Raw genomic sequence first — 72089 nt, 5'->3', positions numbered from 1 at the left:
GTGAGCTTTATATCTTGACCTATAGGCATCAAGCAGAGAGAGAGAGGGAAAGAGACAGACTGAGCCTGGCATAGGGTTTTGAAACCTCAAAGACCTTCCCAGTAACACACCTCTTCCAACAAGACCACCGCAGTGACACAGCACTTCCAACAAGGCCACATCTACTTCAATAAGGCCACACCTCCTAATCCTTCCCCAATAGTTTCACCACCTGAGGACAAATCATTCAGAAAATATGAGCTCATGGGAGTTTTTCTCATTAAAACCACCTCATATTATTCCATTGCTCCTATAGGCCATATCATAATGAAAACTGAATTCAGTTCAACTTCAAAAGTCCATCAGAGCCTTTCACAGTCTCAAGACAGTTTCAAAGTCCCAAAGCCAAAGAATCTTCTGAAATTCAAGGCACTCTTTTAACAGTAACTGCTTGTAAAATCAAAACGCATATTAAGTTTTTTCAACATGCAGTGGCACAGAATATACATTACTATTCCTAAATGGAAGAAATAAGATGTAGTGAGGAAAGACTGAACCAGAGCAAATCTGAAAACCAGCAGGGCAATTTTCAAATCCTGTACCTCTATGTGCAATGTCAAAGCACTCTTTCAAATCTCCAGCTCCTTCCAACACTGTGATGACTATAACACACTTCTCTCTCAGGCTTCTCGTACACAATGTATGCAGCTCTCCTTTCCTTAACAAGTATCCCCCCAGCTCTCACATCTCCAACACCTTAGAGACTTCAATGCATTCAGGCTTCCCCTTCATAACTTCACACATGGCTTCTCCAGGGCTCCATGCAGGAATTCTTACACCACACACCTGGCCTCTATGGGCTTCCATAATCTCAAAGGAAGATTCCATAACCCCTTTCATTTTTTCGGTCCTTCACTTTAAACCCAGTACCACATGGTTAAAACTGCCAAGCTCTTCTGTTTGCTGAGTCTAGAACTTGTCCCCTTCCATGAATTATAATTAAATAAGCTTTTTGTTGATTATGGTTTTGTTTCATGCTTAAACTTTCCATTAATTACTTTTCAAAACTTGAATGTTTAGCAGGGTGCCATCTTGCCTTGAGGTTACCATGCTCTTTATTTCACTTTGAATCAGACCTTTCCTTAAACTTCAAACATTTTGGAGGACAAGACTTTTCCATTTCCTGGTGTTCCTTCTCCTCAAACTGAACATTTTGTATTTTTCTTTGCCGTGCTTGCTTCTTTCAGTATAATCTACATAAAAGTGATCACTAATGACCATGTAACAAATGGTTACAGGGATGCCTTGGAATCTCCTCTGTGAATATCATTAATTCAAAACTATTTAATTTAGGCTCAGGAAGATTTTTCAGCACGAAGCAACTATATACTTTTCCACACTATCACAAGAATGTTCTCCAATATTTTCCTCTGTGAAACCACTTGAGATGGGTCACATTTCTCTCAGCACTACTGTCTTCCATTCTTCTACTAGAATGACCCATTAAGCCAGGCTTTAATTGTCCAACTACTTTTCTAATCCAAAGTCCCAAAGTCTTCCATACAACTGCAAACAACAGCATTGTGGTCCTTGGGACCAATTTCTCTCTTAGTTACTGTTTCATTGCTGTGAGGAGACACTATAGCCAACACAGTTCTTAAAGCATTTAATTGGAGGCTTGCCTACCGTTTTAGAGGGTTAGTCCATGATCATTATGGCAAGAAACAGATAGGTATGGCATTGGAGCAATAGCTGAGAATTTTACATGCTGATCTATAGGCATCAAGCACAGAGAGCGAGAAATAGAGAGACTGAGCCTGGCATAGGCTTTTGAAACCTCAAAGACTTCCCCAGTGACACACCTCCTTCAACAAGACCATACCTCCTAATTCTTCCTCTATAGTTCCATCACCTGGGGACCAAGAACTCAGACTGTATGAGCCCATGAGGACATTTCTCATTCAAACCATCAAATGCATTCCTAGGATTATTGTGCCATGCTGGTCAGTGCTGTGGTTCACAGGTATCATAGCTATTGGTTGTTTGCCTCATTGGAATCTTTCAGGTTGCCTTCTGGTACTATAAAAGCTAGTTCCCTGCTACATCTCAGCAGAGGATCTAGTTTTACATCATACATGGTCCTTGTTAGGTGTATCAGTTCCTGTATTATAGTGTGGTTATCCTGTATTATGTGGCTAATATCACTTATGAATGAGTATATGCCATAATGTCTTTCTGTGTCTGGGTTACCTCACTCAGGATGATCTTTTCTAGTTCTATCTATTTGCCTGCAATTTTCAATTTTTCCTTCTGTTTCTATTGTTTTAACATTTTTAGAAATATTGGCTGTAGATGGTCTTTGAAAGTCTGTTAGGATTCTGTTATGAATCCATAATATAGTTTTAAGCTTTTACATCAATCTACCAGTTTATCTATCATGTGTAATGTATCTGAAAATATTCTATCCAATTCTGACATTTATCAAAGTAGTATTATCACTAGTGCCCCCTGAAAGGTCAAATAAAAGCTTGTTCAACTAGAACTTGAGGCAGTGACAGTACCAAGCCTCAGGCAATCCTTTTCCTTGTTATGTTAAAGGTCAGTGTTAAACTTATATTGCTATCTAATATTGGCATTGATACATTCTCTTTTTTATTTTTTTTAATTTTTAAAATTAATTTATTTATTCATTTTAAATTCCTGTCATAACACCTTCCCTCCTCTCATCCCAGTCCCACCGTCTGTCTGTCTTCTCCATATTCTCCCTCTCTTATCCCTCAGAAAAGGGGAGCCCCCTCAACTACACATCGCACCAGGTAAAGTCTCATCAGGACTGAGCACATCCTTTACGATGGTGGCCTGGCAGGGAGCCATGCAAAGAGGAAGTGATCAAAAAGCCTGCAAGAAAGTCCTTGACAGAGACTGTGGAGAGCCCCCCCCCCCAGGACTGCACCCTAAGATGGCACCTGGCACGCTGCCAGAGCCGCCTCTGTAGAACACAAACAAGTCCTTATTTGGATATAGCCCACTGCCTGCGGTAGTTCCGCCTTCGTGGACCTATGAGGTTGCGAGACGTGGCGTGAAGGGATTGGATGATAGTATGCCTTATTAGTGCGTGACGGGTGTGGTTCAGGGGAGGTGCTTGCACGAAGAGCTTGAATAAACTGCCTGGAGAAGAACTGGTGGTCGCATCTTTCTTGCTGGCCGAGTGAGGTGCCACAAGAGACGGCTCCCACTTTGCTCACTAGAGGATCCATATGAAGACCAAGTTGCCTATTGAGCCTTAGGTCCAGTCCCCACATGGTCTTTGGTTGGTGTTTCCGTATCTGCAAGCTCCCTGGGCCCATGCTAGTTGGCTCTGTTGATCTTCTTGTGGAGCTCTTATTCCTTCCTGGTCCTTCTATCCTTCTTCCCACTCTTCCACAAGGTTCTCTGCACTCTGCCCAATGTTTGGCTGTGAGTTTCAGCATCTGTTTCAATTCTTTGCTGAGTGAGGCCTCTCAGAGGACAACTATGGTAGGCTCCCATCTGCAAGCATAGCAGTGTTATTAATAGTGTCAGGAGTTGCCTCTCTTGCATCGTATGACCAAGTAATAGTTGGACATTCCCTCACTCTCTGCTCTTTCTTTATCCCTGCACATCTTGTAGGTAAGGTAAATTTTGGGTTGACTTTTAGTGGGTAGATTGGTGTTTCCCTCCCTCTACTAGGAGTCATCTCTTGTTAGAGGTGGCCTTTTCAGTCTCCATCTCTGCCATTAGTAGGAGGTCTCAGCTAGCATCTCCCCCATATCCTCCAAGGAACCAACGTTGTGTAGGTCTCCAGCCTGTCTTGGAGATGCCCCAGGCTACAGTTTCTCTTCTCTTTACAAGCCATCTGAATGTCCTCAAAATGTTCACTTTGATGTGCCTGATCAAATTTTATTTTATTATCTGTGGTCCTAGATGTGTCCCTTCATAATCTGTATGGACAGAGTCATTCTTCTGGAATATTTATGCAGACATGAACACAGGCTGGGAATTTGGTTTTGTTCTCAGCTCCAATAGCATACTAGACTATTACTCTGATTCTAATTTTATGTGGTTTAGTTTTCTTGTCATTTCTGGCCTATAGTATAGTTAAAATCAGAAAGTCCACCTGAAAATCATGTTTCAAGCTCCATACCTAACTGATGGTATTCTTGGCAGTTAATAGAAACTCCAGGGATGAGGTCTAATTGAATGAAATAGGTCGTTGGGTAATTTCTTTTAGCATAGATAAAGAAAACAGGATTAATACACTTAATGTCACAGATGTGCATTTTATGAATACATGAGCCTATAAATAGGATACAATTGCATACACCATTGATGATAATTAACGATAATCATTATCTGTTCCTTAATTTAAAACAAAGACAAATAAGAGAATAAGTACAACTTTTCAATATTCCTTCTATTCTGCAGAGCTACCTGCCTAGGCTGGCCTTACCTGTGTTGCATACTGTATAAAAGCTCCAGATATAAAAACTACCTCTAGCTCCAGAGGAAAAGAATTAAAGCCAAGACAGTGCTGAAGGATGGATGAGTCCACTAACCTAAGAAAGCCTCCAACTGAGGCAGCTGCCTCTGCTCAACTGATCAGGAATGAGAGAGGCTCTCTACCCTAACTCAGACTTGCTGAGGCCATTTTTTTAATAAACTATGTTAACATGTCCATCCAGAGCCATTTTTAACCTCAGAATTTCTAGATCCTATTAGTTTCATTACATGTGACAGACCATTGTGTGTACAATGTTTGTGAGATGTACAAGATTCGGCTCCTCTGGGCTACCTGAATCCATCATTCCATGTAATGCCTTCTCTTTTTCTTTTATAAAGCCACACTTTCAGAAAATTGTATTTATTCCTGCTCTGGACAAGGTCCCAGACACAGCAACTAACCAGAGGAGTCTTTCCTGATGATCATGATGGGGAACGTTCTCACATACACAAGCTGAAGAGACAGTGACACTGGCCTTTTTTTCAGTCACTGTTCTGTTAATACAATTGCTAAGATTGAAATTTTCAAAAAAATTTAAGAACATTCAATCCACATACAACTAGGAGGAGCAGAGAACAATTCACCAACTGAATCCTCTGGGAGAAGATTTACATTCACACAAAGAGGGAATAACAACACATATCATCCCTCTTGCCGCTACCTATCTATGTTAAGAAATAGTAATTTATGCAAATTGGCAGCTTAGTTTGCTCCAGAAATTTATTCTCTCCAATAAAAACAACACCATCGTCTTTACCTTATTCATTTGAGAGGACAAAGCTCCACCTGCTTTAATGAGCTGCAGTTCTTTGTAGCTAAAGCAACCTTCTGATAACAACAAAAACCTGTCTTGTTTCTAACAGAGCGTTAGTGCCTCCCCACAGCTTGCCAGTGCAGGAGTGCAGTCAGGTGTGCTGGCTCCACTTTAGCACATTTATTGCATTATATGGCAAGAAAACAGAGTTTCCTCTGCAGGAAAATACTTTCATCTGTGTTTCTATCACCATGATATTTAATTTGGACCTATTTGAAAACATAATCTAAATACAATTTTACAGTGTAGTGGGCAAGCATTTTTTCACATAGACACTACATGTAATACTTATATTCCAAATATATGTTTGTATGTATGCAAGTAGGTATGTATGTATTCATGTATGTATGTATGTTTGTATGCATGTATGTATGTATAATGGTATCTTTGTATGTAGATACACAGAAACACCTGTGGTTCCAAAATAAAGTCTCTACTGATGTTTTACTTGGGATTCCTTAATAAGTTGTAAAAATTACACTCAGACACTATACATGCAGATATATTTACATGAACATGTACACATATATCATGTATGCATAAAGGAAGATGACACAAAACTTAAACTAGTTTTGGTGTTAGATATAGACCTGGTTATAAGTTTTATATCACACACTTGTTACTACTAGTCAAATTACTCATTCTTTCTTAGGCTGCCCACTTGATTACAAAAATGAAATAAATATTGCATCAAGATACTTTACTGAATGTATTTGTGGGTTGTAGGATGTTTCTGGTGGAATCTTTAGGGGCTTTTATGTATAGAAACATAAAATCTGCAAATAAGCATACTCTGATCTCTTTTCCTATCTGTATCCTCTTTATCTCTTTCACTTGTCTAATTGTTCTGGCTAAGGCTTCAAGCACATATTGGGTAGTAATGAGGAGAGAGTGGGCATCTTTGCCTTGTTTCTAATTTTAATGGAAATGCTTTGATTTTTCTCCATTTACATGATGTTTGTGTCATTAGAAAATGTGAAATTCTGTAGTTAAAATTCTGATATTTCCTCCATATAACCACATACTACCTAAGAGCTGTGTTATACAGAGCCTTAAAACACAACAAAATCCAGTCATTTCCTTTGTTTTTGTCATTGCAGATCACTTCATGGTTTGTGTTTGTTTATTTTAATTTTTGGTTTTGGTTTTGTTTTTTTTTTTTTTTTCAGACAACAAGAAAAAGAGGTGCGAGACAGAGAGAGAGAGAGAGATGGTTGGGTAGGGATGTAAAGAAATGGAAGGCATTGGGTGGAAAGCATTATCAAAATATATTATATAAAATTTTAAAATAAAAATAAATAAACAGTATTTTATAATCGTTAATGAAATCTGCCACTATAGTATTTTTAGTTTGTGTAGCTAAGTATAATAATAGAGCGAGAAGTTGAAGGAAAATATTTCTCTTGCAGTTGAGTTTTCTGCTTCAGTTGCTCAGCACTCTTCCTGCTTTCTTTCTGAAATGGGTCTTTGTGAAAGGGATAGTATGTAATAATATTCATACTCCTATTTATGAAGAAATTAGATTATTATTTTTAATTTTCTCTTATTTAAATAATTTATTCAGATTACATCTCAATTGTTATCCCCTCACTTGTATCTTCCTGTTCCCCCTCCCCTCTTTCACTCTATTCCCCTCCCCTAGGTCTGCAACAGAAGGGGACCTCCTCCCCCACCATATGATCACAGCTTATCATGTCTCTTCCTGGTGGCCTGCATCCCCTCCTCTGAGTGCCACCAGGCCTCCCCACCAAGGAGATGTGGTCAAATAGGGGGCACCAGAGTTCATGTCAGAGTCAGTCCCTGCTCTCCACACAACTGTGGAGAATGTGCTGTCTGTCCATTGGCTAGATCTGAATAGGGCAGCTAGGTTTACTGCATGCATTGTCCTTGGTTGGTAGAGTAGTTTGAGCAGAACTCCCTTTTTGTTTTGTTTTGGTGTTTGAGATGAAGTCTCCTTGTTTAGGCCAGGCTTGCTGAGGACTCATTATGTAACCCAAGCTAGCCTCAGGCTTTCAGACATCCTCCTCCCTCAGCCTCTCTCAAGTGCTGGGGTTCCGTCTGTGAGGCACCACACCTGAACAGAAATGAGGACTTCTAATCGCAAATCAAAATGTTAGTGAGATTGTGCAAAACTGACTTTAGTGATTGTGAAATCTTGTACTGTACCAACGTGACTGCCTTACATGAACTGAACAGGAGCAAAACCAGTAGGTTGCCGCAGCAGATGTAGCCAGCTAACTGATAACTTTACGCAATATCTGTAGGCAAAATAGTATTAGGGAATGTAGTCTAATTATTCACAGAGAACGCAAGAGAGAATTCCATCAGAGTTACTTAGCCATATGAGTTTCAAAGACTATGTTAGACACTTGTCTTAAAATAAACTTAATTACAAAAATAAATACAATTTAAAATGGAATATTTTCCTTAAGATAGTAAAAAGGATTAGTGACATATCCAATATATAATGCTCAGTGCCAGTCAGGCTGGTATCTGCTGGGATACTTTACAAGAAAAGCTAAGAGATCCCTGGGAAACAGGAAATTGGCGCACAAGTTTAACCACAGTTCTAAGGGTTCCCTGTAAAATTCGATGGTTGAGAGATTGTGGTTCCCATAGAAGTAGACAGCGCCCTCAAGTGGACATTTTAAAAATCACTCCATAGAGTTGTCCCCTTCTGAGCAAGGTGCAAAGAGCATAGCCCAGCCAGTAAAATTAACACCTGAGTAGGGGCTTAAAGTTTACCACCTGTATTGTCCTTGGCTGGTGCCTTAGTTTCAGCGGGACCCCTGGGCCCAAATCTGCCTATCATAATGTTCTACTTGTAGGTTTCTAGGACCCTCTGGATCCTTCTACTTTGCTATTCTCCCATGCTTCGCATATGACCATGTCCCCTGGAGGGGGAGACCTGGTGGCACTCAGAGGAAGGACAGCAGGTTGCCAAGAAGAGACTTGATACCCTATGAGCATATACAGGGGGAGGTAATCCCCCTCAGGAACAGTCATAGGGGAGGGGAATAATGGAAAAATGGGGGGGAGGAAAGAATGGGAAGACGCAAGGGATGGGATAAACATTGAGATGTAACAAGAATAAATTAATAAAAAAAAATTAAAAGAATATATAACCTGATGAAGAATATATGGCTGGCATGACATTGCCTGAGGCCTGTGGGTACTTCCACTTATAGCAGTGCTTTACAGCCAGAACATAATAGTTGTTGTATAATCTAAATAAAATAAGTCCTGTGTTTTGTTTACAAAGCCTGAAAGTTGTTCTTCATTGAAATGACTGAGGTGCATTTTTTATTTCTTATTATTTAATCTATTTCTCCTTCAACCCAACAATATCTAAGCTCCATGTCATTATCCTCGTTACTTTTTTTAGGTGAAGAGACTGGGGCATTAAACATTCAGCTATGTCTCCGAAGATCAAACAGGAAGCAGAAAAATCAAGAGGTGAGCCTTACACCTTGATTTTATTTCAAATTTCTGTCATTCTTCATATTCTAAAAGTAAAAAAAAAAAAAAAAAACAGAAAACTGGAGAAAGAACAAAGGCACAAGAAACAGAGACATTTTTTTCCTAGCAGAAAAGTAGCATACAAAAGAAAATTAAAAGGTAACATTCAAAAGTCTGAAAAGTTCTGTAAGCCTGCCCACGAGAGTCGTTTCTTTCCTTGGAGTGAGCACCATAATTAACACTACAAAGACAATCACAGACAGTGTGTGTTAGTAATTTGAGGAACAAATCCCTGTTAGAAACATAGAAATCCTGGCTTTGTTATCAACTTCCTAATTAGCAAACTGAGTAACTACCAACTTCTGGTTTTGAAGACCTGGATTGAAGGATGGCACCCTCACCTCTGCCTGTGCACTCTGTGTCCTGTGTCCAGCACAGAGGCCTCTACGGGATGTTCGTTTCCTTGCACCTGCTTTTATCTTACAGGATCACATCTGCATTTCTATGTAGCCCAGAATATTGTTTTGTGCATGTTGAGTTTTAAAAAATCATAAAATAGTTATATAAGAATTAAAATCTCTGCAAGCCACTTAGTCTCATAATACTTGACAATATTTGTACTGTTTTAAATACTGCTTTTCAACATTTTTTGAGAAGCCAGGCATGGTGGCTCATGTCTTTAATCGCAGCACTCAGAAAGGCAGAGGCAGGAAGATCTCTGTGAGTTCAGGGCCAGCCTGGTCTACAAAGTGAGTTCAGGATAGCCCAGGGCTAAATAGCCCTTTCTCAGAAAAAAAATTTGAGAATTTAATATTTCATATGCAAGGACCATATTTATTTAATGTCTGCCCCACACTTTCTCTCTCCAATTATGCCTGTGTCTGTCTTATGACTCTTTCTCAACTTATGACTTCTTCTTTATTGTTATTACACATGCACACATGCACACAAGCACACACACACATGCATGCCTGTGTGTAATATATAAATACAATCTGCTGAATCCATTTAGCATTGTTTATATGTAAATATATTTAAGGATGATTACTTGGGATTGGATAACCTAATAGGGGACTCATCACAGAGAAGATTGATTCTCCTCTCTTGGCAGCCATTAATTGCCTATAGCCTTTTATCTCAGGGCTTGGAACTTATAAAATTTCCCCACTCACATTGGGGTGTAGGTGTCAGTGAGGTTGTCATTGTGCAGGTCTTATTTAGGAGAGCATGTTATTGAGTTTTAATGTATTAACATGCAATTCCATGGTATATATAGAAGACTATGTCACAGTAGATACTCTGAGCCTCAGGCTCTTAAAAATCTTTCTGCCTCCTCTTCCGTGTTACCTGAGCCCCAGATGCAGAATTTATGTAGTAAGTGTATCAGTTGGAAGGGGTAATAACCCACAGTTGGTTCTTCTCTGCATTTGACCAGCAGTGGATGTCTCTGATGGTCTCTGTCTACTTGAAAAGGAACATTCTTTGATGAAGGATGAAATCTATATTTGTCTGTAGATATAATGATAGATATTTTAAAATATGGCTGGAAATTATATAGGCTGAAGAAAATGGCAGGAGTGGGCTCTTTCCTAGGGTTCACGACCTCACCTCAGGTACATGGCTAGGTTTGCATTACTGCGATGAATTTTCTCCATTAGAGTGATTCTTACATCCAGTGATCCTCCAGATACATGTGCCACTGTTGCATCCTTGCAGATATCTTACATTTCTGGTCATTGTTGAGGTACATAGGGTAGCACTATTAATTTGTAAGGTGCTTGCAGATGCTCTGAGAGCTAGTCTTCAAGGAGAAGGCTTCTGGGTCAATTCCATCTTAGTCTTGTATCCAAAGTGTGTGGGGTCCTAGGCAGTAGGGACTTACTTTCAAGTCCTGGGAGGTATCCAATAGCAGTGGCAATATGTGTTGCTTTGGAAGTGACCAACAAGTCCAGAGGAGGTTGCTTATGGCTGCCATTTTTGTTAGTTTGTTTTTTATAACTGTGAGGGGAAATCATTATTTCTAGGTAAACATAAAATAAGGCTTTGCTCTCTCTTGCTCAGGGCAGGACTGGAAGGAGCATTAGAGAAATGTCCTAATTGAATACACACCACTACAAAATCTTGGTCTTCAGAATCAACATGAGTATAATCTACTATTGCTTTAGATTGGGCATGGCACCAACTGTCACACTTTAAAGGCTTGGTCCCCATCATGCTGCTGAAAAAGAGAAATGGAATCTTTAGGATGTTGAGCATAATTAGAATCCCCTGAGTCAGTGCAGGCATCTTTTTAGAGGAGGATTTTAAGAAGGATCTTGGTCTCTTCCATGAAGTGATCAGATTTGTGGTCACATGTGTTCTCCACTACTGCCATAAGAGGACCAAAGCAAGGGGCCTGCTGATCTCAGACTGTAATCACTTAAACCATAAGCCAAAACAACCCTGGTAAAAAGAAATGAATTATGTCAGGCATTTCATTGCAGTAGAGGAGATCTGACTATCAAACTTACTAGACCTGTTCTCTAGAAATTATGAACTGAGAAGTAGTTTTGTATGAAAGAAAGAACGGAACAAAGGAAGGAAGAAACAGAGGAAGGGAGGAACAGAGGAAGGGAGGAACAGAGGAAGGGAGGAACAAAGGAAGGAAGGAACAGAGGAAAGGAGGATGGACAGAAGGAAATATTTCCTTTCATTGTTCTGTAAAAAAATTAAAATCTAGCTTTTAAGATTTTTGAATACCAAAGCATACTCCCAGAAATTGTCACCAAGTAGCTGCCTAAACATGAGACAAACGACGACAAATCCAATAGATATTGTGAAGTTGATGGTGGAAAGCCCATGAGGCTTCAACCTTATAAATAGTTACAAGTAGCTAATGAATGCTATAAGTAGAAAAATAGTCTTCCCTAGGGAAGACACACCAACTGGTTTTCCAATATCAAATGATCATCCCTGAAAACATACATACAAATAACATTATATAGACTTGGAAGGTTCTATTATCAATTTAGGAATACACACCCATACACATACTTACAAACACACATGCACACACAGATGCATGCACACACATACACATATGTACACACACAAACACACATATTAAAATTCTTTTGTACACCTAGATGTCATGATTCCACAGCTCTTGGAAGTGGCCAGTATTTGTGTTACAGCTTCCCGGTCCAGTATTTTAAGACTCATTTGATCTTTAAGGCCACTTGCGGCTGTTTCTGACACTGTGGTCAGATATGGCCACCACCAGATAGGCTGCTTCATTAGAAGTTCTGTATTCCCTCTGTAACCCAGTGTCTCATTCATAAAACAAGACAAATGTTTTGTATACTCATATATTTGCAAGACAAAGAGAGGTGCATGGAAGCTATTTAGTAATTATAAATTTTCAGTCTTGGAAAAATTAATTTCCACCTCTGTCCCTTAGAGCTCAGCTTATCCACAGTTTCTATCACTGGTTCTATAAAAGGTTTATTTTAAATTACAACTGAAATTTATCAAACACTTCTATATGTATAGATAACATTTTCTTAACATGAGGAATTATATTAATAAATTTAGTGTCATGGTAGCTTTTTATCCAAGGACTATATTATTAGTTTTAGATACATAATTGACTTTGATTTTGAACTCTCCACTGAATAAGATCTCTCCCTAGTTGGGAGACAGGGGCTTAGGTTTATACCATGCTTAACTCATTTTTATTTCTATTATTTAACACTTAGTCCTACTGCCATCTTTGAGAAAGATGTTCATCATCACATTATGATCTTAATTTTTAGTGTTGTGCATCCAGTTAAGTTGCATGATCAAACTCCCAAGACCTCTACTCTTCCCGTTGTTTCTTCTCTTTTGTGTGGGGTTGTTAATGATGGTAAAATAAGAAAGGACTATTCGAGCATGGTGGCCCACACCTTTAATCCCAACACCCAGGAGACAGAGGCAGGCAGATCTCTGTGAGTTTGAGGCCAGCCTGGTCTGCAAAGTGAGTCCAGGACAGCCAGAGCTCTGTTACATAGAGAAACCCTGTCTCAGGAAGAAAGAAAGAAAGAAAGAAAGAAAGAAAGAAAGAAAGAAAGAAAGAAAGAAAGAAAGAAAGATTATTTTATCTTTTTTCAAAGATGATAACAGTCAGTCTGGAGCTTTGAGCTGCACTGTGAGAACGGCCTTGAAGCACTGTGGTAAGGTTAATCTTTCCAGTGGTAAGACTGATAGGAGAGATGGATGGTGACATATATCTGGAATGAGTCATGAACAACAAACAACAGTTGAGTTAGATAATAAGGACCTTGGACAAGAAAGTGATTAGGATTAGAAAAATAAAGATATGTAGGAATACTTCTCCAAATGAACACAAATATGTATATGTACTGTCCATATAAATCCCATCAAAGAGCAACTTTTAAAAAGTGCCATTTTAATAACTTGTACAACATAGCCTTCTATTTGGATCAAGAAGAGAAAATTCATGCAAGCAGAGATGGAGTTTATGTTCTATAAGCAACATGAACTTTCATTCACCAAAGCCAAATTGACTAAGGGCAGACATCAACACAGAAATCCAGACATGGCATCATTTCCCAAGGAAACCAGCCAGCCACCCCATGGCAGGTTGGTTGCATTGGACTATTTTCATCACTGAAGGAAGAGTTCTTTGTTCTCACTAGGTAAAAAACAAACAAACTATTGCTAGTATGTTTTTGCCCATTTACATTTCCTTCCTTGGTATTTCTGCTAAAACCACCATCATAGTATTCTATGCATTGTGTGTGACAAAGAAAGTTATATTATACCAAATATTGAGCTGATGCCCATGGAATTCACTGAACCATCCTGTTCTCTTCATCCAGAAACAGCTGGTCTAGTAAAATTATGAAATGGCCTTTGGAAATCTCTATTATGGCTGCAGCTGGTGATCACATGTTTAAGGCTGTAATAATATCTTTCTGTGTATAAGATAGGTACTAAATCCATGTAAATACACAGAGATGTATTGCCTCAACTCAAGATCCATGAGTCTGAGAACCATGGGACATATGTGGGAATGATATTTTTCAAACTGCTTCTAATGATTTTTGCTCTTGTTTTTCCATACAACTTTTGTCTTATGTTGGTTTAAAAGTCTTACTTTCTAACATAGAAATTGTGCCATAAAAAAATTTTTTTTTCTTGGAAATGGAGACTACCATTGGCCATTACAAACTACAGTGAAACCATAGGATCAAGCTCCTTTAGAGAGCTTCTCTGCCTTCCAATATTTCGTTTAAAAAAAATAGTGGAAATTGCAACAATCTTGTGTAAGCAGAATTCTTAATGAAGATTTGATTCACTCACCATAGTAACCAACGACATTTAAGTAAAGCACCTGATGGAAACAACAGCAACAAAATGAAAGATGATCTAGCCAATGGACAGAACATTCTCCACAGTTGAGTGGAGAGTGGGGTATGACTTTCACACGAACTCTGGTGCCTCATATTTGACCATGTCCCCTGGAGGGGGAGACCTGGTGGCACTCAGAGGAAGGATAGCCGGTTACCAAGAAGAGACTTGATACCCTATGAGCATATACAGGGGGAGGAAATCCCCCTCAGTCACAGTCATAGGGGAGGGGAATAAGGGGAAAATGGGAGAGAGGGAAGAATGGGAGGATACAAGGGATGAGATAACCATTGAGATGTAACAAGAATAAATTAATAAAAAATTTTAAAAAGAATATATAAATATAACTATAACTCCATGTCCAGTTACAGGCCAAGCTGCACCAAACAGTTGTGTTTATTTTTTCCTTACTCCAGAGAAACACTCTCTCTGTCTCTGTCTCTCTCTCTCTCTCTCTGTCTGTCTCTGTCTCTCTGTGTGTGTGTGTGTATGTATGTATGTGTGTGTATGTGTGTGTGCATGCCCATATGTGCACACACATGCACATCCACAGTATGTACATTTGTATGTGTGCACATCAGTGCTTGTACATGCATGTATGCTTATACTGATGTTCCTTGACTTACAGTGAAAATATATCGCAATAAACTACTATATGTTGAAAATATGCATTTGACACCTACAATACTAAAGTTAACAGCTTAGCAAAACCGTGCATTGTGGAGTATTGGTTGTTTAGTGTAGAGCACCTGAGGAAGACTTGGGAGCCATGGCTAGCTGTCGCCACCCAGCATCTCAAGAGTAACGACGTAACACTAATCTGGGAAAAGATTAAAATTCAAACTACTACAGCTGCCCCTGGATGCTTAGCATGCTGGCACTGTAATGAACATGGAAAGGCATAAGAAACATGGTAATCAAGAGTCATCCTTATATAGCAATTTTCTCAACTACAGAAGCTACCCTAACCAAAAAAAAGCAATAATATTGACTAAATGTATCTCAGGATTAATTTTATACCATGTTTAAATATCGCTTTGCCAAGTTGAGAGAGAAATAAGCACCTCCCAAAGATGGATAAGTTATTTTGGGAGAAAAGATCAGTGTATTTTTTCATCCTCTTTTGGGTAAAAGATGTTTAGTTGGCAACTTGGAAGGAATAATGGCATAGAAGAGTGATTATGAAAGCTGTGTTGGCTAGGACTACCCTGGACTAGATTGTGTTTAGTCAATTTGCCTAAAGTATGGGACTTTTTCCCAGAATTCCCTTTTCCATATCATTCAGTGTGAAAGCTGACCCAACATTCTATAGAATTATGGGCGATGTTTGTTAGAAATGGGTAAAACGGGAGTCATCAAATTTGGACACCCAAATGTGTTTCTAGGTTGATCTTGTTTGTCCTGACTCCATGTTGCTTTCACCTGCTGACTTCACGGACCCTCCATCTGATGCCTGTGTGAGGCCTAGAGAGCTCACAGCTGCTCCAGTCTCTGGCTCCCCATATGCCTTTCCACCCCCCTCACTTGAAAGCCCTGTCATGGAGAAACACTGAGCTTCATAAATTTTCTGAAAGCAGGCTTGTCCACCCACACAGTGCTTTAGCCAGGGTGATTGGAGATTCTCAGATATGCCAGTTTTCACCAACAAGATGGTTCTTTCCAAGATCCTCCTTTGTGTTGGAAGAATATTCTGTAACTCCTTTATTTCCACATGCAGTTACAAGGGCTCTGTCTTCCTAACCGAATCTAAACCAATTAAAGGTAGCATGAACACAGCTGTGATCATGCTGGTCACTTCCTTCAAGCCCTTAAAAGAATCCCAGGTACACACACAATAGTATGTTATGAAAGTGTGGCTCAGTGTGGCATAGAAACCAAACAGGAAGCCTGGAACTAAGCCTAAATATTCACCAGTAATAACCGCCCTAAGGTTCTACATCCACTAAGGGGATTAAGTGCAATTACAGTGCTCGGTGTTGAGCAACTGGCACCAGGGGGCAAAGATAATATCTTAATACAAAGCAGTAACAGTGAGAGTTGTTTACTTAATACCAGGATATAAACATTACTATACTCTGCAGATTATTCAAGCTCCCTCTTATCTCCATGAATCTTGCAGGTTAGGTACTATTATCCTTGTTTTACTAAGCAGAAACAGATGCCCAGAGTGTAACTTACCCATCACAGTACCTGTCTGAAGAGTAAAGCAAGTAATCCTTCTAGGAAGATATATAACTATGTACTTTGTAAAACAAATCATCTATTTTGTCTCCAGTGTCCTATCTGAATGCTCTTCTTTCTTTTTTTAATATATTTTATTAATTTATTCATATTACATCTCAATTGTTATCCCCCCCTTGCATTGCCAAATGGCTCCAACCCAGGTTGATTGTCTGGTTGTTCTTAGTCCACATGGAAAAACAGACTAGGAGAAACTTGAGGCTGGATAAAGTCTCTTAATCATATCTCTCCCTTGCACATAGCTTTGTGCTTGACACAAAGTACATGTTTAATAAATTGGAAGCCTCAATTTCTAATCTAAATACATTTATTTAATTTAGTGAGTGAAAAAAGTACTATTTGCCACCCATTATATATCATACACCACACAAGGCTGTGAAGGAACAAACATGATCCTTCCTCATACCTAATAGTCCGAAATTACTAAGAAGCCCCTTCTGGTGACTCATACTATTGCCCTTGGGACTGAACGTACAGATCTGAGCTCAGATTCTTCACTGTCTATGGACCAGATGAAAGAGATGCTGATTTTATAACGTTATATAGGTCTTAAGAACTTTATGAATTGTATACATTATATGGAAATCATGGAAATTAATTATTATTTAGATTCTTAAATTAGTATGTCCACTTTTTTAGGTTTTATTGGGGGGGGGGGTTCTGTATAGCCCAGGACATCCTGGAGCTCACTTTGTAGACCAGGATGGCTTCAAACTCAGAGATTCTCTTGCCTCTGCCTCCTGAGTGCTGGGATCAAAGGTGTAAACCACCACCACCCAGTCGGCCACATTATCATGTTAACTTTATGAAGAATCCAGCAATGCTAGAATTACTCTGCTTTCAATCCAGCTCCCTGTGATTCACAGCAACGCTCTGTATGTCATGCTCTGTATTTGACACAGGATGTAGTATATTTCAAAAATAGAATATAATAGATAAATTCATAAAATAAAAACAACTCAAGGACCATAAAAACCCTGATCAGAATAACACTTAGGAGGCACAGAATCTCACTAAATTCTACTCAAAACTGTGCACCAATAGGCCACTTTGTAAAATCATTTAGTTGAAAGATCCATCATCCAAAATCATTCTTATCTCAATGTGTGATGGATGGATAGCAATTAGATGTGAGGGACTGTAGAGTGATTGAGGCTCTGAGCCTGAAAGGTTTACTGTGTTTTGTACTTCTCCTAGCCCCCCAAATAAATGAGCATTGCATCTATCTAAATTTTTCAGGATTTTTGCTCATACATGGTACGATTAAAATTAATTCAAATTATTAAGCACTTTGCATTTTAAATCAGCACCAGCGTCTGTCCAGTAGTGCATTATAGTATTTGTAGGTAAAATGTGCTGTGAAAACTTATTAGCTTAGTGGAAACAGACACACATACATAAATATAGTTGAAGAAATTTCAAGTGATTCTTGCTGCTCAGATTAAAATATCTCTAATTCTAACCACATCTGGTTTTCCAGTATTCTTCACAATAACAATAAAAACATTGTCCTCTTAAACATAATGGAATATAAGGAAAACTTTGAACACCTGTTTTGTGAGCAGTTTTTCCTATGTCTTCCCAGTGACTGAAATGCACAGCTGCATGAATGACTTACAAATGCTCCAGGTGGGAACAAAATGTCTAAATTCTACAACACCTCTAAATTTTAAAGGTAGTTATTTCCCTTTGAAACTTTTGCCTTTCCTCAATACACCAAACATATTTTATACAGAATCCGTAGATATTTATCCGAACAGGTATTTTAATTTCTGAATAAAATTATTTTTACCACTAAGCATGGGTGACATATTAAACAAGTGCGAAGGACTACTAGCCAAGATAGAAGCATATGAAACTCAAAAATTAAAGTCATATTCAGTAGAAATAAACTTCACAACATGAAAGTTGAATACGGTGTGATCCAGAATGGTTATTTAATAAACTTGTGAGCCTGTAAACAGAGACCCATGTGTCTCTGATTTACTCAGAAGAACTGAATTGCAGTTTGTGATAATGGCCAGAAGAGGGCAGGGTCCTGTTTCTTACGACCCAGTAGTTCTTTGTGCATTTACCTTAAAGAAAATGGTTCAGAAACATTTTCCTTTTTACAAATAGTAGCAACATAGTGAAAAAAAATCAGACTTTCCAAAAATAATATATTCAAATTTATTGGGTTTACTTACTACAGATCATTTATTTGCAAATAAAAATTTTTAAAATACTTGGAATAACTTCAGGCTTGTTTGTGGTGGAGGAAGAAAAGGGGGAAGGGAAAAGAAGGAAGGGGACAGGGGGCATTGTTTTAGAGTTACAATCACAATCCCCACTCCTGGTTCATTTTCTTCCATATGAATTGCTTTTTACAAATTTTCACAACTATAAACCAAACTTTACAATAAAATAAAAAGCAGCTATGGTTTTACAATAATAGTGATAATTTAGGGAGAAAATTCATTAGTTTAAGATAAAAGTATTTCTTGAAATAGGTTTATTCAAGGCACAGAGAATGTTCAAATGTTTCTTTGATTTAATAAATGCTAAAAATAAGTCTTCACATCTAAAGTCTATTACACTGCTTAGACAAATAGCATTTAAGACTGGGGAGCCACTCATATACTCAATGAAGTACCTTTATAGTGTGTGTGTGTGTGTGTGTGTGTGTGTGTGTGTGTGTGTGTGTGTGTGTGTGTGTGTGGTGTGTGTCTGTGTGTGTGTGTGGTGTCTTCGGTGGTTCCAGAAACACTACAGAATGGTAGAGTGAATCTGTTACAGATGTTCCTCGTTGGGCCTGAAATACAGTCTACCAGCAGTTACTAAGTGCTTTCTTGGAAGGTGGGAAGGCTCCCTAGTCATGCCTGGGAAGACGTACTCCAAAGCTGGCCGAAAAGGCAGTGCTGGAACCAGTCCAGGCGTTAGGTAGGGCGACACAATACCAGACAGCGCTCTTCCTGGAGAAGAGTACGCCAGGCGCAGTGGGCTGAACGCTAGTCTAGGAGAGAAACTGAGGAGCCTTGAATCTCCATAAGCAGCAGACGTGGCTTCAAGAGGAGAAATCGCCACTTTATCACTTAGATTCCCAATGCCAGTGCCAGCAAGACTAAGATCTGAAGCTCTCTGAAAGGCTGCGTTTTCCAAGTCTGCGTGCGCTTGGTTCTTGCAGTCTGCCTTATGTTCTTTCCCGTTTAAGATCTGCTCAATAGCTTGGACTACATCTCCCTTGCAGAACTGCAGAATGCCTTCTAGGCGGCTAGGCGGGTAACCTGGAAAAATCCTGATAAGGATTCCGAGCGGGTCCCGTGGTGGTCTCGTTCTCACCATGGAAAGGCTGCCTCTGGTAGCAAGGTCGTCTCTGGCCCATTCGGTTTCATTCCCCGATTCCAGGTCAGAGGAAGAGAAGGACCTGGGACTGTCTTCTCCTCCTGATTGCTCCGTGGGGCAAGGAGACAGGATGATGTTGGGCTTGTCTGAGTGTTCTGAAATCGACACGAAGACCTTTTTCTCCATGGTACCATCACGCGTAGATGTTCCCAGAGAACGGCGATTGGTGTGGGAGATTGCTTCTTCATGTCTACTCTGGCATGACTCACAGTTTCTCTCTTTTGGTTCTGCAGAAAAAACAAAAAAATAGGCAGACATATGAAAAGTTTGCCATAACTTAGTAATACCCACTCAAAGACAATGATGGCTGAAATAATTCATTCATTCATAATATTACATATATTGTGATCGATATAATATAATTCACAATTTTGATTCATCTTCGTAAGGTCACATCTTCAAGATCTGTCTAAGTGACATTATTTTTCCCCAACAAAGAACCTATATAAAAACAACTAAGTAAAAGCAGCGTGTGATGGCACATACTTTTAATCCCAGCACTTGGGAGGCAGAGGCAGGTGGATCTCAGTGAATTCAAGGCCAGCCTCACCTATAAAGCAAGTCTAGGACACTCAGGGCTGTTACACAGAGAAACCCTGTCTTGAAAACAACAACAACAACAAAAACTAAATAAAACGTGCAGCTGCAAATAAGAATTCATTAAAAAGAAAAAATGTTAGCTTAAAGATGAATATTCTATTTAAAATATAATGCTAAATTTCAATAAATGATTTTAACACTTACAATTCAAGTTCTAATTAGTTAGCCTAAATAATGTGGGGAAATAAACTGCTGATGGCATTTCAGATAAGACCAGGTGACTTCAAGGTGGCATGGCTATTTCAAACTAAAGCAGTGCTGTTCCTAGGGGCATAAGTCTCAAATAGCATGAAACTTTGGACTTCATTTTACAAGAGAGGTGATGATGATGATGATGATGATGGTATTTATCATAAATCTTGGTGAAGGATGCATTTTCTTTTTCAATCTACACACACCGTTAACAAAAGATCGTTAAAACCAATTGTTCCTAGTAGAAAATTAAAACTTCACAACTGCAATCTGCATGGACACTGGAAATAATATATTAGACATTTATTACCTATTACAACCACCACTGAAATTTTAAGAGCAACTTTCTAAACAAATTATTACAAATTAGATTTTTTCAATCTCAACATGTTGAACATATGAATAAAACAAAAATATTTTAATTCTATACTGCCAAGATAACAGCAGAAAACTAAGAACAATGCACACACACACGCGCGCGCGCGCACGCATTCACCAAATAACGCTATCTGCTTTTTCATTCTCTCTTGTTGTTTATATATTTTTTAACATATATAACTGTCCAAGAGCTTCAGGACCTCTCTTTCTCTACAAAGGTATTTTTTAATATAACATAATAAAGAAATGGTGATATGCAATATTCTTTGATGTTTCCCTGTATCTTTAAGTAATAGTTCTAAATATTCGCCATAAAGCTTATAGATTATTTAAAATGTAAACCATGTCCAATTTAACACTATAAAGGGTCAAACTGCTGTCACTACACCAAATATTTCATGAAAGGAACATTGTGACTGTTGTAAGATTGCACACTGGTGTTTTCTTTCTTTCTTTTTTTTTTTAAATTTTAATTTATTCAGAATACATCTTGAAGGTTATCCCCTAGTTTGCATCTTCTCATTCCCACCCTCCCTCATTCCTCTGCCCTGTCCTCCTTCTTCCCTCCCCCAGACCTCTTACAGAAGGAGACCTCCTGCCCCACCATATGGCCACAGCCTATCAGGTCTCATCCTGATAGCCTGCTTCTCCTTCCTCTGTGTGCTTCCAGTCCTCCCCCCTCCCCAGGGGAAGTGATCAAATCAGGGCCACCAGAGTTCATGTCAGAGGCAAACCCTGCTCTCCCCACCATCTTGGAAAATGAGCTGCTCATTGGCTAGATCTGAACAGGGGGTCTAGGTTTACTGTGTGCATTGTCCTTGGTTGGTGCATTTTCAACTTTAAGTAATATAAAAACTTGTCAGATGACATTAGCCACATGGAAATAAGTTTCTGTTGCTCCTTTGTTTGCTCATAATCATGATTCACTATTGCTCCTGAAACATATAAAATATTAAAATTACATCTCTGCCATTGTGCCTAAAAACAATTTATTACTTTTAGGTTGGAGTCCCAGGACAAATACATGGAAGGAAACACTGTCTGTAAGCTATGGGTGGCGACTCGTGCTTGTGATCGCAGTACTCAGGAAACCGAGGCAGGAAGATGGACAGGAGCTGGAGAGTAGCCTGGGCTACATAGTTCCAGTCCATCCTGAGATATAGTGTGAAACACTGTCTCAAAACAAAGACATAGGAAAAAGAAATGAGAAATGTTATTGTATGTGACTATGTGAAAAATGTCACTTGGTATAGTTCCCTTCATCTCTGTCCGCTCCACTTCCGGTCATGGTTTTCATTATTGTTGTAGTTCCGGACGCTGACAGTCTTCCTACTTTTGAACATAAGCTGCTCTTGCATAGGGAAAAGCTACTCACCTCGGAATCACTGTAGGTCTTTGTCTTGCACACGAATAGATTCAATATAATCTCTTACTATAGTTTATGCATATTGTGTAAAAGGAGGTCAATTTGGAAACCAAAGGAGAAGCCTTTGAAACATGGACTTGCTTTTTATAGGTGAGTCATTGTGGCACAATAATCTACTAAAATCATTAGGCCTGTAAAATGTACACTTTAGTACCAAAAATTTACATAAATTCATACCAACAGCCAAATCTCATTAGCATGTAGCTCAGGGAACTCCAGTGCTTGAGAACTTGCAGGGCATTCTATAATGTCTTTCATCGGTCTCCCTTGATCATCCTCGAGAAACGTTTAAAGTCTATTGGTCTATTGAGATAAACTAGAGCATGTGTCAAAAGCTGACGTAAGCGAACGTAAATTTTCAACGCAGAGATGGTCTTCTTTCAAAATTACACCCTGTTTTGCTAAGAACTGCAGTTTTCACAGCCAAGGAAAGTTTCTAATTAATAACTTACGGCCTATTATCGCATAACTTCATGTGATACAACCTGTTTGAGGCTTAAATGATTAAAAGGAATTTTTCATTTCTCATCAGCCCTTTGGAGGGTTGTGAAATTCACGAAAACACAGTTGACATTTCCATTACAAGAAAAGTTAATTTGGGGGTCGTTTTAGTAACTTTTCGTCCAGAAACAACTCAGAAATACTAAACCTACTCCAGCAGTTTAGATCCCTTTGGCTATAAGCTGGTGTCTTGCCAATGGTCTCACTATCTGACAGGTTTAAACTTATTTGCAATGGAAAATAAACTTGAGTCCCTAAAGCCTTGAGAATTGTGCTTAAATAATTAAAACAGGGTGGGGGCGGGGGAGAACCATGTTAGCAATTTCAGTTTCTTCTTAAGTTCTAGTTGGAGACAAAACTTTATCCCAAAAGCAAAGAACTTCACAATAACCACACTCAGAGGGTTTCCCGTTCAATCAAGATTACTGTGGAATACTACAAGCACACCCGCTCAAGGTTTTTTTTTTTTTTTTTTTTTCCCTCAACACCCGCTTAAAGTTCTGCCCACACAAAGTCAAAGCAGACTGTACCTAAGTCCGTTCCCAGGGCAAGCCGGCGCCTGTGATCACCCACAATTCACTTTTTCATGACCTTTCTTCTATAGAGAAAGCCTAGGACCTCTACCTCTGCCATCCACATTTGAGATCCAGTTCCCTAAATTTCAGCGCTTCTTTCAAACAATCCTTTCTGTCCACCCTTTGGAAGTTGCGACTCGTTTTTACACATCCTTCTAGAGCAGTCATTTTCCCCCACAAGAAAAGCAAACCAAAACCGGACTCACCCTGCTTTCCCTCCGCATAATCTTGGTGGAAAACCTCGAAAGCCTGAACTGGCCGGTTCCCGGGTTGCCTAGAGGCGCCGGCTCCCAGAACAGCCGCAGGGCTGCGAACAACCTGAGAACTCTCGGTCCTGCCGCTGCCCCTGGACGCCGCAGCCCCGGGCCCCGACGGCCCCGGGTAGAGCAGCGGGTGCAGCCCGCGGGCCTCGCTCTCCTCCTGCGCCTGCTGCCTGCGCAAGGCCACCTGCGCGGCCATGACGCGCTGCCTCTCGGCGATCAGGGTGCACTTGGCACAGGCACAGTCCCGCCAGCGACAGAAGCGCTTGTGGCCCTTGAGCGCCGACACCACACCGTGGTTGCGGCAGCGGGCGCACTTCGGGGTGCGCGGGTAGCCGCAGCCCACCGCCCCCAACGCCCTATCCAGCCCTGGGCCGGGAGCGCATCCTCCTCGACCTGTGCTGGCCGTGGATCGCCCTAACAGGCCAGGCGGCCTCAGAAAAGCCGCGGACACGGGAATCCCCGACGACGACACCGGCCGCGTGGCCGTAGCGGGCGGAGCGGCTCGCGGCCCCGGGGCCAGGTGAGGACGGCAGCCGCCGCTGCGATCTCGACGACCGAAAGGAAGCTGCTCCATTCTGAGAAGGCGTCTCTCCGGAGTAGAGACGAGCAAAGGCTCTGTCCCAGAGCCACCCCGTGGGGATGCAGGCTGAGGACCCGCCTAGGTCCTGCTGTTCCGCTGCTCTGCACACCCAGGAGTTTACTCTCCTGGCCCAGAGCAAGAAACCTCAGCGCCTAGGAGCTCAGGAACCGGACCAACCACGCAGCCAGCCAGTGAGCTTCTGAGTACAGGCGCAGGGGCAGTGTCCTGAGCTCTGCCAGCCTCTGGAGTCCAGGAGAGCCAGGCTGTAGGGCCACCCCGCCTACCCCGTTGGCTGGCCAAGGGAGGAGGCCAGGGGAGGGCCTGGGGCGGAGAATGGGAACTTTCTGGGAGGCGGCCTTTGGGAGAGATTAGAAACTGTCCTGATGGGACAGAAAGGTCCTGCTATCGTCCCTTTATGGCTAAGATCAAAAATTCAAGAGACACCACATGCTGGCGAGGATGTAGGGAGAGAGGAACACTCCTTCATTGCTGGTGGGAATGCAAACTAGTACACCCTTTACTGTTCTAATTGAAGCAAGATTTGAATCCTTTTGAAGCTCTCTCTCTCTCTCTCTCTCTCTCTCTCTCTCTCTCTCTCTCTCTCTCTCTCTCTTTTTTTTTTTTTACTAAGTAAGTTAGAAAATATGAGTTGTTGTTTTTTTTGTTTTTTTTTTTTTTGTTTTGTTTTGTTTTGTTTCTTTCCCTTTCCTAGATGAAGTCTTCAAGAGACCAATATGACAAAGAGACACAACGCAGCTTAGAAGACTGTGGCTGCTGCCGCTCGTAGAAATGTTGTTTTAAATAGCTCTGGAGACTGCTTCCAAAGAGTGTATAAACAGGTTGACTCAGAGTCAAGGTGTTTCATGTGCTTTCTATTTACTTAAATGTACGCAGAGTGTATAGGGGAATATGTTTAAAAGGTTTGCTGTCTAAGGTCATTAGGAGTCTCTTCTTTGAAACTATTTACGGGTAGCAATTGTGTTAAAGCCCTCTCAAAAACACTTCACACTTCTCTTGTTAAATACTGAGGAAGGCCATGAAGATCGATCTTTATGCTATCAAAATGCGTTCTTGAACTATACATTGAAAGGCTTTAATTGTTAGAAGGAGATCATATTTCTTCTAAACCGAAGAGCATTTGAAGCAGAAAATTCATGAGTGTTTGCAGCAAATGAAAAGGCTGAGCCAGCACTCTGCAAGGTCCTTATGAAAACATCCAACTGCTTCAACAGGCATTCATACTCTGGCCCTGAATATGGCAAATAATCATGATATTTTAATTATTCATGATACTTCCAGGTTGGACAATATGGATGACTCCTGCCTGCCCACTCCAAATCTTCACGGCCCCCATGCATCACTTCTTACCATACAGACACCCTCTCAGAGAGACATAATACCCTTCTTAAGCATTGGAATGGCCTTGGGAACTCTAAAAACATATGGTTATCCCAATCCAAGTATTCTGGTTCTTTCGTAGTGAGTCTTAAACTGTCTTAGCGATGGGGTTCTGCAATTAACACCTAGAGCTACTCTGCAAGAAATACCTGAGCTCTCTGGCATTTATGACAACCAAATGTTCTCAAATCTGCCTAAGGTATAAGGTCTAGTGAATCCCAGCTGTGGAACTAATAGCCACGATATGAAAGATGGGTTTTTAATGGTACATGAGGCTTAAGAATATGAATAATAATAGAAGGTCCCCTTTTCTAGTCATTTAGAGAATTGGTTATGTAAAGAAAACTGTTTAGATCTTCAAAAGTGTCTTGAAGAGTTTTTCTCTTGTTGAGTATGCCTCATAATGTAACTGCAAAAAGCCTCCACATTTAAAGTAGCTACTAAAATTTAGCGGTGTTTTTCTTTTTGTATGAGATCTGAATGTTGCCTTACAATTACGGCAAGTGATAGGGGTTTCCTTTCAAGAAAAATGAATTTAGTTTTTAAATAAGTGTATTGGAATAAAATGTGTGCAATTTGAAAACTAAAAACCTGAAGTGGTGCAAATAAATACGCATGGTATTGAAAACACCTGTGCTTCTATTTATGATTTCAAACTCAGCCAACAGACACTCTAGGCCTTCCGAAAAGAGCAAGGCTCACTCGGAATGAATAAGAGCCTTCCCTAAAAGCAGGAACAGAACAAAACAAGGAAATCCACTCTCAGTAAACAGACTCAATTATACTGGAAATGATGACAAATACAGTTGGGCAAGAAAACTCATACGAAAGTCATTCAGATCAGGATGAACGTCATAACATTCACTCTGTTTACAGGTTACATGACCTAGTTATGTGCAAAACATTTTGAAAGAAAACTGTTAAAACTAAGAAGCAGCTTTTGAAAGTTTGCCAGATATGAGACAAATATTCAAAATTGTTGCATTCTACATATAAAAATAAAGTCAAATAACCAGTAAGTTAATTGAGGAAATAAACCTACTCATGGTAGCATTAAAATATAAAACATTTGAGCTATTAATAATGAAATGCATGAAAAATTGAAAATTAACAAAGCTTTGCTAGTATAAACAAAGACACTGTTCATGAATGAGAAAACAACTAAGATTGTAAGTCTGTCTAAATTAACCTGTCTAAAATAACCTAAGTATTCAGACTTTAGGATAAAATTCCAGTTGATTTGTTTTTCATAGAAACTGTCAGGCCCTTTCTTAAATTCATATCAAAGTTCAGAGGGAAAACTTTGTCAGGACCCAAAATACCTTTAGAAAAGAATAAAGTTGGACAGAAAATGTTACCTTGTTCCAAGAATTACTACAAAATTGTGGCAACCAAAACATTAATTACTGGTGTAAAGAGCAAAAACCCAACCGATAAAACAGAACAGTTTGGAAACACACCTACACATAAAGATACAACTTGCGTTTGACAAAGGTGGTCAGCCATCTCAGCTGAAAAGAACTGCTCTACCAGCAAGCTTTGCCAGAATAATTAGGATTTTGTATGCCAAACATTAACTTTGACTATGTCTTGCGTCACAGATAAAAGAAACTGAAAGTGCATTCTATGATCCTAAACACAATTAATATGTAGGAAAGCAAAAAGACAAAAAGGAAGGTAAATGCTACAGTTTGATTTATCCAAAATTCTAGAAATCAATATGAAACCTCACAATCACTTGTTTCCCAGGATGAGCAAGAATGCAGAAAAATAAAGAAAAGATTACAAAAGATCAGGAGAGAAAAAAAGAGGCAGAGTCGGTGTAGTATCATTTTAATTGTTGTAACTTTTTTTTGCTTGTATATCCAAATGCCTAAACTTACCTAATCATGTACATTAAATATTGCAAGTTTAATACACATCAGTTGTGCTTGGCCAAGCCAACTGCTCTAAGAAGAAAGCACAGACTAACATTAGGGCAAAATGAACAAACTTAGTCCAACCTCAAACCCAAAGCAGGTGCAAAGATTTCCGCATATTACTTATATATGCTGAGTGGAAAGCCCGAATTTTTATCTTCTCCTCTCCTCTTTTTCTCTCTCCTCTCCCTTACTTTCCTTTTTCCATGGACCCTGCCTCTCCTCCTTTCTTATTTTACAATAATATGATATGTTCCTTCTTTACCTCAAATTTTATGTTTTTGTTGTTGTTGGTGGTGGTGGTGGTGGTCCATCTGACAGCAATTGAATACTGACTCTTTTTTCATAAGCCACACTAAGAAGATGTTAACAGCTAGAATTTAACAGTGGCATCACATTCATCAAAAAAAAATCTTAAGCCATGTGTATTAAAACTATTGCATTTTCAAATGTGTTCTAAATAATCATCTGATGGATGAAAACCAGTGAGGTGTGTCAGAATTGAGGAAAAGGCAGCTAATAAATACAGTTTTTCCAAACTCAGAAGCACCTGCACATCTTCATTTCTTTAAAGATCAGTTTTATTGCAATTCTAATTCCCTACCTACCCTGGACTGTGGAAGTCAAGTCATATTTGTCGTTATGCCTCTCCAAACACTGGGCCTGGAGGGATGGAGGCCTTGAAGTAAAGGACTGCCTCTGACACAAACTGTATGTCCTAGGTACAACTATTTATCTATCCAGCTTTACTCCCTCCATTGTCAGGTGAGTGCAAGTCATTTCCAAGGACGCTTTCAAAAGTGTAGTTTATATCATTTGTCAGTCTAGTTTGTAGTCACTTTTCATCAATGTTCTTGACCTATAGTCTCATAACTGTCCAACTGCAGCCTCTTCCATAATGTCTTTCATCACAGCTGTCTGACCTTCAACCAGCAGTGTCCCAGCCCTCACGGGGCACTGCCTCAGCTACGGTTTCTCTTGTTACAGTTTCTCTGCTTCTGCGACAAAAGTCCAAAACAAGACAAAATATCCCAAGCCCTAATTTCTCTTTCTGCTTTCCAATTTTCTTGGGGTTTTTATGCTAATTCTTCTAATGCTTCTAAAATAGTCCTATATCTATCATCTACAAGTCAAATGTCCAAATTGCCTTCTATTTTCCTTATTTAATTATTGTTATGCCTCCAGATATTTTTTCCAAGTAATGCTTTTGTTCGGGGAAGTGTTAAGGTAAAATATGGATGATCTTGAAAAGGAGAAAGTGAGCCTATCAGGGAGTTTCCTTGTGATAAGCAGCTAAATATACAAAGCAGAGACCCACAGTAAATGGACACAGACTGCAACTTACAGAAGCCCAGGAAAGAAAGAAAAGAACGCCGTGTTCCTCCAGACACACAGTACCAGGCTGAAGGGAGGTTTTGGAAGAATACTGGCTGTTTGAGTGGGAAAGTTCTGCATGGCCTACTTTTACACGCATCAAAATGTTTGATTTACTCCTTTGCTTTGGAATACATGATATGGCACTTTACATGGCCCATTTAGTCCCAGGTTTTCCAAGCCAGACTATGTGTGGCAATACCAGTTTGTCAGAACGCCAGAGGCAAATTTTGAATAGCACTTCTTTTTTCCTCAGTTTGTCCAGGGCATTAGAGGAGACTGTCATTAATTATTGAGAGGCTACATTGTGCACGATGACAGAAATGCCAACCTAATTTATCACATTTAATCTTACCACACTTATTCTACTTTATGTTATTGATCTTATTTCATTTCCTCTCATTTAAAGGACATGAATATGTTTTTATCAAAAGGTTTTCTGAGACAAGGTTTCTCTGTGTAGCCTTGGCTGTCCTGGACTCACTTTGCAAAACGCTTTGTAGATCATATTATTCCTTTAGACTAAATCTTCATTAATATAAGTACTGAAATAAATTTTGTAAATACTTTTAAAGCTCTTAATTTATGTCACAAATTGCTTTCCTAAACTGTCCATGAATTTGAATTCAAACATGTAGTTCATTTGCTCATTGCTCCATATGTGTATTCTTGGGAAAAAACCTGATGCTTCACTTTCCTAAATTATGAGTAATAAGCCTGGCATTCCACAGGGAATATAATCCAACAAAATTTTATTTCATAAAAAGTTTTCAATTTTCATATCTCTGGTAGACAGTAACTTGGGGTATCCAAGCAAAGTGTAGCAAAATCTCCAATCATTACAACATACCCTGATGCTTCTCTTGGGAAAACTACACAGACTGGTACAAACATGCTGAATTAATCAATCCTCTACAAAAGAATCTGTTGACTTGCAGTGCAGGCTACCACACATAAAAAAATTAGGTGCCATTGTAGTTACCTATAAACACACATATTAAAATAATATCCTCTATTATTTTTACTCCAACAAATTGAAGACTACTGTGTGGAGTGCACACAACTCATGGCAATTTCATTGCAATGTCCCTGAAAGTCCTGAATTTTTTTTTATTTCTTTTATTTTTGAGATTGTAGGATAATTATGTCATTTTCTTCCTTCATCCCCCTCCAAACCCTCCCAAATACTCCCTTCTTGCTTTCTTTCATATCTGTGATCTCTTCTCTTCATTAATTGTTGTTGCATATGTGGGTGTATGTATGTATGTAGGTAGGTAGGTAGGTAGGTAGGTAGGTATGTATATATACAAACACACATTTGCTTTTGCTAAATAAAACATGGTCAGCCTATATAACACTACCTGTATGTATGTTTTCTGGCTGATCATTTGGTATTGGATAACCAATTGGTGTGCTCTTCCCTGAGGAAGACTATTGCTGCACCCGCCCACCCACCTACCCTCAGCTTTCACTAACTGCCCGTAACTCTGTGTAAGGTTGAGGCCTCATGAGCTCTTGCCACTGGAAAACTAGCCAACTACACAGAGAGGGTAGAGTCGTGGATCGTGGAGGAGAACCTCCAAGCCTTGAGTTCTTGAGCTTAGGCTGTCCTCTCACCTTAGCTTCCACGTATCTGAAAGCAGTGGGGCACAACACTGTTCTGGGGTCCATAGCTAAATTTTAAGAGCTTCTCTCTCTCTCTCTCTCTCTCTCTCTCTCTCTCTCTCTCTCTCTCTCTCTCTCTCTCTCTCTCTCTCTCCCTCCCTCTGTCTCTCTGTCTGTCTGTCTGTCTGTCTGTCTGTCTCTCTCTCTGTCTCTCTCTCTGTCTGTATCTTTCTCTGTCTCTCTCTCTGTCTGTCTCTCTCTCTGTCTCTCTCTCTGTCTGTATCTTTCTCTGTCTCTCTCTCTCTGTCTGTCTCTGTCTCTCTGTCTGTCTCTGTCTGTTTCTGTCTCTCTCTCTCTCTTTCTGTGTGTGTGTGTGTGTGTGTGTGTGTGTGTGTGTGTGTGTGTGTGTGTGTGTGTATGATACACTATGCTCAAGGCTCCTTATTGAGGCCACTTATATTATCTTTTTACAAAGAGAAAACTAAATTTCTGAGAGAGTTACTGCCCAGAGTAGTCTAACATTCAGACTCCTTACCAACTGCAAATTTCTTTGCACAAATCAGCCTGATGGCAACTGAGGTGCAAGTTAGAACACCAACCTGTTGGGTAGCCCTGCTAGTGACACAGTGACTACTCAGAAGTGGTACTTTCTGATTTACTCATCAGAAGCCCATAGTTCCACTTAACAGCAGTACCACTTAAAAAACAAGGTATGGGGCTGGAGGAATGCCACCATGGTTAAGAGCTCATATTTCTCTTACTAAACAGTAGAGTTCATACCCCAGCACTCATTTCAGGCAGGTCACAAACGCCTGTAATTCCAATTCCAGGGGGTCTAGTGTCCTTTTATAGCCTCACTGGGTAGATACATGTACACACAAATAAATAAAAAAGTAAATAAGTAAGTAAGTAAATAAATAAATAAATAAATAAATAAAAATCATTATTTAAAAACAGAAAGGTAAATCCTTTGCAAATTAACAGTAGAATCCCTGAAGTCTTTAATTTCCATGTCTTCTCCTAGTAAACTTCAGGACCATTCTGCTATTTTGTTTGCTTTTTGTTTTTCTTGGCCACATCCCACTATATAAACAGCAGTAAGTCAGAAGTCATTGTAAGACGGTTTCTGGTACTTACCCAACTAGAAATTTGAAACATCTTTGTCTTTTACACTGCCGAATAAGTGAAACCAAATTAAATAAATTTTTAGTCCTGTCAAGCTGATTTCAAAGGAAATCTTTCTCTCAATGGCATTGTTGTTAAGCCTTGCCAATTGGCCTCAGAGAAACAGTTAAAACCTTCCTAGGAAGTTCTTTTTTTTTTTTAATTTTATTAATTTATTCATATTACATCTCGATTGTTAGGCCTTCCCCTGTTTCCTCCCATTCCTAGGAAGTTCTTATCTGCCTGTTTTGAAAACCAAAGTGATTACCTTAAAACAAGACGGATGCTAACTTTTATTCTTAATATATTCTACTAACTGAATACAAAGAAGATATGTAAATCAAGTCCTCGAATGTAACCAAATATATACTGCAGGAGAAATTACTACAGGAACAAGAAAACACTTAAGTCATTTTTATGATAAAATATGGTAAGGTTGACTCTGTAAGTTTCACCTTAGTACTTTCTGTGTTCTGTCTTTGGCCCTGCCATTCTCTGGTGCCTAGGGTGTTGGCGTCCCAATTATAAAAGCACTGTGAGTGAGGAAATCAGCTTCTATTCAGTACAAGGAGCCTAAATGAGTGAATTTGGTAAAGCAGCACCTCCTTGGCTCCTTGCCATTTGCATCTCCTGGTTCTGAAACCCACGTCTTTGTAAGCATCAAGTGGTCGTGCCAAGGTGTTGTCAGGTCTCTGACAGAGTTATTGTGCTGGGTAGAAGCTGGTGGGTTTTGATCAGTGTCTTCAAAGTCAACACTTGGAAACTAATAGCTACACACCAAACCCAGAGCCATAATGCAGCTAATGCGAGCCTCTTTCAGGTGGCCCCGGGACTCGACCTAATTCTCATGGGCAGTTTCACTGTGGTTAATTTTGTGCAGTGTGGAGGGAAGATGCACATGAAGTCACATGTAGCTTGAAATTCATTATCAAATGTGATTCTGGAAAATAATCACCACAGGGAGATTGGAGAAATCTCTTTATTACATCTTGGTTTTGTTTCGTTTTGTTTTGTTTTTCTGAGTGTGATTACTTTATTATTCTTGCAGCATCATTTATCGGATCAATATCTTTATAAGATATGTTTGGTTCTAGGCTCTTATGTCATGATTTTATAATATCCTGGGTGACGGTTACTTCCTTTTAGGCATCATCATCATCATCATCATTACATAGCTTTTCAAAAAATCATAAATACTTTAAATTGCTTTAAAGCTATAATGTATTTTTATTTTCATCATCAAGAGGTTATTGATAATGACTGAGAATAAAGAGCATTTCATTTATGTAACCATGAAAATAGCACAATTGTCATGTTCATGCCTACTGACACAGCCACATAGGTATGTATACAAACACGCAGGATTTCTTAAAGAAAGTGAAATCACAGGTGGAAAATACATGATAAAAAAGTCAAATAAATCTACACTTAAGCATTAACTGTGCCATCTACTTCTCTAATATGGAGACACAGTGGGGTGCCCTAAGAAACTCATTAAGCCCGTGGAAGTAGCAGCTGGGCTCTGTCAAGATGTCTATTCACTCCGCTTATGAAAGAGAGAAAGAGTGAGCATGTCCTCATTCTTCTTAGTTTTGCACTGACGGTGACAACACAGGGTCGGTTCAATGAAAAAGCTGCAAGCATATCCTCTTCCTCAGCACTTAATTTGACAAACGACATTCTAACAAATACTTGTTGATGTTTTTCAATACAGGCAAAGATATCTAACTTTTTGTTCCTTTTTTTTGAATTTTTTTTCTCTTTTTTTTTGAATTTTCACATGAAAATTACGACTTTCCCAGAATAGCTAACTCATTCTGTACAGCCACACAGCAGACAGACAGAGCCTGATAAAATGTGTGGGCCATAAAGGAGGCTTCTCGTGTCTGTTTTGACTTTATGGATGTCAGAGCAAAATGAATGTCCTAATAATATCCATCATCCCTGTACAGTTTGTGGGGTTTGGAGAAAAGTCCTGGTTCCCAAGGCATCAGCTTTTTCATCTGTAATATGTAGTTTTAGATGCTCCATTTATGCTAGTCACATCAAGAATCTAGTGAATTCTCTGAGAACCTGAACAAGTCCACATATAAACAGAATTTTATGTAGCATTTCAAGCCCACTTCAAGGGGTGAGAGCCATGAAATAAAAGGTGCCTAAAGTCCCTTCCTGATTTAAAATTCTATGGTTCCTTTTTAATACCACTACGAACACCCGATTAATGATGCCAAACTGAGACAGCCTCTGAAGTTTACAGGAGAAATTTAACATGGCACCTTGCAGTATGGGAGTTTGAAGCAGGCTAAGTAGTTAGTAGTTTTTATCTGTTGATATATTATAACTAATTCAATATCTGTATTCATGTTTTTTAAAAAAACAATGATATAAACATAATGAAAATAAGCCTAAGACTTGTGTAAAACTGCCATTCATGTCCAATGCTACACAGCTTCAACATTGCCATTGGTTTGAAAATGCCTAAAAAACAAGGGAGGAAAGTAAATGTATTTTTCTTAGTTAGTAGTCAACACACTGTCAATAAGATATTCTGTGTGGATAACTCAAATTTCCAGTAATTAACTCCAAAGGGGAAAAGGTTTGCTTCTGAAAATTTTTGTCTGTGATAGTCAAAACCATACTGAGGTAGGTTTAGATATGAGCCCTAAAAATTCATATTCTGGAAACTTGGTCACAGTATGACAATGTTATGAGATAGTAAAATCTTCTGTTTGTGGAGCTCACTGGAAGATGATTCAGTGACTTTGAGGCCAGCTTTGTAAAGAATTAATGTAGCTCTCAGAGAGTCTTCATAAGTCCTTCAGAGTGGTCTGAGGAAAAAGCACATACCTGCCGGCCAACTGTTGTCTTCCTGACATAATCTGAACATATTTTCCTAATACATGTACCATTTGTGGTGAAACTCAAGATCAGAGGACTGCCTGAGCTTGGACTTTCGGCTTCTGAAACTGTGATCTAAATAAACCTCTTTACTTTATATAATATCGAGTCAGAATTGCAAAGATCATGAAAACAACAGATGCTGGAGAGGATGTGGAGAAATTGGAAATGCTCTTTCTCTGTTATTAGGAATATAAGATAGCATGGTACAGCCACTATGGAAATCAATGTACAGAATTATCAAAAATCTAAAAATAAATCTTTATGAGCCATCTATACCAATCCTTGGCATACACCTAAAGGCCTCTACTCCAGAGATAGTTGCTCAGCCATGTTCACTGCCATTTTAACCACAATGGTGAAGAAATGGAAATGCCCTAAATGTCCTTAAATTGATGATAGTGATGATAATGTAAATATGACTCATATTCATAATGGAATACTATTAGACATCCGTTGTAATTCTTTGGTTAGGTTTGAGCTATATGAGGTTTCCCCTTTCCACATTATCATGCCTACTGGTCTTCTTGTTCTGGCAGGGTTATTATTGACATATCATAGGAGAAAGTTCCCTATCATTTCTAGAAGGCAAAGTCCCACAGCAGATTTCCTGGTCCTATGGCTCTTTCTGCCCACTCTTTCCCCATGTTTCCTGAACCTTAGGTGCAGGAGTGATTTTATGGATGTATCCACTGGGAATGGGCAAGCCACAAATAGTTTCTGCATTTTGACCAGTTGTGGGTTTCTGTAAGGATCTCTCATGCAAAAAGAAGCTGCTTTGGTGATGGTTAGGAACTCTCTGTGGGAATAAGGATCCATATTTATAATGCACTTAGAAATTATGCTGGTTTAGTCAACAGCTAGTGGCACGTTCTCCGCTAAGATTCATGACCTCATTAGCCAGGGCAGTGGGCCCAGTTCCCAGTACTATGTATGATTTCCCTCCTGTTCAGTAGGCCTTGTGCCCAGCTACACAGATGTAGAATACTGCCAGTACATGGGTGCCACCATTGCACCTTTAGGGATAGCTTTCTATGCTGGTCATTGTGCTTTATAAGCTTTGTAACTGAAAACTAGAACAAATGGAGAAGGCTTTCAGGTGAGATCCAGCTCTGATGCTCCAGGTCTTGTGTGGTAAGTGCATGATGTTTTCAGTAACAGTGATGTACTTCCATTTCTGGGAGGCAAGCAATGACAAGAGCAGTCTTCTGTGTTGTTTTGGGAGTCCTTTGGACTACCCAGACCAACAATCCAACTGGGTTATTGACAGTCCAGGCTTTAAACAATAGCATTGGGAACCCATTGTCTTAACTTCATTCAGAATATATATGTATATGTATACATATACACTTATATGCATTTATGTAATTTTGCATGAATAGAAAACAATACATTTCCCCAAACATTCTTAGTGTTACTTTTCCCTCCTCCCTCCCTCACTTTCTTCTTGAACCCCTCTCCCCTCCCCAACTAGAGCCACCCTTCTGTTTTTCACATTTCCTCTTTCATATCACGTGTAGCCTGCTATTCTCCCCTCTTTGCTCCTCTTCTCCCCATGACATGTACATTTTACCTTCCTGGTTTCTGACTAGCTCTTTTTCCAAACACATGGAGCTGAAGACACGGCTCAACAGTTGGGTCTGGAGACATGGCTCAACAGTTGGGTCTGGAGACGTGGCTCAACAGTTGGGGCTGGAGATGTGCCTTGGCAGTTAAGAGCACTCACTGGCTATTCTTCAAGAGAACTCTAGTTCGGTTCCCAGGACCTACACAGTAGGTGATGACTACTTATAAACCCATTTCCAGGTGATCCAATGCCCTCCTCTGGCCTTCATGAGCACTCCATGTATGGGATGCACAGATACACATGCAGGCAAAACATCTATAAATATAAAATTAAAAAAAAAAAACAATAAAATCTCAAAAAATCCCCTTAAATCAGCAACAACCAGAAAACCTCTTACACTCTTGACTGAAATAGTAAGCTGCTTATTCTGTGATTCTGGAAAATAATGTTTCAGATACTTTAAAAATAAATAAATAAACTTTACTTGGTCTTCTAATTTTGTATACAAACATCTCATATATTGTTTAGCTAATAAACATTCATTGTTTGTCATGCCACCGCCAGCTTACCCTGCCTGTCGTTGCTCTGTTGCCCCTTCCTTCTTCAATCACTACAGAAGAAGAAATCACCATTCTCCTCATTGGCAGTGGTTCCAGCATGTACAGAGTTGGCTTTGCTGGTGAAAACGACCCCCAAGACTGTGTTTTCTTCCATCGTAGGTCGCCCTTGACACTAGGCCATCATGGTAGGCAAGGGCCAGAAAGATTCCTACGTGGATGATGAGGCCAAGAGCAAGAAGGGTATCCTGACCCTAAAGTATCCTATCAAGCACGGCATTGTCACCAACTGGGGTGACATGGAGAAGATCTGTCACCATGCCTTCTACAGTGAGCTGCACATGGCCCCTGAGGAGCATCTCCAGAGAGGTGATGACACAGATAATGTTTGAAACCTTCACTACCCCAGCTATTAAGGAAGTGTTATCCTTGTATGCATCTGGGTGCACCACTGGCATTGTCATGGACTCTGGTGATGGGGGTCACACATACAGTGCCCATCTATGAGGGCTATGCCTTTCTCTACGCCATCTTGTGTCTGGACCTGGCTGGCCAGGATCCAACAGAATACTTCATGAGGATCCTGACTGAGTGGGGCTACAGCTTTACCACCACAGCTGAGTGAGAAAATTGGGCATAACATTAAGTAGAAGCTGTGCTATGTGGCCCTGGATTTTGAGCAAGAAATGGCTACTGCTGCATCCTCCTCCTCCTCCTTGGAGAGGAGCTTTGAATTGCCTGACAGGCAAGCGATCATCATCGGCAATGAGAGATTCCAGTGTCCAGAGGTGCTCTTCCAGCCTTCCTTCCTGTGCCTAGAGTCATGTGGGCATCCACGAGACCACCTTCAACTCCATCATGAAGTGTGATGTGGACAACACAGTGCTGTCTGGTGGTGTCCATGCATCCAGCCATTGCTGACAGGATGCAAAAGGAGATTACAGCCCTAGCACCCAGCGCAATGAAGATTAAGATCGTTGCTCCTCCTGAGCACAAATGTTCTATCTGGATTGGTGGCTCCATCTTGGCCTCCCTGTCCACCTTCCAGCAGATGTGGGTCAGCCAGCAAGAGTGTGATGAGTCGGGGCCCTCCACCACGATGCTCTTAGATGGGTTTAGCAGGTGCCAGGCGTCTTCTGCATGATCTGACTCTGCAGTATCAATCTGCCCTGGCAAATGTACACACCTCATGCCAGCCTCATGAACCTGGAATAAGCTTTTGAAAAGGGATGTGTCCTTGAAGCTTGTAGCTGATATCAGCACTAGATTGTAGAAGGTCTTGCTGATTTTTGACCTTGGTACATGTTTAATACCCTGTGCATATTTTGTTTAGGCCTTAGTCCATGTGGCTCGGTCACTCGGTGTCTGGGGAGAGCACGCTGTGCAAGAGAAATCCGCAGCCTGGTGGATCAGTGTGGGCACTGAGTAGTGATCTGTTCAGGGTATTTACCGATGGCTGATGTCCAGGATATCTCAAGGCTAGCAGGGGTTTCCTGATCCAGTCACCACTTCCATCTTGCCAGTCTATCAGGGTGGGGAAGTCTGAGCCTTAGGACCCAGTTTCCATTCTGACTTTTCATCTCCTGATGGCCATGGGTTGTTACTTGCCATGTTTGCATTGTTACCTGCAAATGTGCTCACCCTTTTAATTTATGTAAGGGTTTTTTTGTACTCAGTTCTTTAAGAAATGACAAATTTTGGTTTCCTGCTGTTCAGTGAAAACATTAGCCTCCAGCAACATGTCATTCTCAGAAAAAAAAAAAAGTGCTGCAGTAACTGAAAAAAAGAAGTGTTTGTTAAGCGTCATTTGGATATGGTGGCACACACCTTTAATTTCAGCCTCAGAGAGGCAGAAGCAGGTGGATCACTGTGAGTTTGAGATCAGCCTGCTCTACAAAATAAGTCCAGGACAACCAAGGCTACATAAAGAAACTCTGTTTACAAAAACCTAATTAATAATAATAATTATGATGATGATGATGATGATGATGATAGTGTTTTGTGAGTGAAAGCATCTCATCATATACCCAACACATTCCCACAAAATAGTTACCACATACTATTTACATTAAAAACATACTTGAAATTGATGTGTAAATCCAAATTTGTTTCACATAAAAATTCATATCTTTCTATACTCCCTGAATATTCATGATTATTATGGGATTAGAAAAGCTTAAAGAGGTCATGTATCAGCAAATAAAAAGTCAAACATGCTAGAAAAGTATATTTATTTCTGTTTCAGTGCCTAGGAAAAAATCTCAGAAGTAAGAAGTGTCCCTACTTGTTTTGTTCATATCACCCCCAAATATCAAAAGAATTTTCCTTAAGCAAATTTTCTGAGCAAGGTCTTTCAGAGTTCATGGGAAAGGCCAACAAGGTATCATGTTTTGACAGCAGAATAATGATTTCTACCTGAATATATTTGCTTTGGAAAAATATAGTTCACCTCTTATAAGATTCTACAACAGCAGTAATTTTATGCACAAAAATGAAACTAATAGTAGCAATCTCTTTAACTGTTACTATTTTGTAGATCTCAAGTGGTTGCATTTTAAGCTCTAATTTTATACTGTATTAGTTTTAAAATGACTTATATTTTTAACAAGTTCAAGTGCGATATGGCTGCCAAATATCAGCTTATATTTATGTATGTATATCATAGTATCAGATGTGGCCAGCAAGGTGTTGCTATATAGGTTAACATATTTTGTTACTTTGTTTTAAATGAAAAACTGATGCAACATTTGAAAAGCTGAAGATCACAACATCTGGACCACATTGCTTTTCTGAGTTCTTCCTAACCTCCTGAGAGTCCACTATTACAGATCACAAATCCCTGAGAACCCACAGTATGAAGACAGAACAGAGCAACAACAACTAAATACAAAGCTTCAGTTTATCCTTCAGTGATTAGTAATGCCCACCTCTCCCTTTTGCTCTGAGATGTCCCCCTTGCCACCTCCAGGAACTCAGGAAAGCTCCCTTAGGGGTCATGAGCTCAGGAGAGCTTTCCCTGCCCCTCAGCACCTGCAGCACTCAGGAGAGCAGGCCCTGGCCTTCACCTGGACAGCACAGCAGAGCAGACCATGGTTGGAGGATGGGCACAAGAGAACCAGCCCCAAGGGTATGAGATATTGGGAGAGCTTTCCTAGTCCCTCACAGGCACTTGGGAGACTGGGCCCCAAACCTTAACTGGGTAGCATGGTAGAGCTGGCTCAGGAGATCTGACCCTAACTCCTGCCTATGGCAGCATTGAATGGCCTAGCCAGAGCAGTGCTGGAGATTCCACCCTGGTTGTGTGGATAAGGCAGAGCTGGAAGGCTGTCCATCTCAGCTACCACCTAACCCAGAGCCACGGCTCTGAATTGGCCTACCTTAAAATCTATAACATCTGAGAACACTGTTCCAAAGCTGTGAACACTGTTCCAAGGCTGTAGGATCTCTATGACCCAGAGCAACACAGGATAACCAGGAGGAGTCCTGATGATGACCCAATATTGATGGTGTCACAGAAGCCAAAGTTCTTGAGCCAGACCAATGACTCACTGCAAGGAACATTTGTAAGTGAAGATGGATCTGTAGACAAAGGGATATACTAAGGGCACACTGTGACGTACTACAGTTTTCATGGTAAAATGTTTTCAATCGGTGGTGGTGGTGGTGGTGGTTGTGTGTGTGTGTGTGTGTGTGTGTGTGTGTGTGTGTGTGTGTGTGTGTGTTTTATTTTGGGGTGGGAGGCTACAAGACCAAAGGACATATATGAGGAGGTGGAGAGATAAGTAGGACTGGGTGCGTGATGTGAAACTCATGAAAAATCAATAAAAAGTTTAAAAAAAATAATTTCAAAGAGTGTCTTCCTGCATATAATGGTTGTAGGGATATGTGGAAAGAGAGGTTGGTATATGTGTGTTATGTGAAAGTAAAATAAGACACTATATGAGTTACAAAGGAGCTCAACACGGAGGCAATGGTGGATGGACTAGCAAGATGTCTCAGTGGGTAAACACACTGGCCATGAAGCATAATGATCTGAGCTACATCCTAAGTGTTCACAGAGTAGTCCAAACTGACTCCTGACGGTTGTCCTCTGACCTCTGCACATGCACTGGAGTACTTGTGTAATGAGTACGTATGTACATATGCATAAAATGCATATATATATAACTGTTAACAATTAAAAGAATGAAGGAGATGAATGATGCTAGTGAGGGGAGGCTGAATAAAAGAAAGCTATATAAAGATACATATCTGAAAATGTCATAATGAAATACTACTTTGTATGTATGATTTTTTTCCACTTCAAAATATATTAAAATGACACATACTTATGGGAATTAAATCCATAATAATATATGTCAAAATACCTAGAAATAAGTGGGTGTATTGAGACATTCAGAAAATATAGCTCAGATTGATTACATCAGCAGTGATAATTATGCTCTCATCGAGTGGTTACTCCACATTTTTTTTTCAAAAGATGAGCAGTCTCCTTCATGCTTGCCATAAATGGTACGGTAATTACTGAGCTGTTACCTAACATCCTGTGAGACGTGGGTACTTCAGCAATATGTAACATCACACCATTAGCAAAGCCAGTTTCTATTGGTAGCTTGAAACCAGCCAGAGACTGTTGTCCAGTTACTTCATAACGAAATGCAGCAAAATGTGCCCTTTTTTGCTAAATATATTTTATTAAATTGATTTATTTATTTTACAACCCAATCACAGCCCACTCCATCCTCTCCTCCTGGTCCTACCTTCCCCCCATCCTCTTCCCCTTCCTTCAGAAAAGGAGAGTCCTTCCCACAAACCCACACCAGCACATCAAGTCTCATGGGGACTAAGCACAATCTCTTCCACTGAGGCCAGACAAGGTAGCTCAGTCAGGGGAAAGTTATCTAAAAGCAGGCAACAGAGTTCATGTCAGAGACAACCCTGCTCCTCTTGCTAGGGGAACCACAAAATGAGCAAGTTGCCCATCAGTTACAGACGTGCTAGGGGTCTAGACCCAGTCCGTGGATGCTCTTCTGTCACTGCTTCTGCCTCTGTAAGCCCTTATGGGCCCAGCTTAGCTGACTCTGTTGGTCTTCTTGAGGAGTTCTTGTCCCCTCTAAGAGCGTCACTCCTCCAAAAGACTCCCCGAGCTCCACCTAATGTTTAGATGGAGGTCTCAGCATCTATTTTTATCTGCTGCTGGATAGAACCTCTCAGAGGACAGATATGCTAGACTCCTTTCTGCAACCATAGCCGAGTTATTATCAATAGTGCAGGGGTTGGTTCTCTCCTAGAGTGGGTCTCAGGTTGGGCCTGTCACTGATTGGCCATTTTCTCCATCTCTGCTCCGTCTTTATCCCTGCACATATTGTAGGCAGAGTAAATTTTGGGTCAAGGGTTTTGTGGGTTGCTTGGTGTCTATCTCCCTCCACTGAAAATCCTGCCTGACTAGGAGGCAATCACTTCAATCTTCATGTCCCCAGCAGCTGGTGTCACCCCATATCCTCCCAGGAGCCTACCCTGTTACTGGTCTCCAGCTTGTCTCAGATTCCTTACCCCCTCGGTTTCTCTTCTCTCTCCCACACCTCTGGCCTCCCACCCTACTCTCCCCACATCTGATCCCCAACCTTCCTTCCCCTCTACACACCCTGTCCATACCCAGTTCTTTCTCTTTCTCTTTTTCCAATGTCTATTGTATTTCACCTGAGATTCCATATTAACACTGGTCAGAATGGCTAAGATCAAAACCTCAAGTGGCAGCACTTGCTGGCAGGAATGTGAAGCCAGTGGAACACTCCTCTACTGCTGGTGGGAGTGCAAATTTGTACAACCATTTTGGAAATTAATCAGGCACTTTTTCAGAAAATTGGAAGTAATTCTACCTCAAGTCCCAGCTATACCATTCCTGGCCATATGCCCAAAAGATGCTTCATCATACCACATGGACACTTTATAGCAGCTTTATTCATAATAGCCAGTAACTAAAAACAACCCATATGTTCCTCAGCCAAAGGGTGGATAAAGAAACTTTGGTACATTTGCACAGTGGAATACTACTCAGCTATTAAAAACAAAGATAAAGAATGGATAAAGGAACTGTGGTACATTTGCGCAATGGAATACTACTCTGCTATTAAAAACAAGGAAGTCATGCAATTTGAAGAAAAATAGATGGATCAAGAATCCTGAGTGAGGTGACCCAGACCCAGAAAGACACACATGGTATATACTCGTGTATAACTGGATATTACCCATTTACTACAGGATACTACAATTCACAGACCCAAAGAAGCTAAGTAACAAGGAGAGTCCAAGGGAGGATGTTTGAATTCCGCTTGGAAAGGGAATAGTCTGTTTATATCATAAAAATATACATCCTAGGTGTAACAAATAGGTATTATTCTATAACACATAAGGGAAAACAGGTAGATAAGATCTTCCAAAACATCAAAGTCCTACAGAATATGGCACTTAAAGATGTTTTTATTATTTTAAGGATTCTTTGATAGTAAGACAGGTAAACTCCTGGCAACACCCAGCCTACCTCAAAGAAGATGATGAACATCAAAGAAAAAGAACCTCCTTATGGAGATGGCTTCAAATGTGGCAAACCAGCCATGGGCAAAATGTCCTCATTTCAAACACTAACAGAATTCTGCCTAAAATAGGCAAGCTTGGATGCAGGCAGAGTCAACAGCCAAACTCTGCCAAGACAGAGTAAGCAAGTCCTCAATAGTTCCTGCCTCACAAATATATGTCAGATATATTGGGCCAGAAGGCTGAAGACAATGCTCCAATGTTATAGAGAATTTTGGGGACTATTCAGGCAAATAACTGTCTCAGTCATTTTTTTTTTTTTTCATCTTGGAAGCTGCTAACCTGCACTTCCTGTTTATTCAGGTAATTAATTTTATTCCTTCTCAAGTCTCTAATAGGGCTGAAGACCAAATAGATTAGTTTCACAATTAAGCTTAGTTGTTTAGGAGTTGAGATGTTTTTAGGTCTAGAGAGATGTTTTAAGTTGATAGAGATGAGATATGATAGATATTGATTTACATTCAGAATTTTAGACTCACCAAAATGGGAAAATGTTTTCTTCAAGGTTGCCAAATACAAATAGCCAAAAATGTAACATTAATATAATTTCTGATCGTTTTGTGGTTCTTCTTGCTTCTATGTAGTTTATTTTGTATATGTGTAATAAAAATAAATGTATAGGTTAGAAATTCTAAGCACAATATAATTACATAATTTCTTATTTCTCTGTCCTCTTTCTAATGCCTCCTATGTCCCCTTCCTTGACTCCCTTTTGTATCCCACACTCCCTCTCAAGTTGATGTCTTCTTATAGATCATTATTGTTATGTATAAAAATATATAAAGATATGAATACACTGTCTGAGCCTTTTTAATGTGGCTTGGGTTTATATGATTTGAGAGTGAATACATTGTATTAGAGAACCAATTAGGGGCTCATGCCCTGCAGAGGTTAACTTTCCTTTCCTCAGCAACCATCAGCTGCTTGCATGTCAGGTGTTTCTTTTATTTATTATAATTTATTCAGATTACATCCTTATTATTATCCCCTCGCTTGTATCTTCCTATTCCTACCCTCCCTCCCTCTTCCACCCTATTCCTCTCCCTTAGACCTCTGACAGAAGAGGACCTCCTCCCCCACCATATGACCACAGCCTATCAGGACTCATCGGGATAGCCTGCATCCCTTCCTCTGTGTGCCCATTAGGCCTCCCCACCAAGAGGAAGGGATCAAATTGGGGGCACCAGAGTTCATGTCAGAGGCAGTCCCTGCTCTCCCCACAACCGTAAAGAATGATCTGCCCATTGCCTATATCTGAATCTACGTTTACTGCATGCATTGTCCTTGGTTGGTGCAACAGTTTGTACAAGACCCCCTAGGTCCAGATCTGCCATCCTTGATGGTCTCCTTGTGGTGCTCCTGAACCCTCTAGGTTCTTCCAGTCCCCCACTCTTCCATACCACCTGGAGTCCAGCAGCAAGTCCCAGCACCTGTCCCGATCTTGCGCTGGGTGGAGTCTCTCAGAGGACATCTATGCTGGGTTAATATCCACTTCTAAGTGTGTATATACTATGTGTATCTTTCTGGGTCTGGGTTACCTCACTCAGGATGATCATTTCTAGTTCCATCCATTTGCCTGCCAATTTCGAGATTTCCTTGTTTTTAATAGCTGAGTGGTATTCCATGGTGTGTTCTTTGGTTTAGGGACAACTTCAACCTCTGAGAGGAACCAAAGGGTAGCAGCAATAGCTTCTGTTGTTTGAGATTCACTTGGACAACTCTGACCAAGATCTCAAACAAAGCTGTCTTATACCTGTACCAGGGTTTTTGTTAGAGAGTCTATGTCTCCTCCAGGGAGCAATATCAGTTCAAGTAGCATAACTTCATTTAAGATACATAGACACATAAATATTTAAATGAATAGAGCACTAGCCCTTGAAGCTTTATCCAACATCCTTGGTACTACTTGTTCCTCCTCTCCCCTGCCCCTTCTGTATTGATTTGCCTCTCCCTTCTCCTATTACAGCTCCCTCCCAGCGTTTCCTATTTCCCCATTCATATCACAAAATGAGTTTTTATTTGTGAGCTATTTTCCTATGACAGCAGGAAACCACTAGCTCTTCTCAAGGACCTTCTTTATTTGACTTTTAAATTCTTTGCAACACTGAACAGAACTTGAATATATACCATGAGCCCATAGAATGGTTGCTGAATAAATGTATATGTAAATGAGACAAGAAATAAGTAGATTTCATTGATGATAAAAATATTCATAACTGTTTATATTTAATTTTTCCATAAAGTCTACAATATATTACTTTCTCCAATTTAATAATATTTTGAAACATTCTTTTTGAATCAGCAGTTTCAATCCATTAAAAAACACAATATCATATGCTTATGAAAGATGCTTCTGTCTTTTATAATGTACCAATTACCCAAAAAAAAAAAAAAAAACCTTGTTTCTTTTTGCTGAAGAAACAATATGACACCTCATTACCTTTAAATATCATTATGTATGTGCAACTCTTATGGTGCCAGTTGTGGCCTCAGTCTTCTGAGGAGAGAAATGAAAGGCTAGAATGAGCTGCCAAATTGATTACAGCTGTAAGTACAATTACTAAAATGTGCGTTAGTCAAACAGTGTAGGAACAGCTTAAAATTAAGCAACGCTACCTTGAAGTCCAATGAAGAAATTCAAAACAGAAAATATTATTCATTGTGGGAGGTGGGGACAGTTGTGAACATAGACCCAAAAGCCCAGGCATGGTTGACTTCACTGTGTGTCTCACTCTAGTCCACACAACCAGCATGCTGGGTGATAATTCCTAACGGCGTTATTCACCGCAACCAGGTTCCCTGCACTGTGGTCCTCTGATTTTTACACAGTTTGTTCTATTGTCTGTCTCTTCTTTTTCAGTGTGTAGCAAGCCAACTGAAATTAGCTATTTGTGCCACCACTGATTAGGTGACTACTGTCAAGTAACCCAAACAGCAGTTTATTCAACTCTAGACATGATAATCTATATAGACATCGTAAATCTAATTTTTTTTCTTAAAAAAAAAAAGTTCATTCATTTTACATCCCAAATGTGGCCCCCTCTCTCATGTCCTCCCAGTTCCACCCTTCCTCTGTTCCACCCCCTCACTTAATCCTCAGGAAGGGGGAGCCCTCCTACCCTATCATCTGACCCCAGCCTATCAGGTCTCATGTGGACTCCTTGTATCCTCTTCCTCTATGGCCTGGCAAGGCCGCCCTGCCAGGGGGAAGTGATCAATGGGGGGGCACCAGAGTCGATGTCAGAGGCAGCCCCTACTCCCCATGTTAAGGGGCCCACAAGGAAACTGTTCTGCCTGTCAACTACACTTGAACAAGGGATCTAGGTCCTCACCACACTTCTTTCTATTACTGTATCTTAATGAAAAGTTACTGTAAAAATGCCATGCTTCTTGACTTTTTTTTTTTTATTACTTTAATTATTTATTTTGTAAAATGGTATCCATGGTGCATGTATGGAGGTCAGAAGACAACTTTCAGGAGTTGGTCCTCTCTTTCCATCATGTAGGATGGAGAAATGAAACTCACTTCATCAGGCTTAGCACCAAGGACCCTTACCCACTGAGCCATCTTGCTATCTATCACACCTTTTTTGTTTTGAGACAGGATCTCATGCAGCTGAGGGTGACTTCATACTTACTGTGTATCTGAGAATCGTCCTGAACCCCCAAACCTCCTTCTTCCTGCTCCAGAGTGCTGGGGAAAACAAGCATGCATGTGCCATCATGCAAAGCTGAGGAAAAAATTCCTAGAGATATTCCCTTCAAAATCATTACAAATAATTATTGTGTATGTGCCTTTAACAGGCACACAATTTGCCACATCAGATATTGTGTTTCTATGGGTCAGCCCTTATCTGCTCCCAAACTATTTTTATGCCAAACATGACAGTTTTCATAAATTTCCACAAAGCTCTCCAGAGGCCTTTTCAGTCCTCTTGGAGGACTCTCACCTGTCTATAAGTTTCTTCTGAGATATGAAAAGTAATCAAAACTCAATGTTTAATACTTAAGAAATAAAGGGGTAAAGCAAAGGGGGAAAAGATCTAAAATATTAAAACCCAGATGCAAACTGTATGGACCGTTTCAGGCTAGTGTGTTACAACTTTTGATGCTAGGCTGATGGTGCTGATAGTTGAGAGCATGCAGATAGCTCCAGGGGAAGCTGAATTCCTGCCCCATGAACATCAGACACCTACAAGCTGCTCGGGTCATTCAGGTTTATTGCCTTATTTGATTGTATAACATAGAGCAAAGCCTATAAAATTCACTGTGATGGGAAATTTTTTGAAAACAGGCAGTATGAAAATTTGCCTTTGAAATACTCAGACATAAAATTTTGCATAAAATTTCAGAGGACTTCAAGGAATCTCCAAAGCCATTGCAGAAATAACACATGGCTACACTGACAGCTGATTCTAAGTTCTCCATTTTGAACGTAACAGGATGCCTCCACATTGTCCTCCTGCTCTGCTTCAGATGGTAAATTTCCATAGCAAGTATAGCATAGCAATCCGTCCCTTTTGTGTGTACACATAAAATGATAAAGTGCCCATATGTGTACTTACAGGAGTCCACACAGAAACTCTCCTCCCCAAGCAGGTAAAATGGTAAATATACTGCTAAAATGGACTGAGAGGTATCCACCACATTTTATTCCTTGAGTATAAATGTTTCTTTGGAGATTCTGCATTGTCCCAGAGTGAAGCCTCTTACTTGAAAAGATTCTCCAGTATGTTGGGTTGAGTACATCCTCAGGATTCTAGATGGCCCTATTACATTTCTAACAACTTTTCTATTTGGCGTCCTGTGTTCCCACACTAACCTCCAAACAGATCATCACTACCAATCTCAAAAACCAACTGGATGCATCAACAAAACTAATGGTGGCTGCATTTGTCATGCATTTTGCATATCTAATTTCCATCTCACAGCTCTTCAACATATGTAATTCTATCATCATTTTACCATGAGAAAAATAAGACCAGATAGACTGAGTGATATTTCCAGCACCAAATAATAGTCCTTGATACTATTCCCCAAAACAAGCAGGAATTCCTTTTGGGGGAAATTAATTTCCAGTTTAAAAAAAAAATGTATCTAGTCCAAATGCCCTTAGGGTCCACAAAGTAATGAAAATGAATGGTTGAAAGATCTGAACAAGGAAAACACCAATAGACATGACAAAGTAAATAGGGGAAAGTACAGGAGGTTTCAACCCTACACACACACACACACACACACACACACACACACACACACTTAGCTAAGCAACTAAAGAGTGCTTGGAGATGAAAAAATGGTCTTCCTCAGGGAAGAGCACACCAACTAGTTATTCAATACTAGTCAGCCATAAAAACATACATGAAAGTAACATTATACAGTCTGAGCATGATATATATGAACATATATATGAACATATATATCAGGTTATATATGAGCAGAATACTTTTCATTTTTATATACAACAGTTAATGAACATAGAGGCCATGAACTTGAAAGAGAACAAAGAGGGATATATAAGAGTGTTTAAAGGGCGGAAAGGGAAAGGAGAAATTGTATAATTATAATCTCAAAAATAAAAGAAAAAGTTGTAGGTAAAAACTACATTCTTCTGTCATCATCCTTGACTGAGTCCTTTTCTCTAACCATCTTTCAGCATTAGGGTTGTAGCTATGCTCTCAGACTTGCATACCAACTTGAGAAGCCATGCTTCTGACTTTTTGGTGATTTTGCCCGTTGGGCACTCTAATCTAGCAGGATTCTTTGCATCATCTCCTTTATCTGCCCCCTATCTCACATCTCTACTTCTTAGACACAGCTAAGAAGTGTTCCTTGTTTAAACATCACTTTCTTGATGATGAGTGACTGCCCTAAGTGAAGCGTGGCTTTTTCTTATCTTTCATCAAAGAACCCAAGTGGTCTGACTAGAAAGCTGAACTGCTTGGAGAATACTGACAGATGCCTCTTCCCTTCCTTCCAGACCACCATGAGTACATAGGCATTCCATACAGATGTTTGACAATGGCTTGGGTACATGTCTGTGTCAAACATTTGCTTAGCTGAGAAATCCCACATCCACACCCAACAATGGATTTCCTCTGGAAAATAATTAGATGATGAGTAGTTTGTCTGGTGAATGTTGTGAGTATGTTATGGGTCAGTTGCTGCAGTTGCAGGATGGAGTGGCCACTGAGACTTAATACTGGCAGAACTGAAACACAACCTGGGAAAGTTATAAGAGATGAAAACAGGAAGGAAGAAAGCCATAGATGTCACACATAAGAGAAAGTACAAAGAACACAGATTTTGTAAAATAATCTAGACTTCTTCACAATGCATAATTGTTTAAAAAGGTCTTTTCAAAAATAACTTAAAACAAAATATATTTGGGGTTTCATGTATCAGGGACATAATAACACATATGATAATATTATAGAATTGAAAATTTTATATATTTTGCATTCCAATATGTGTATGTTCATGTGCATGCACACGCACACACATAAAAGGTTTTCAGAAAAGAACAAAAAATTAGTCACTGTTTCTCAGCAGGTTTATATTCTATTAAAATGAACTAAATTAGGTCATTTTTCAGTATTGTATAGAGAAGTTGAAGCTTAGAGGAAATAAATATTTTGGAAGGAGTGTTAACAGAAAATGAGTATTATCATGGAATAAAAAGATAACCATCCTTGTGTATTTGCACACACTATAATCACACAAATACACACATCAAAATAAGCAAACAAATAAATATGCTTTGTAAAATAAGTGGTCATCCCTCAATGGACACAGGATCAGGATGTCTTCTAATGAATACTGACATACACTGACAATAAATATTTTATCATAACATAGAAATAAAATCTATAAAGAGTTAAAGGAGGAGACAAAAGATGGAAAATAAAGTGCAACTTTATAAACAGGAGAAGACAAATGAGTAGAGACAAAATAAATCTCACATAAAATTCACATCATACAAAGTGCATATATGATTGGCATCTTCCTTTCAAACATATTAGTAGCTCTGAGATATTTGAGGACTGGAAGCAATCCTTTCATTTTTTTTAATCTAATCTCCTTTCTTCTCATTTTCTAAACATCAGAAACGTTCAATAAGTAATTATGAGTTGAACCAATTATATTTAAGAACAGGATAATCAAGATTTACTGAGGATCCATTTAGCTTCTTCATGGAGCTAGAAAATAGATGGGAAGAGTTTTATGCCCTTTGTGGGGCATTTGCAAGGTGGAGAGTCCATCACAGCACATGGAGTCATTCTTAAAGTCATTCTCTATTTGTGCTGATGACAAACTGGTTTACTGCTTTTCTGAGGCATGAAACTACAAACCTGAGTACATGTGGCTGTGTGAGAGGGGCAGAGCTAGCTTTACCCCACTGCGTGCCTTTGAGAAAGACTGCAATGTATCTCCCTAAGTCCCATGGAGAAAAACCCTCAGAGTTCCATGTCTCCATTCTTCCAGTGTATGCTAATGTTGGAGAAAGAAAAAAGACACCTGGAGCTATTCGGTATTCTCCCATGAGTCTCTGCAGTACCATGATCCTACGTGGGGCTTTTGGTCGTGAGATAGTTGAGGTATAGTATTTTCTGTGCCTGTTATATTCTGTCACCTCCTCCAACTGTCCTTATGTAGGCCACCTTCTGCTGAAAACCACAAAACATAGAATGTAATTACATGAGAATCCACGGTCGTGTTGGACAAGCAGTCCCTAACTGCTCACCAGATTAGTTGCTTGGAAACCTGAAGTGTGTGTTTATGATTGTATTAGAAATATCTAAGACATAAACATGTTGCACTTTCTTAATATTTGCTTTGTTTCTCAGCTTCACTGAAGTGTTAAAAATATGACAAGGTTCAGTCCTGTGGCCTCTAAACCCTCCTTCATCCTGAGACACTTTCCTGAACTAGTGTAGCTATTACTCCTTGTCAAAACAGCCTCCCTTTACAGCAATGGGAGGCCATTACAGAAAAGTACAGTTGTACAGCATGTGGAGCCCAACAGATCATGGAAACCCCATCCCTAACAAATACACCTGCACCTCATATGCTTTATCTCTGGCTCCAGAAATGTTACAGAAGAGGGTGCTGAAAGATTGTGAGAGCCAGAATATCAGGAAACTGCTATGCAAGAGTCTCCTCATGATCACATTTTTAAAAAAGGCAAAACAATGGCAAAATTAAAGAACCTATGAATGTAGAAAAGAGAAAATTTCTAGAGAAAACTAGAAAACAAGACAAAGAACTATAGGCAACTAATGCCTGCTTGGAGAAGGAGAATTACCCTCCCAGGAATGAGACCCCTTACTGATTGTCCAAAGCAGAGTAATCAGCCCTGAAACCATATACACACAAGCAACAAAAATTGACTCACATGTTGTATTTATATATTTGTGCAATCATATATGTACACACATTTGTATAAAAATATGTATGTGTAACAATAATAACTAAAAAGAGGTTAACAACTTAACATGGCAGCATATGGAAGGGCTTAGAAAGAGAATGCCTAGGACTGGCTGGAGGGAGAACAGGAAAGAGGAAAGTGATGTATTCTATTTCAAAATTATGTCGCAGTATCTGATAATTTTCTTTCATAAATAAAAACCAAAGATGGATAAAATGAATCCTTTAGTAGTGTACAATTAAGTATGTCTGCCTTAGTACATATAGTAACAGGAGCACCAGTAGAATTCATACATAACATTGAATCACCTCAACAGATTCCCTTATGCCTCTTTCTCTGTTTTTGAATTTATTTATTTACTTATTTAATCACTTTCCAACCTGTTTACAGCTCCCTCCTTCCTCTCCTTCCAGTCTCCCCCAAGAGCTACCAACCCACCTGGCACCTCAAGTCAAAGCAGAACTAAGCTTATCCCTTCCCATTGAGGCCAAACAAGACAGCCCAGATAGGGGGAAAGGTATCCAAAGGCAAATAGCCTCTACTCCCACTGTTAGAAGACCCACATGTTGACCAAGCTGCACATCTGCTACGTAAGTGTAGGGGGTGTAGGTCCAGTCCGTGCATGCTCTTTGGCTGGTGGCTCAGTCTTTGTGAGCCCTCATGGGCCCAGGTTAGTTGATTCTGTAGGTGTTCTTATGGTGTCCTTATGGCTCCCTCAGTCCTTCCTCCCACTCTTCCACAAAACTCCCTGAACTAGGACTATTGTTTGGCTGTGAGTCTCTGCATCTGCTTCCATCAGCCCCAGATCCCAGTCCACAAAATGAGAGCACCCGGTGTTCCCATCCTAATCAACTTGATCAGGAATCTTTCTCACAGATGCACACAGAGGTCTGTCTCCAAGGAGATTCTAGATCATGTAGCACTAACAGCCAGTATTCACTATCCCAGTAAGAATGACAAGATAAAGAAATAAGAAAAGAGCCTTAAATAACCCCTCTAAAGTGAAACAATATGGAGACTCTGTTGGCAGTCAAAGAAAAACAACTTGCATTCAAAGTATTCCACAAATAAAATCTATGGAATTTTTAGAATGGGTTATTAAGTGATTTCTTTTTATTATTATAATTATTACTTTGCTTTGGTTTCTATTATCTCCTTTATTTTCAACTTACCAAATTTCCTTTGCTTGAGTTTGTTTCCTGTCCTGCTATAGCCATTGGTTGCGTTTTCTGAATTTGTGCATTACACTCACAGCTGATTCAAAAATTGCGCATTTAGTTATTTCCTCATAGTGTTTAAATATTTGACTAAACATGTTACCAAACAATGCTTCAGTGTAAGCTTTATCACAGGCATCCTCCTGAGTAAGTAAAATACCTTGAAATTTTAATGACTCACCATGCTATTGCCCTGTTTTCTAATGTAAACACATTTGGTTCAATGTCTTTCTAAACTTCATCTGAATGACCACTGTCATTACTTATTTTTCAATCTGTATTTTATGTGGCTTCATATGCCTTTTATACCCCAATTTTTTTCCAGGTTGTCTTTTTTCTTGGAATTGATCTTCTATATGTCCTTTTATTAACAATTCTCTAGTCTTCACTCTAAATGTCCCACAAAGCCTATGTTCAGTTCCCAACTCGATGGTACTACTGTGTGGCAGAGACACTGAGTGGTCCTTGAAAAGGACAGTGGACTTGCCCTTCCCTCCTCTTTTTTGCTTCCCACTTTGTACTGAGTAGATTCACTCCAAGAAGGAACTCTGTTATGTCGGTCTGTCATACCCACACAGCAGGTCCAAACGCACAGGGCGGATCCACCAGGGCATGAGCCTTAGATATGCGCTCTGAGATAAACAACTATTTGTTTCTGTAATGGACAGTTTCCTCACAGAGTTTCTTTTAAGCTTATTCCTTAAGATATGTTTACTTGCTCATTATTCTTATAGAAATTAGTTTCTACCTACGATTTTGAAGATTTTAAGAAATGGTTCCATCTTCACTGTTGCCATTTGAGAATGGTTGCAGTAAATTCATCTGTGGTTTGATAGAGAAAACGTCTCTACTAACCTTAAGCTATGCCTCTTATTTTGGTAACTATTTCCTGTCTATCATAGTGCCATCTCTTGCCTTTTCCAGCGGGCTTAAGGGGATTTTTATTCTGGTAACTTTCTTGATTTGTGTGGTGGTGTGTGTGTGTGTGTGTGTGTGTGTGTGTGTGTGTGTGTGTGTGTGTTTAATTTTCAGCCATTATTTCAAGAATGTCCTTATTTTAATGTTTTATTGTTTATTTTTGAGATTTAATTACAATGTTTCTTTGTTCCCTTTTCTCCCTCCAAACACTTTCATAAACACCTCCTCACTCTTCTTCAAATTGAAGACCTATTTTACATTAATTGTTATTGTATGCATATATGCATTTTCATATGATGTTACTTGTCTGTATCTTATGTACTTTTTTTCTGTTTGTCATAAAGTCTTGTCAATCCAGCCTTTCTGTACATGTTGGTTTATCATGTATGTTTTAAGTCCCATTATCTCTTTCCCAGCTTTGTATGAACTGTTATATGATTAATTTGACATTTAAATTTAAGCTTCAAGAACTATGTATGACTGTTCTGAGATTTTGTTTTAAAACTTCCAGTGTGTGTGCACACATGTGTGTGTGCATGCATGCATGTGTGAGTGTGAGTGTATGTGTGTATGTGAGTGTGTGTGTGTGTGTGTGTGTGTGATCTTGTCCTTTTATTTTACTTTCAAAAACTAGATCTGAATCCTATGATCTCGTATAGAATTGCACAACACATAAAAAGGAGCTTTCTAGAGTATGAGTGTAACTATAGATTTTGTAATTCTTCTATTTTTGCTTATATTTACAGTGAAGCATTTGTCAGTGCATGGTGTTTTTCTGGGTTTCTTAATTCACATGTTTTTGAGAAGACAAAATGTAATTCTTAAAAACTTGTTTTCAGCCATGGGAGAGTCGCTCACAGCCTGTTACTCCCCAAAAGGGCAGCTCTGCCTCCTCCACACTCACGCTGTTGCCTACACAACACTGTAACTAGTAGTAGCAGTGGTGTGAGACCTTCCAGTCGTAGAGGGAGCTTGAAGGTTACAACAGCCTTGCCTTAGTCCCAAAATTTGTCTCAGTTGTTAAGAAGACTGCAAAATCTGATCAACTTAGCTCTACAAAACAAAGAACCACAGTGAAAAATAATCCACTACATCTCAGAGGGGTTACTGGGGTGACATCTCTACTCTGCATATGTGAAAGTTGGCCTTGGGTTTATCTTCCCATAACCAATAACGGCCAAGAGAATTAAGAAACCCAGAACAACACCATACTCTGACGGATGTTTCACTGTAAATATAAGTAAAAATAAAACACTTGATAAAATCAAAATTTAAAGATAGGTTTTGAGATAGAAACACCCTTGGAATTCTGTGAAGAAAGATGAGAGCATGGTGACTGCTTTATAGCAAGACCTGCCTATAGCCAGGCTCTTTCTATCTCAGATGCTGTGAACCCTTGTAGAGTCTGGGGTGTATGTGAAGTTGGAAACTGTCACAAAGATCCAACAGAGTACTGGGGTCACGCTATGGAAAAGACTTTGGTGTGAAGGATGTTCCGATCTAAGAAGAGATTTCTGCACAATAACAATACATTCTACAGAATGCAGCTTTTACGAGTTTGGGGATATAAAGTCAACTAGGCTTTATATGTAATGACAAAGTGTCTTATGCAGAATTTATTCACTACATTTTCCAGACTTAAAATAGCTATGAAAAAGAAAAGGGTTTTTTTTTTATTTTACCCTTTCCATCACTCCATCAACAACCACACTATTCATAATATTGATGATTTTTCTTCCCTACCTGTCTTCATTTATAGCTGTCCCATTCTAATTGAGTTTGTAAGTGTAAAAGTATGTGTTTACAATCTCTACAAGATGTGATGTTTTCCTTTGACAGTATTTAATTTAAAATTAAATTCTAATTTTATTTATTTGGAACAGATACAAGAATCCCATTACATTATTATGTCTTCAGGTATGTATGGGTTCAATTGTTCATATACTAAAATATGTGAATCCTATTAATCTTTCTATTTTATCTTTATGTAACTGTTAGTTTTATATAGACTTTAATTTTGCAGTAATAATTTATGAATTGTAACATGCGGTTCTTACATGTGTACTTTAATAAATTTTGACAAATGTACATCCATGCATTTAAAATACAAAACATGCCCTCAGTCTGCTGCTCTCAATTCTTAAAGGCAGTCAATGTTCTCATTTTTTATCTAATTGATGGGTTTTACTGATCTTATCTTTTTGTATAAATTTAGTCATCAGGATGTTTTTGAGATTCATTCATCTTGCTTTGCCTATCAATAGTTTGTTCCTTTTTCTTATTGAGTAATATTTATTTCATTGTTTGAATTTGAAAGTTTTGTGTCACACAAGTGGCATTACTCAACAAATAGCAAAGAGATATTTCCACTGAGACTACTGGCTCTGATAGACTGAAGACCAGTGATAAAGTAGTTAATAACACAAGACATATAGAAGCTCCAAGGTTGACACGAAGGTTTTGTTTTACTTGCTCTTTGATGGAGAGTTATAGAACCTCTGCAATCCCTTACTTTGCATGTCTTGCAAACTTGGAATCATAATAATCTCTGTTTCATTAATTTGACAATAGGCAATGTATATAGGCTTATGTGTTGGTCAGCTTCATGTTGCTGTAACAAATATTTGAAATAATCCATTTATGATACGGAAAAGGTTACTTACATAACAGTTTTGGAGATTTAAGTTCATGATCAGCTGTTCTCATTGTTTTAAGTACCAGGTAAGGGGGAAAATGACAACCACAGGGAGCACGTTGTAGAGTGACTCTACACACCTCACAGAAGTGAAAGAGAAGAAGTTTTGGATCCCACTATCCCAAATAATCTGAAGACCATCTGATAGGCTCCACCTCCTAAAGATTCTACCACCTCAGGGACAAAATCTTTAACACATGGACCTTTAAAAGACACCTAAGGTCTTTCTCTCTCTCTCTCTCTCTCTCTCTCTCTCTCTCTCTCTCTCTCTCTCTCTCTCTCTCTCTCTCTCTCTCTCTCTCTCTCACACACACACACACACACACACACACACACACACACACCATTCAATTCCTTGAGCATACAGCACAGTACAGCTTATGGTATGTCCAAACAGCTTTAGGACCTGCCTTTTCTGTGTACATACTTCTTTGGCTAAGCATACACTGGCTGGATTCTGCTTAAGCTTCCTACTGATGAAAGTTGGTCCTATTCCTAGGAGGACAGCTACCCCTTTCACTTATGCAATCCAGATGGTCGGTGACCACATGCCATTATCTTCTGCTGGCTGTACCTTGCATGAATATCTGAATGGAGATGCCTCTCCTCTTGTGATTGAACTGAAAGCCATAGTACAACTCAGAGAATTGGAGACAAATTCAGGCTAGAAGATAAAGGAGACTTAACAAATATCATAGCCCCAGATTCCATAGCCACCTGGCCACATAGGATTGAGACAAAGCCCTAAAGAATTGCTTTTCAAGTAGCGGTCCTTGAAGAAAATATATCCATCAAGGTAAAAGGCAGGCCTGACTCTCTAGTGCCAGACAGGAGCAAAGATAACTGTGTCTTGTGAGTGGCCTTTGTAAATACGCAAATTCATAGAACAAGTTCCATAACAAATAAACTGGAAGCCACTGCCATTGCTCAGGTTAGTAGAGAACAGGAAATTTTCAGTGAAAGGGAAATTTAAATTACAGTTCTTGCACCACTCCAGGTTAGTTAGTACATGGTATTAGAAACAAAGGCCTACCCCAAAATACTGATCTTTCAGAAATCTAGATCCTTTCTAGTCTTACCCAAGAAAGGTCAGAATTTAGATTGTAAGCCCAAGAAAATATAGCAGAAGTCATGAAGTGTTATGCTCTCTGGCTTCTGAAAATGCCAGAGATAGACTACCAAGCTCCTTTTTCATGTAGGTTACCTAAATCTAGTTTGTCTCTTTTAGCAATGAGTAGGGTAAGCCAAGTCCATGCAGCCTGACTGAACTCCAGTAGTGGCCTTTGTTGGAAGGCTTAACTGAAGAAGCTGACCAGGAAGTTATAGGGTAAGTCTTTCAAGGAGGAAAGATTTCTGCACCCATTTAAAACATGTAGTACTTGAATTTACAGAATTGTGCATGATCTCAAATAACTAAGTGTGGTCAGCTTACATAGAGATTTCTACTTTTAGCCAGTACAGAAATCACACGGGAAAGCTGTTACCCAGAAACTGTTGAACACTGTCCCAAGGTTTATGAGTGAGCAATTTCTGAATGATTCTGATAGCTGCATTTGTAGCGACCTTTCAGATAGGGCCGAGCTAGTGGTGTGGGAAAGAACACTCTGAGAACCCCTACCTGAGGATTATCTCTAGCCTGAATACACGCCTTATTACATTGTTACTTGACCTGTAGGAGGGAAGTATGGGAACTTCTGACCACACCAGGATCTCACGAAGGAAGATCATGGCTAAGATCCAACTAGAAACAGGACCCGCTCTGTCCTTGAGTCCTCATGGTACTTTTGACTTTAAGTGGTCCAGGAGTCCTGCTTCAGCTTGGTGCCACATGCCACCTTCAGAAAGTCACCAACTTGAGGGCCATTTTCTCTGTACCAAGTTTTCTGGCTGGCTCAGGGCATGTATAATTTACTTTTCAATATTCCGTACCATTCCTGGGAGCTGTTATTTAGGCCAAGGACAATCTGTGTGAAGAGATCACTTTCCCATGGATAAAGTTTGGGCTGAATTATGTGAAAACAGACAGAGGGTTTTGTGCAGCCTTGAGCTTTATAGTAGATAAAGAAAAAGCAGAAGAACCACTTTGTTTAAACATTTTATTTGAATAAATCAACCTAAATGAATATATATAAAGAAGTAATGCATTTCTTAAATGATGCATAAATATCTCTTCTTTAGTACTCCAGTGTTTTATATAAAAACATTGTATCAAACAGTATATATATATATATATATATAATCTTGTATATAAAAACAGTAAGGCTCCTTGGGAAAACAGCATGTATTTATAATTTTAATTTTGAGGGGCATATATAACCAAAATCAAAAGTTCTCTTATAGTACTTTGTTTTCTTTTCACACTGAGGCTTCACATTATAGTTGAAAGGTCTTTAACAACATGTGCCAAGGTCTACACATGTGACACCCACATTCAAGAACAAAATGCACTGGCTCAGGGACAAAATGAAACAATAAGTAATTCTTAGAACGTACCCCATTTTCTCTGCCCTTCTTGACTTGGAAGCCACTTAAGATCAATGTTTATCTTTCCTTTGTTATTACCTGGAATGTGTGTTCCACCTTTAGTTGGAAGCCACATCTGCCAAGATTCAAATTTGCTGATCTTTGTGCCTTTTGTAATATTAGTGAAAGTAACTTCCTGATCCCTACAAGTAAAAGCCAACAAGCCACCTAAGGTAGATACATGTGGGTTGGATTTCCTTCCAAAAACAAATATGAATTCACATCTAAACGGAAAGGAGCCTGAAAGCACAATACCAGAGTTCTGCTACATGCAACGAAACAACCCTACATGTCCCTCCCTGTTCACGCTCACACTCCTAAGGAGTCCCATCCCAAACAAAGACAGATGTGTGCATTCCTTTCACAAAGACTCTAGACTGTTCCACTACCCTTTATGGAGAATGAATTTTTATGGCTAAAAATGGGTAGGAACTATCCATCTCACAAGAACAGGGCAGGGTTAATCTAAAAATGAGTTAATCCTTTTGACACAGAGAATAATAGCAAGTCCCCAGTGCTCACCACAAGGAATTGTGCCAGATAATCTTTGAACAGGGTATAAAATTTGTTTAAAAGGAAAACTATTTATATAGGGTAAATGTAATTCAAAAAACGGAAAATCTCCCAAGTCACTATGGTGACTTGCCTTATGTGGTTTGAGTGTTGGGTTTTTCAGTGTTTGGTAAAACCTTAAGGATTCCAGGCTGAACTTGTATTACCTCTTTAATAAGCAACCTATGCCTTCCTCCTAGACTGTGCTGCAGGTACACAAGGAAAGCCATGATGCCTAAATCACAAGCAACTGTGACATCTGTACATCCCCACTTAGAGCCTTTTCTTGGTCTAAGCACTGAGATAGTCAAGGCTTTTTGTCTTATGTCACAATCTAATCTGGAAACGATTAGTTCACGTTGGGTAGATTGAGAGAGGATGGTAGTTCAAAAATGACATCGTGGGGTGTTCAAATCAGGAGGCATCCACTTAACCAAGCTCTCTCACCTTTCCACCTTGCTTCAAAGGGTGGATGGCTAGTGACTGGTTCGTGCTGAGTCCTTAGGCACTGTTTCCTGCGGCTCTAAGTCTTAGAGTCTATGAAGATCACCGTGGAGACTGTTGTCAGCTGGTCCCTGACAATTTGCAATGGCCACCTACTACGCTCCTCATCTGCAAGGCACTTGTCTTTACTTCTTACAAGGCACTTGTCTTTACTGCGAACCTTCTTGAGCCACCGTTGGGCTGGATGTTTGCTAACAGTTCCTGGGCCATGTCCCTTAGTGATGTTGTGAGTTCTCTTTGTTGTTTTATGACCCATTTTGAACCCAGAAAAGGAAAATCACTCAAATTTGCTTTTTGTCTAATATTATCTCATAGTATAAAATAAATATAAAATAAACAACCAGTAATAAGTTATTGGCAAAAATAGAAAGCATTAAAATGATGTAGGACATATTTATTTTTGTGAGGAATAAATTCCAATATCAAATGATAACTTTCAGTAATTCAAAATCCACACATTTTGTAGAAGACTCACGATTGTTCTCAACTCTCTCTCTGTGGATGAAGCTAAACACCTCATGAGGCTCATAGCATAGAAATTGGCTATGTGGCGTTTGATCCATAATTAAGTAAAAATCATAAAAAGCTACAACTGGACCATCTGTTTTACTACTGAGGGAACCAAGGCACTGGAATATCACATATCCCACTAAGATCTCCCAGCGGGCATTAGAATCCTTAACTCGACTCAGGCTTGCTGTCGTCGCTCTGTCAGTTAACTCCGGTTTCGCTGAAGATCCAGAATTAAGAGGGGGAAAGCAGAGAAAAAAGTAAGTGTGAAAGATGAGGGCGAGGGCGGCATGGGAGGAGGACAGTTTGACAGCATGCCACACCCTAGGTTCCTCCGAACACGTGAGATAATGAGGCGAAAGGACATTTGAGCTCAATTGTGACAGGAGGATGAAGGGATGACTACACTTTAAATATTAAGGGAGGTAAAGAAAAAAACAAAATGAGATAGACAAGATGACGTGGCTCTCACTTCTCTCCTATATACGGGGAAGTGGCAATCAGCCTTACAGGCTTTGAATAAGGATTGAATAACTGCAACGCCAGGATATAAAAGTGCCCGGTCCACCTCAGAAATGCTATATACTTTTTCAAGTTGAAAAAAAAAAGTAGGGGGAGTCTTAGAAAAGGAGGAAAATCTGTGCTCATGTTCTCAGACTATTAAATCAGGATTTCCCAAACTGTTATAGCAAAATTAGAAACTATGGCCAATTTTAACATCACTTATTGTCTATAATGTAACCGGTTATGTGCTAATGACTTGTAACATTACCCCTTTTTATCCATCACACACTTGTGAAGGGAGAACTATTGTACCGAGGACACTAAAAGGCTAAGCGGTGCTAAGTCAGTGGGTGAATCAGAAATTCCAAGTTAGATCTGAGCAAAGACAGCCACTTCAGCATGATTCCTTGTCACTGACTGCCTTTATGCATCTAAACATGTATATTACTACACAAGCACTGTACAAACTTTGATTGTTCGTGTGAAAGTCAGAGCCCACTCTCCACTCAACTCTGGAGAATGTCCTGTCCATTGGCTAGATCTGGATAGAAGTTTGAAGTTTACTGCATGTGTTATCCTTGGCTGGTGCCATAGTTTGAGCAGGACCCCTGGGCCTCAGATCTGCCCATCATAACGTTCTTCTTGTAGGTTTCTAGGACCCTCTGGATCTTTCTATTTCCCCATTCTCCCATGCTTCTCTCACCTAGAGTCCCAATAGGATGTCCTCCCCTCCATATTTGACCATGTCCCCTGGATGGGGAGGCCTGGTGGCACTCAGAGGAAGGATAGCAGGCTGCCAAGAAGAGACTTGATAACCTATGAGCATATACGGGGGGAGGAGGTCCCCCTCAGTCACAGACATAGGGGAGAGGGGAGTAAGCAGAAAATGGGAGGATACAAGGGATGGGATAACAATTGAGATGTAATATGAATAAATTAATCAAATATATTTTTTAAAACTTTAATAGAACTGGATGCTAGCTTTCGTTATGTTTTTCCACACTCAGAAGCGCAGGTCATTTCCCCTCTCTGTGTTTGGCTGCTGGCATCTGGCCTTGATAGGGAAAGCCCTGCAAATGCACTCCAACTTCCACCACACTCACCTACATTTTCTTCTGAGAGTGAGGTGGGATCACTGTGAGGCGAGCAATGTCAACGACTGTTGTCAATTTTCCACTGCTTTGGCTTAAATAAACACTTAGTGTAAGCGATGGGGGCGGGGGCGGGGCGGGGGGCGGGGCGCGCGCACACTCACACAGATGCACTGTTGCTCAGATACACACTCTCACAAAGACACACTTTGTCATGGTTCACTCGGAAAAATCCGAAAGGAAAAGGAGGAGGTTGATGAATACTAAAGCCGGGGAGAAAAGGGAACTAATTTAGAGATAATGAGTGTAAGACTGCCTCTCTAAAGACGAACGAGCGTGTGCCATTAGATGGAAGCTTAGCCTTTGGGCAAGCTTACTTGTGAAGCTCTGCTCCAATTACCTGTTTTTAAGCATAAGTGAAGGGGAAACATAAAAGGCGGGATGCTTATTCTTACCGAACTGTAGTAACATTCAGAGAGAACAGACTATTGCTATTGAAAGGGTAAAAAAGAGATTTTTTTTTTCCACAATTGTAATTGTGAAAGGTAAGAACCCACCCTGTGCTTCTGAAGCTCCACATTTGGTCATGGGATAGACTTCAGTTTTGCCCAGTAGTCAAGAAAGAGAAGCAATGAAAGTGTTTCTCCAGATTTGCATCTTGCCTAAACATCAGAGGACCTAGAAGCCTCTGCATAAAGGAGCAAGCCTCCATCTCGAGTGACCTTTGAAAGCACGGGTCAGTTCCTGAGAATGGGGCTCTTTTGCCGGTAGGCCTAATGACAAGGTGGGAAAGGCTGCTGATGAGAAAGCCTTGGGCCTCGGACAATGCACACAAAAGCCTGGCTGAAGAACACTTTCAAAGTCAGTCTTTCTTCACCTCACCACAGTGTCTGAAGCTAGGCCTGGGGTGGAAGGGTGAGGATGATCAAGGAAAAAAGAGCCTTAATAAGAAGCTTATCTCTGACTCAAACACACACACCCCTTTCCAGGTATCAACTCTGTTACGACTGATTGCCTTAGTTAATTTCACCCTAATCTGAGCCTGACAAAAGTAAGCAGAAGATATTCTTTTCACAGTTTCCTGCTCTTCTCAAATGTCTACCTTTCTAAGATCCCTTTTAATGAGGATTACACGAATGTATGTCAGCTTCCTTTCCTGATGCTATAACAAGTATGCCTGGAAATCCAGCTAAGTACAGAGTACTTTTTTAGAACAAGGTGGCTGGTGTGTACTTGCTGCCCACAGGTGAAATTGACACCTGCCCCCTCAGACTGCAAAATATTTACAAGAAAGTTTGAGACTTGAAATCTTTTCATCATCTTGCTCCCCACAGGGAAGGGCAGTTTAAGAAGCATGCTTAGATATCCTAGATCCATTTATCCTCACCTCCAGGGTCCTTAGGACTATTTGTCGACTTCAAATGCCTGTAAAATGGGTTTTAAGAATATTTTGGTACAAGTTTTTAATTCAAAAAAGTACATCTAATTGCTAGTGGCGCAGCTTCAGAATGAGATGGTAATTTCAGGATATACTCCAGGCTAGTCTCATCTTTAGAGTCTATCACAATATACCTTCAGAACATAGCTATAAAAAGTCTCAGATCCTATCACACTGAGGACCTAATCTTTATTTCCTGCACAAGGGCACTGGTTCATAGCCAAATTTAAGAATCTTTAATGTGAAAAAAAAGCTTTAAGAATTTGGGCTTACTCCTATCCAGATTTCCTAGTGGCCTTAGCTCTTAGATGCCCTAGATATCTCTTTCTCTCTCTCCCTCTCTCTCTCTCTCTCTCTCTCTCTCTCTCTCTCTCTCTCTCTCTCTCACACACACACACACACACACACAAACACACACACACACACACAATTACCTGGCATGCTGTGTATAACATATTTGAAGAATAACATTAAAAAAAAAATTTCTCGAACTCACAGCAATCCACCTACCTCTAGGCCAGCCTGGTCTATCAAAGTCATAATTTCAATCCATTTACTCTTCAGATCAGAATGTAGGATAATTTATAAAATCTCTGGGCTTCTTCTGCCTCTCTGACATGAAGCTACTCAAGCTTATATCAATAAAATGAAGCAAGTGCCAGAAAGCACATGGATGGGCATAGTGGACTCAAAACAAATATTACATTATTACTTTTAAAAAACAACTCTACTTGTAGGTTTCTAGGACCCTCTGGATCCTTCTAGGCAGATTTGGGCCCAGGGGTCCCGCTCAAACTAAGGCACCAGCCAAGGACAATACAGGCAGTAAACTTTAAACCCCTACCCAGATCTAGCCAATGGTCAGAACAGTCTCCACAGTTGAGTGGAGAGTGGGGTATGACTTTCTCATGTACTCTGGTGCCTCACATTTGACCATGTCCCCTGGAGGGGGAGACCTGGTGGCACTCAGAGGAAGGACAGCAGGTTACCTAGAAGAGACTTGATACCTTATGAGCATATACAGGGGGAGGTAATCCCCCTCAGGAACAGTCATAGGGGAGGGGAATAAAGGGAAAAGGGGAGGGAGGGAAGAATGGGAGGACACAAGGGATGGGATAACCATTGAGATGTAACAAGAATAAATTAATAATAAAAAAATTTAAAAAAAGAAAGAAACAACTCTAACCCTAAAAGGGATCAGCGAATTTCTAATTTCTTCCCAGAAAGAGAAAGTTATGAACCAAGATACATGAGAAAGAGAACAGGAGCTCCTATCTCCGTGGCCTAGGAAGGAAATCAAAATGTTAGAGGGCTCCTGTGGAGAACACTGGTAATATGGTGATTTTATTAAAATCTACATTTGAAAAGGACATCAAGGAGGCTCTGCTCATTTTCCTTAACCAATGGTTTGAGTCACAATTCAGCAGTGTAAGTATTCTACCACACTAGAAAAACTGACACAAACGCCAAAGTTCATGCTTCATTCATCCTAAAACCTAAGTACATTATGGAAAAAAAAAAAAAAGAACTATCAGGTCCCCTTCTATCAGAGGTCTAGGGGAAGGGAACATGGTAAAGGAGGCAGGGAGGGAGGGTGGGAACGGGAAGATGCAAGTGAGGGGATAACTAATCATTGGGATGTAATCTGAATAAATTATGATAAAAAATGACAAAAAAGAAGTAGAAAAACTGCTAAGTAAAAAAAAATTAGTATTTTAGATACATTATTCTGTAATACTATATTTAATCACTAATAATATCCCTACATAATTTCTATGAATGCACTGCTTGTTTTTTAAATGTTTACATGCTTTGTTTTATTGCCAGACTCTCCCCTCCTAGACTATTAAAAGGCATTTAACATAAGTACTCTCAGGAAGGAGGAAAAAAAAAGTTCCCAGGAATACACAGCACTACATTTTACAGCTCAGAAAATTAACAAAGCAGGCAGTGATAACAACAAATGATAGCTTCTAAAACAAAGACCCTGGCACACAGTGTTCTCAGTCTTATGGTGGCTGGGAGCCTACAGAAGGAAGTGGGATGCTTGGCTGGATACCTAGGGAGGTTTAAGTTGTGTGCCTTAAGTGTACACAGATCCAAACATGCTTTCCAAAAAGGGGGCCGAGTCAGAATGCATTTTTAAAAATAGAACCTGCTCTCCTTGGGCCTGAGGCACTCGCTATTGGATGCTGGAGCACGTAGGAAATAATATCCAGGTCTTTCAGACACTAAACGCCCTGATGAGCTCTACGTTCTGAGTCTTCTCATGTCTGTTCAATTTATCAGTAATAGGAACACGGAAAATAACTTACATTTTTATGTTGTTTAAAGGTATCCCATGTTGTGAGAGTGGTTTATACATAAGAGAGATTTTATTTTATTAAAAGAAAGGGATTCAAATTGTCCTGCTTAGAATAGCTGAACATATAATCAGGAGGGAAAAAACCAAAGTCGATATCTAGTACCAATGAGTCTTTAACATTCCTGATGACTTGCTACTGTACATTTTATAGATGAGAAATACAAAACTTGGGGTGACCTAAGTAATTGTTATCTACAGATATGAATTCTCACTTTTTTCTATTTCTTTTATGTTATGTTACCTTACCTTCAAGCCATGCTTGATCACACACACACACACACACAGTCTTACTGAAACCTAAAATATTTTATGATTATCTTCAAGATATAGCTCCACCTCTCCAAACTTCTCTGATTCTCTTTCTTAGCATCTTCTACTTTGACCACTGTTGCTGAAAGCTTGTCCCATGCGTCAGTATCAGAAAAAGTGGGTACCCTCTTCCATCTACACCGCCTTCAGCTTAAGCAAACATATCACTTAAACTAGGCTTTGCATACTGTGTGAGATTGCGATAAATAGAAAACAGAGGAAGAAATAGGATAGGCAATGGGAAAAACTGGGTATAAATGAAGTATTACAGAGCATAAGAACAGCCAATAGTCCACCCAGCAGACAACTGTGAGCATGCTTAAGGAATGTTTAAGTGAGAATAAGCGAGGAATGCAGCATTCTTCTGGGCCTCTTCTCCAAATGTGCTCAACTGTGGGGGTGTAAACTGGTATTCATGAATGGGGTAATAGCTGGGCAGACCTGAAAAGAAAAAACATCAAATTACTCATCATAACATCAAAATAAATAGAGAGTTAACAGATACATTTTCAACTAGCAAGAAGGAACCAGAGAAAAATACAATTGGAGAAATTTCAACGACAATAAATGTTTACAGTCTGCCCTATTGATGAATTACATAAAGATGCACAGTTAAGTTATAATGAATTTGACTATCTCAAAATTAGTGTCATTTCCCCCAGAGTAGTGCAAGATACATCTAAAACAACACTGACACAGAACTGCGGGCAGCTGTCTGATCCCAGTGTTGAAAACATGACCCAGTGATTCCATGAGTCTGCACTTTCTGCCTGGAGGATGCTCTTTCAACATGTTTTATCTTCATGGTGGGAACAACTTTCCAAAGTTTATAATCTCATCAAAGGAAGCCAAGTGGTAAAGACTTTCTTCCTGGGGGCTGCTAATCAGCAAGGTGGCTTTTCCCTTCCTGCAGTCCCCACTCTTTGTTTTCCAGGGGACATAATTCTCTGCTTTTGAAATGTCCTGAGCCCTCTTAACCCTCAATCAGGTTCGAGGAAGTGATGATCTTTCTGGGACTCTTTCTTTTAAATTCGCCCTTTAGAACTAAAGGTTTTAGTTGCAGTCTTAGCTCAAGATACGGACAGCATGGCATTTGGCATTTTTCGGTCCTAGTTAACAGTCTGAAATGGGTCTCAATTGTGAGGCCTCCAAAATAATTACCTTTATTCAGCAACTTTTACTTTAGGTCCTGTCAAATGGTACCAAATACAAGGTCATCTGATTCCCTCAGCATGAATCCAGTCTTTAAGACCAGAGTTCTATAGAAAAGACTATATCCTATCTAGATGATTCAAAAACATTTCCCATTTCAGAAATTGGAAAGAGCCTTGTGACAAATTCCCCAAGTGTTGGAGTGGGTCCATTAGAAAGGTAACTATGAATGTAAGGGAAAAGCCTATTAACTCTTTTTTTCCTTATAGGAACTGAAAAGAAAAAAAGGGGGATACAGAAATATAGAGGGAGGATAGAACAAAAAGTAGATTATTGAATCTACTTCTCATCTCAAGGCCTTAATTGTTACTCACAAATAGAATTATTTTTTAATTCATTGTATTGAACTTTGCATATTGATGGAAATCATGCTCATGTCAAAAACTAGTCTAATTTTATGACAAGAATATATATTTTTATATATTCTAGGTCTAATAGATAGTTATAATTCTATAGATACATAAAGTCAAATAGTTAAATAAGGTCTTCAAAAGCCTTAGAGACCTACAGAATATGGCATTTAAAGATGTTTTTATTATTCTAAAGATTCTTTGACAACAAGACAAGTTAACTCTTGGCAACATCCAGCCTGCCTCAAGAAAGATGATGAGCATCAAAGAACCTCCAATGGAGTTGGCTTCAAATGTGGCAAACAAGCCACTGGGCAAAATATCCATATTTCTGCCACAGACAGAATTCTGCCTAAAAATGGGCAAGTTTAGGTGCAGGCAGAGTCAATGGCCAAACTCTGCCAAAACAGGGTAATCAAGTCCTCAATAGTTCCTGCCTCGCAAATATGTCTGTCAGATATATTGGGCCAGAAGGCTGAAGATGATGCTCCAATGTTGTAAAGAGTGTTGGGGTGACTGTTCAGGCAGCAAACTGTCTCAGTCACTCTTTCATTTTGGAAGCTGCTAAGCTGCACTCTGGGTTCACTCACGTATTTAAGTTTTATCCCTTCTAAAGTCTCTGTTGAGTTTGAAGACCAGATAGTTTAGTCTTTCAATTAAGCTTGGTATGTTAGGAGTTAAGATGCTTTTATATCAATATAGATGTTTTAGGTTAATAGAGATGAGATATGATAGATATTAATCTTCATTCAGAAATTTCAACCCAACAAGATTGGAAAGATGTTTACTTCAAGGTTGCCAAATACAAATGGCCAAATCACTACGAGTGTAACATTTATATAATTCCTGATTGTCTCATGGTTCTTCCTGCTGTATGTAGTTTATTTTACCCATGTGTAATAATACAAATGTATACATTAAAAAAATAAACATAATAAAATTTTTTAAAAGGATGGCAATCTTGATTTCCCTTTTTCTTATCATTTCAACCACTTACAGAAGGGGCTAGAAATATTCCTCTTTAAAAATAATCAGGAAGCCATTGACTTCAGAGCTAAATAAAGACACATGAATAATAGATAAGTCAGTTTCCTTTCCCCTTGCACAGCCTCCAGGCTTTGGCTTTCTATGCAAATACCCATTAGAGAACCAGGCAGCGTATCCTCCAGAAATCATGAACTAGGTTGTGCTGAGCCCTTGAGTGAAGGAAAAGAGGAATACATGATCACATCCTGTTGAATTTAAAGTCTCAAGTTTTTACCTATTACTTTGATGAACTGGAATAGCAGGATAACCTTTTTGATGTTGCTATCAAGACTGTAGTTGATTCAGGCCATCACTCTCTCTACTGGTTTCCAGGAAGTATTGCCAGAGGAACACACTGTTCCTTGATAAAAATGAAATGTTGAGTTGTACAGTTTATGCCACGAATTATCCTGATATCCATTGTAATGTCAGCTATATTGCAACACAGCTAGTCGAGATGGGCCAGACGTGTAAGGCTTCAAAGGCTTTCTTATTTGGTTTTCCAGCTCCCACTTAGAGAAGGCAGTAGTTGAAATCTAAGGGGAAATGCTTCTGAGTTTGTTAGGAGCCTCCAAAGACCTCCCAGTTAATTATAGCCTTTATAACTAGCACTAAGGGACTGTAACCCTGTCCCAGTAACACAATAAGTGTCAGTAGTTGTCACATGATAAAGTTCCCTTTCCTTCTTTCCCAATGCTATAAAGGCATCCTGTGCCTGGCACATTCTCTGAACTATGTATGCAGGCCATATTTGGATACTTCTGCTCACAAGCATAGCAAATAGCTGTTCAGCTTCAAGTGATAGATCTCAAGGGCTGCCAGAGAAATAAATGCCAACCTTGGAATGATTCTCATAAATAGCTGAATTTATCTTTTGGCAAGTTTTCACAGCACCTTCAGCAAACAAGGCACCCAAGCACAAAGGAAAAATTATTAGGCACATGCCCTTAATTGACAGGCTTTAGCACACATACAAAAGGCAACCTTTTTATTCTGTTACACCATGCAACCCACCAGTGCCCGCCCCTAATGCCACTTCCAATAACTATCTGTATATGGATTCCAATCAATCTCATTCTCTGCAGAAACTCTCCCTACTGCCAGGCCAAAGTATGTTTCCAGTAATAAATTCTATGCTTATAACAATAATACCATGTCATTCTCTTGCTTACTCAAAGGGGAAAAATTTGCTGTCTTCTAAGATTCTTTGTAGCCCTGCATGAAGTAAGCCAACATGTCCTTCTGGTCTTCAAAATGTCCTGAAGTCCTGGAACCTGTAGGTAGACACTGTGTGCAGAGAGTCAGTGATCAGGTGAGGGCTTTCTGAGCTCTAGATGGTGCCTTTAACCACCAGAAAACTATCCAGCTTACAAATGAACAAGCAGTTCCCCACTCATTCTTCTTTTCCAATCTTTAAAGAGATTATGCATTTGCGTATATGCTCACATGTGTGCAAGTGCATGTATACATATGTGCTTATGTGAATGTGGAGGCCCAAGGACACCTTCAGGTATCATCCTAAGGAATACATTTCTACCTCCTTTAAGACATGCTCTCGGGGTTGGAGAGATGGCTCAGTGGTTAAGAGCACTGACTGCTCCTCCAGAGGTCCTGAGTTCAATTCCCAGCAACCACATGGTGGCTCACAACCACCCATAATGTGATCTGATGCCCTCTTCTGGCCTGTGAGTGTATATGCAGGCAGAGTACTATATACATAATAATAAATAAATACATCTTAAAAAAAAAAAGACATGCTCTCTTGTATTGATGGAGTTCACCAATTAGTCCAGAGCCCCAATCTGTGTCTCACCAGTGTGCTTCTATACCTAGCTTTTATTTAGTGCTGGCAATCTAACTCTGGTCCTTGTGCTTGGAAGGCAAATGCTTTACCAGCTGAGGCAAAAACACAACCTTAGGCCTATATTAAATATTTTAGACACAGTTTACAGAATAATTCTACTACTTACAAGGATTTTGTGGTACAGAAAGTATCAGATGATGCCAAATTTAAAGGCAGGTGTTCTAGTAGGAAATGAGATGTTTCTCATCACCTAAAATAGCACTACAACCAGGGAGTGACTGTGAATCATGAAGGTGGGGAGAGGAATACCTGAGATTGGGCTTCAGCAAGATGTATTCACTTTAAGGACATACTTTTCTCAGAAAATAAACTACATGTTTTGAGTGCATGTTTTCTGCCCCTAAACACTTATAACTGGTATCAAACAAATATTTTCTGACAATCCTTTGATAATTGAAGATTATCCAAACTGGGCTAATATGGCGGGGAAGACAGTCCCTCACAGGGATCAGAATACTTAAGAAAGTTAAACTCAGAAAGTTAGAGAATTCACATGGCTCCTCTCCAAAGTTATAAAATTATAAAAGCAGCAACTAACTCCTTGTGTGTGTGTGTGTGTGAAAGAGAGAGAGAGAGCGGGAAGAAGAGAGAGAGAGGGAGAGAGAGAAAGGGAGAGAGAGAGAGAGAGAGAGAGAGAGAGAGAGAGAGAGAGAGAGAGAGAGAGGGAGGGAGGGAGGGAGGGCATGGAGCTCCCTGCATTTTCTGTCTTGAATCATCACTCCCACTGGAATGGGTTTTTCTTTGATGTAGATGGTTTTGAGTCTCCCATGCGCTTGTAAGAAATCTACCGCCCAAGCTTCTGTATGTAGTCCAAGAAGCTCATTGGCTCAGCCAGCTACACATGAGTCAAATCATTACACTGGTCTATTGTTGATGCCCTATCTAGGGCTTATAGACATCTCCTCACGTTACCCCAGAAAGAGAAACACAACATATAGTCTACAGTAACATACTGCTAGTGAAATTGGCAATTGCCGGGGTTTACACCCTCTTCCATATGTGCTTTGGGGGAGATCTTTGAATTCCAGCTAGGATGTCATTTAGCTGAACATGATCCTGTGTTGCCTACAGGAAATAATGTCACTTTCCAGTGTTTTCATCATGACTACATCCAGTGAAATGTGTGACATCCAATATTTATAGGTAACCAATACTAACTAAAGATGAAATCATGTGTCCAAGGCCAGGGACAGGCCTAGGTATGC

General features: G+C 39.7%; 1 protein-coding gene and 1 pseudogene across 1 annotated transcript; one reads left to right on the top strand and one right to left on the bottom strand.

Annotated features, from left to right (window-relative positions):
- Nucleotides 1–19133: 19133 nt before the first annotated feature.
- Nucleotides 19134–24296, bottom strand: Dmrta1 (DMRT like family A1). Its single transcript, XM_051166755.1, has 2 exons — nt 23666–24296; nt 19134–20014 (listed from the first exon to the last, which is right to left on the bottom strand). Exons 1-2 carry the CDS (start codon nt 24294–24296, stop codon nt 19176–19178), a joined length of 1470 nt encoding a protein of 489 aa, XP_051022712.1. The 3' UTR covers nt 19134–19175.
- Nucleotides 24297–24361: 65 nt separating this feature from the next.
- LOC127198756 (actin, cytoplasmic 2-like) lies at nt 24362–37928 on the top strand (annotated as a pseudogene).
- The last annotated feature ends 34161 nt before the right edge of the window (nt 37929–72089 follow it).

The sequence above is a fragment of the Acomys russatus genome, chromosome 2, assembly GCF_903995435.1.
Source record: "Acomys russatus chromosome 2, mAcoRus1.1, whole genome shotgun sequence".
Taxonomy (NCBI): Eukaryota; Metazoa; Chordata; class Mammalia; order Rodentia; family Muridae; genus Acomys; species Acomys russatus.
The sequence above is the reverse complement of the archived record's forward strand: the minus strand, read 5'-3'. Positions and strand labels throughout refer to the sequence as shown.

Coding starts and splice junctions, on each gene's coding strand:
- Dmrta1 (XM_051166755.1), bottom strand. CDS start 24,296: ATGGAGCAGCTTCCTTTCGGTCGTCGAGATCGCAGCGGCGGCTGCCGT. Junction 20,015..23,665: donor TTATGCGGAGGGAAAGCAGG/GTGAGTCCGGTT, acceptor TTTTTTCTGCAG/AACCAAAAGAGAGAAACTGT.